At 42.5% G+C, this 52,500-nt stretch overlaps 1 protein-coding gene across 2 annotated transcripts; it reads left to right on the top strand.

The window, feature by feature from the left end:
* Positions 1-17,774: 17,774 nt before the first annotated feature.
* On the top strand, positions 17,775-44,312 carry LOC135090616 (probable ATP-dependent RNA helicase DHX35). 2 transcript variants are annotated; one of them, XM_063987528.1, is made up of 15 exons: positions 17,775-17,815; positions 37,721-37,787; positions 37,969-38,186; positions 38,631-38,867; positions 39,283-39,529; positions 39,772-39,933; positions 40,179-40,325; positions 40,656-40,791; positions 41,246-41,352; positions 41,618-41,797; positions 42,217-42,338; positions 42,915-42,997; positions 43,201-43,301; positions 43,793-43,946; positions 44,142-44,312. In XM_063987528.1, the coding sequence occupies exons 1-15, from the start codon at positions 17,789-17,791 to the stop codon at positions 44,266-44,268; spliced, it is 2,115 nt and encodes a 704-aa protein (XP_063843598.1). In that variant the 5' UTR covers positions 17,775-17,788; the 3' UTR covers positions 44,269-44,312. The 2 variants fall into 2 exon arrangements, with proteins under 2 accessions (XP_063843598.1, XP_063843599.1); XM_063987529.1 differs by lacking the exon at positions 17,775-17,815 and adding an exon at positions 37,455-37,536.
* The last annotated feature ends 8,188 nt before the right edge of the window (positions 44,313-52,500 follow it).

Genomic DNA, 52,500 nt, shown 5'->3' with positions numbered 1-52,500 from the left:
TGCGTGCGTGCATGCATGTGTGTGTTGATTAGTGCTGGTGCTGATTGTGGCAATATTGTTGGTGTTGTATCTCAGAGGTGATGATGAATGTGTGATGGTGGTGGTGTTGGTGGTGGTGGTGGAAGGAGGCACAATAAACAAGACACATCACCTCGTAAATGAAGTGAAATGTTGATAAAGTTAACTATTATTATTTACGCACTGTTCGTACGAACTCAAAAGAGTATTTGACATATGCAGAATGTCTCTCTTTTAAATAAAAAACGTATCTATAGTATCAGATAAAAATTTTGAGATTGAAATTTTTTTTCAAATTCTTTAAGGTCCGGACTTGGAAAAAAAAATAAATAAAATAAGTCTTTCAAAATTACAGAAAAAATCTTTCAAAAAATAGATATGAAAAGCAGAAGAAAATTTTGACATAAAGTTATTTTTTTTACTTCCTAAATTGCAAGTGAAATGTTGATAAAATTAAATATTATTATTAACACACTGTTCATATGAACTCAAGATAATATTTGCCATATGCAGCAAGAAATACTTGCAAGAAAGCAAGATCTACTTTATCAGATTAAAAATTTTGACACTGAAAATCTTTAAATAAAAAAAAAAAAACTGTGATGGTAGTAGTAGTAGTAGTAGTAGTAGAAGTAATTGTGGTAGTAGTGGTGGTGGAGATGGTGGTGAGGAGACAGAGAAGGACGCACGTCAGGAAGATACATCACCCACAGTAACACGATACACACACACACACACACACACACACACACACACACACACACACACACACACACACACACACACACACACACACACACACACACACACACACACACACACACACACACACACACACACACACACACACACACACACACACACACACAACAATGCCCTCCTCAGTTCTCTCAAGATGGCAAGGAAACTACACGCCATAGTCTCCTTCCTTCCCTCCTTCCCTCGCGATCTCCTCCCTCTCATTTTCCTCTTCCTCCTCTTCTCCTCCTCTTCCACCTGCTCCTCTTCGTCCTCCTTCTGCTACCCTTCATCCCTCCACATGCCTCTTGTCCATATTTCTCCTCTCCATCTCCTCTTCCACCTCCTTTGCATGTTCATCCGCACTTCCTCTTCCTCCTCCTCCTCCTCCTCCTCCTCGGCCACTTCACTCACCTTTTTCGAGTGTCGCCTAAATAATGATAAAAAGACAGTCGCTAAAGCAGGAAATACTTTTACGTGTGAGGCGTTTTTACCGTTTGATGCTAATTTGATGCTAGGAAAAGAGATGCTTAAAGGCAAATGTGAACAGTGAGAGGATGAGGAAAAAGTATAAAAAGTGGAACCTCGAGGAAGACATTTAATATTTTTACAGCTGACGCTCACGCAGAAAGTATACATTTGAATATAAGAAGTATATACATTTAGATAAAAAAAATAATGATAATAATCAGACCATCACAACCACCACCGCCGCCGCCGCCGCCTCGCTTACGGCGCGCCCTCGTCCCCATCCTGTAGCCCCTTCAGTAGCGTTTTCTTTTGTCAGGCGGCGGCGTAGTGGCGGCGCGTCCTCGTGGGTTTCTATTATGTGGAGAACCACGGCGGCGCAACATCAGTATTGGTTTCCACAGATCATGAGAAACACCTTCGAGAAAATCTAAAAAGAATCGTTGTGTGAAATGTTTTGTGGAACGACTGAGAGAGAGAGAGAGAGAGAGAGAGAGAGAGAGAGAGAGAGAGAGAGAGAGAGAGAGAGAGAGAGAGAGAGAGAGAGAGAGAGATAATGTAGATATGCTCGCTTAGGATATATCTTCAATAGTAAATGTTTCTGTAAATTAACATGTGAATAAATGAATAGGTAAATGTAAATAAATAAATCGATGAATAAATCTCTCTCTCTCTCTCTCTCTCTCTCTCTCTCTCTCTCTCTCTCTCTCTCTCTCTCTCTCTCTCTCTCTCTCTCTCTCTCTCTCTCTCTCCTCACCCACCCACCCACACGCACGTATACACACACACACACACACACACACACACACACACACACACACACACACACACACACACACACACACACACACACACACACACACACACACACACACACACAACTTACAAAAGCGCGCAACACATTAGCAGAGCACGTGTAATTCAGATTCACGGCGGTGTTAAGCTTATAAAAACCAGCTATTTATTTATATTTTCATCTGCCTTGCTTTCCCCCCTCGCTCTCCCTAGTTCCCCATGGCGTCCTTCCCGTGTCGTTCCCGTTTTCCCCTCCCCTGTTTGTTTATTCTGCACGGGAGGGACAGAAAATGAAAAAAAAAGAATGATGTTAATGTTTACGGCGTCGTGAGTTTTAAATTCCTGAATGTATTGCCAAGTCAGCTTTCTTTCCTCTTTTTTTCTGAATCCTGTAGAGGTCGAGGTCAAGTGAAATGTCATGGCAAGTGAAGCTTCGAAGCCTTCAGAATCATTGTGTTGAGAGAGAGAGAGAGAGAGAGAGAGAGAGAGAGAGAGAGAGAGAGAGAGAGAGAGAGAGAGAGAGAGAGAGAGAGAGAGAGAGAGAGAGAGATGAAATAGATAAAATATGCAACAACTGTTATATTGCACTTTGGGGGAGAAATAATTTTGATCAACTTTAAACAAATGATGCAATTCAACAATGTAATTTGTTTTAAATATTTTTTTAGCGGAAAGCAGGAATTTGTGAGTTATTTCCTGTGGGAATTTGGAGAATTATCCCTCGGGGCATTAAGGTTTGACGCTTGTGTGTGCGTTTGGGTGTTTTTTATTCTTTTATTTTGTTGTTAATTTACCTTAATGGAAATTCCTGACAAATAAATTCACATACTACTACTACTACTGCTATGGTAATGATACTACTACTACAACTACTACTACTACTACTACTACTACTACTACTACTACTACTACTACTACTACTACTACTACTACTACTACTACTACTACTATTATTACTACTACTACTACTACTACATAACATAAACCACCACTTTCACCTTGCAATTACCTGTCGCGAGGGGAAGGTGAGAGCACTCCCCTTCACCCTCACCACCTGCGCCGCGTCCACCTGTTACCTGAGGCTAGAGTGTGACATGTGCCGCATGCCCTCCCCTTCTTTCCCCTCTTCTCTTCCCAATACCTTCCCTCCATCCCACTTTCCTGTCTTCATCTTCCCTTGCAAACTCTCTCTCTCTCTCTCTCTCTCTCTCTCTCTCTCTCTCTCTCTCTCTCTCTCTCTCTCTCTCTCTGATGGCGTAAAGAAAGTGACGCTCAGGCTTAATTTCATGAATATATTTGTGGATAAGCAAATAGATGACGTATTTAAAAGGTATTTGTTCCGGTAATGAATGGATAGAGCCACGGATTAACGGATGAAAATATTTCCATCGTAATTTATATAGATATGTTGGTCTGGTGCGTCGTGTGTGTGTGTGTGTGTGTGTGTGTGTGTGTGTGTGTGTGTGTGTGTGTGTGTGTGTGTGTGTGTGTTTTGAGTCGTGGCCATAGCAACACATCTCTGCTTATTGTATGGATCAACAAACCGGCGGGATAAAATGTACTGAAAAAGGTGGGAGTGAAAGAGAGAGAGAGAGAGAGAGAGAGAGAGAGAGAGAGAGAGAGAGAGAGAGAGAGAGAGAGAGAGAGAGAGAGAGAGAGAGAGAGGATAGCAGGAGACAGCTTCGCGTTAGCACCATATGGGCGTGTCGCTGGGAGGCGTTTCCCATGGCGAACCATTTCGGAGAACGCGCATTTTTTGAGTCGATTGGCCAAGTCTCCAATTTCTTCCTTGTCCGGACTCCGAAATCGTGTTCCTCTCTTAACAGAATGGTCCTCGTTTCCTAAGCTGCAAGGAGGCTTAAGGTGGCGGTGATTTCAGCATGTGGCGCCTTTGAGTGTAATGCTTCTATGCGGAAATGTCCTGAATCAGCATGAAATTCCCTGCCAGCATAAGATTATCTGTTCGTCGCTTCAGTCCGTGTTGAGGAAATTCTGAAGTCCCCACACTAAAGATGTTCAAATTTAGTTCTCTTGCACATTTTTCTTTACAAGTCCGTTCGCTTTGTTTCCTTCTTGCCTAACTCTGCAAACTGGGATGTGTTCTGAGTCTCCGTCTCGATGCTCTTAACTTTGCGTAAATATCTCCAAACTTTAGAAATAAGTAGAGACGTATATTGTTGTAGTGTTCAGTATTTCACTTTAAGATTTACCGGAATTAATGATTATGCATCTTGTTTTGAGATTTGCTTCGCATCACGTCAAGGTTAAATATTACCTTAGGAGTATACTCAATAAAAAATGTATTGTTAAAAGTTTATAAGTACAAAAAAAAAAAAAAAAAAACTGGATCATTAGGCTGAAGACAAGAAGACTACATGAAAGAAAAAAAAAAGTGCATAAAAGCTCATATAAATGAATAAAGTTTCTCCTTTTATTTCTTAAATTTTGCTTAAAATTTAATTGTTTATTTACGCACCATCCCTGTTTTATTAAAAAGGGACTTTGATATCCACGTATATCCTGTCCTTTAACTACGGAAACTTTTTGAATGATCGCGGAATTTTCCTGACATGGATTTTTTTTTCTTTTTTTTTTACTGTCCGGACCTCAAAAAAAAAATAAATAAATGAATAAATAAATAAATAAATAAATAAATAAATAAAAATACAGGGAAAGGTATTGTTGATTTTATTGAGTTGAAAAGAAAGGTTGAAGAAAATATTGACGTCTTTATGTCTGCGATGTTTAAAGGGACACTAACACTCGTACATTTTCTCTCCTTTAGATGTCTATTGGTCGTTAGATATAGATAGATGTAGGTAGAAAAAATAGTAAAAAAAAAAAAACGAAGTGTACGAGAAAAAAATATGTTTTTGAAGAATTCGTTATTTTTATGAGAAGTACTCGAGTGAGTGAATATTATCGTGCGCTGTGTTGCTTCATGTGACGTCAAGGTAAAGACTCCGCCAGACAGGTGTTGCATCAGGTGCTGTTAGCCTCCACGTACGTCCTTTCCTGCACCACTTCCCTCCCTACGGTGTCTTCCACGTTCCAACATTTTTTTTTTTTTTTTTTTTTTATCATTACCTCCTTCCCTTTCCCTCTTTCCAAAGTACAAATTGTATTTCCCTAGGTTGTCTCTTTCGTTATAAAAGATTCATGACGTCAACACTTCATTCTCACCTGCACCCTTTTCGTCTCCTCCCTCTCACCATGACTCACCCCTCACTTTATTTTCATGTGTCATTCTAACACGTAAGTTTTCCCTCTTTCCCTCCTGTCCTTTCCTGTCGGCAAAACATTTTTTTCCCTTCAGTCCGGGAAGTCTGACAGCGCTCATGTAATTATTCTGCGTCAGTAGTTTCCTTAGAGGCATTCGATTCCTTTCCCTGTTCCTGAGTTAAAGAGCAACAACAACAAGTGTGTGTTGTCTTTTATTTTGGTCTTACTGTACTTGTTATTTTGTTATTTAACTTCATTTCCCTGTGTGTGTGTGCGTGTGTGTGTGTGTGTGTGTGTGTGTGTGTGTGTGTGTGTGTGTGTGTGTGTGTGTGTGTGTGTGTGTAGTGTGTGTGTGTGTGGTGTGTGTGTGTGTGTGTGTGTGTGGTGTGTGTGTGTGTGTGTGTGTGGTGTGTGTGTGTGTGTGTGCGTGTGTGTAAAAGAGAGGGAGAGAGAGAGAGATAGATAGATCAGATAGATAGATAGAGTAGATAGATAGAGAGAGAGAGAGAGAGAGAGAGAGAGAGAGAGAGAGAGAGAGAGAGAGAGAGAGAGAGAGAGAGAGAGAGAGAGAGAGAGAGAGAGAGAGAGAGAGAAATAGATTTTTTAAATAGAAGGGACACCGGCCAAGAGCAACAAAAAAAAAAATAATAATAATTAATTAATAAATAAAAAATAAAAAAAAGACCCACTGAGATACCGGTTCCAGAATAAGGTACAAAGCGGTAGTCAAAAAATTGAAGGATAAGTGTCTTGAAACCTCCCTCTTGAAGGAATTCAAGTCATAGGAAGGTGGAAATACAGAAGCAAGCATGGAGTGCCAGAGTTTACCAGAGAAAGGGATGAATGATTGAGAATTCTGCTTAACTTTTGCATTAGATAGGTGGACAGAATAGGGGTGAGAGAAAGAAGAAAGTCTTGTACAGCGAGGCCGCAGTTAGCAAGATCAGAAGAGCAGTTAGCATGAAAATAGCGATAGAAAATAGCAAGAGATACAACACTGCGGCGATGAAAGAGAGGCTGAAGACAGATAGAGAAGAGGAGTTGATGAGATCAAAGGCTTTCGATTCCAAACAGTCTAGAAGAGCGGTATGAGTGCAACCCCCCCTCCACCCAGACATGGGAAGCATACTCCATACATGGACGGATAAGGCCCCTGTACACATTTAGCAGCTGGGGGGAGGGGTGAGAAAAAACTGGCGGAGACGTCTCAGAACACCTAACTTCATAGAAGCTGTTTTAACTAGAGATGAGATGTGGAATTTTCACTTTGGATTATAAGTAAAGGACAGACTGAGGATGTTCAGTGTAGAAGAGGGGGACAGTTGAGTGTCACTGAAGAAGAGGGGATAGTTGTCTGGAAGGTTGTGTCGAGTTGATAGATGGATGAATTGAGTTTTTGAGGCATTGAACAATACCAAGTTTGCTCTGCCCCAATCAGAAATTTTAAAGAGATCAGAAGTCAGGCGTTCTGTGGCTTCCCTGGGCGAACTGTTTACTTCCTGAAGAGTTGGACGTCTACGAAAAGACGTGGAAAAATGCAGGGTGGTATCATCATCGTATGAGTGGATAGCATAAGATGTTTGGTTTAAAAGATAATTGATGAATAATAGGAAGAGAGTGGGTGACAGGACATAAGCCTGAGGAACACCACTCTTAATAGATTTAGGAGAACAGTGACCGTCTACCATAGCAGCAATAGAACGATCAAAAAGGAAACTTGAGATGAAGTTACAGAGAGAAGGATAGAAGCTGTAGAAGGGTAATTCGGAAATCAAAGCTCTGTGCCAGACTCTATCAAAAGCTTTTGATATGTCTAAGGCAACAGCAAGAATTTCACCAAAATCTCTAAAAGAGGATGACCAAGACTCAGTAAGGAAAGCCAGAAGACCCCCAGTAGAGTGGCCTTGACGGAATCCATACTGGCGATCAGATGGAAGGCTGTGAAGTGATAGATTGAAAATCTTCCTGTTGAGGATATATTAAAAAACTTTAGATAAGCGGGAAATTAAAGCAATAGGACGGTAGTTTGAGGGATTAGAACGGTCAGCCTATTCAGGAACAGACTGAATGTAGGCAAACTTCTAGCAAGAAGGAAAGGTAGATTTTGACAGACAGAGTTAGATCTTGAAAGATTTTGACACTATTAATGAAAGAGTTTTTGGGTAGTTGGATAACAGACTTCGCAAGGTTCCAGGCAGAAATATAAAGCGCATGAGATTCTGGTGATGGAAGGCTCAAATACCTTTTTGTGGACCACCTCTCTGTCATGTATAGCACGAGAACAGGCTGTGTTAAACCAAGGTTTGAAAGATTTAGGTCGAGAAAAAGAGAGGAATGTACGCCTCCATGCCAGACACTATCACCTCTGTTATGCGCTCGGGACACAGAGACGGGTCTCTGACACTGGAGCAGTAGTCATTCCAAGGAAAATCAGCAAAATACCTCCTCAGGTCCCCTAACTAACAGAGGCAAAACGCCAGAGGCACCTTCGCTTAGGGGGATCCTGAGGAGGGATTGGAGCGATAGGACAAGATACAGATATGAGACTGTGATCGGAGGAGCCCAATGGAGAAGATAGGGTAACAGCATAACCAGAAGGATTAGAGATTAGGAAAAGGTCAAGAAAGTTCGGCGTATCTCCAAGACGGACAGGAATACGAGTAGGGTGTTTAGGGTGTTGCACCAATTGCTTTAGGTCATGGAAGATAGCAAAGTTGAAGGTTAGTTCACCAGGATGGTCAGTGAAGGGAGAGGAAAGCCAAAGCTGGTGGTGAACATTGAAGTCTCCAAGAATGGAGATCTCTGCAAAAGGGAAGAGACAGAATGTGCTCCACTTTGGAAGTTGAGTAGTAAGAAAAATTCTTAGTCAGAGGAGTTAGGTGAGAGGTATACAACACATGAATTTAGTTTGAGAGTGACTCTGTAGTCGTAGCCAGATGGCGGAAAACTCGGAAGACTCAAGAGCGTGGGCACGAGAACAGGTTAAGTCGTTGTAAACATAGACGCAACATCCAGCTTTGGATTGAAAATGAGAATAGAGAAAGCAGGAGGGAACAGAAAAGGGGGCTACTGTCAGTTGCCTCAGACACCTGTGTTTCAGTTAGGAAAAGAAGATGAGGTTTAGTAGAGGAGAGGTGGTGTTCTACAGATTGAAAATTAGATCTAAGGCCGCGAATGTTGCAGAAGTTAATGAAGAAAAAGTTGAGAGGAATGTCAAGACACTTAGGGTCGATAACAGAAGAGCAGTCCGACCTGGGGACATTTGTGGTCCCCTCCCCAGATGGGGACTCCGAGACTGGTATAGAAGTCGCCATAATAATTTTGAATTTTGAGTGAAGGGTGTGTGTATGTTTGTAATTAGGTGCTTGTAGTTTTGTGTGAAGGAGGAGAGTTGTCTTTAGAGGGCAGGCTGTAACTGCCTCCTTGTGTTGTGAGACACAAAGGGAAACGTTCAGTGAGGTCACAGCTGAATTTAATGATAGGTTCACAGCACCCCTTGATCCAGTGCTTTAGACCTCAATGGGAGTAATTATCGTTTCGGAAGGTGCCTACTGCCTCCTCCTTTAATCTTAAACTGTAATCTTAAACTTTATCAGCCCTCTTTCTCATATTCACATAAGTCCTGACGTAAAAGTGAAGTTTTATGTCCACTTATCTCTTCGTGTAATTCTCTTCCTCCTTGTGTATTCTTTCCTAAGTTTCGGCCTCGCCCTCGCCCTCTTCCCTTTCCTGGTTTTTGCTCTCTTGCTTCTTTTGTGTGTGTGTGTGTGTGTGTGTGTGTGTGTGTGTGTGTGTGTGTGTGTGTGTGTGTGTGTGTGTGTGTGTGTGTACGTGCGTGCGTGCGTGCGTGCGCGTGTGCGTGCGTGCGTGCGTGTGTGCGTGCGTGCGTGCTTGCGTGCTTGCGTGCGTGGCGGAGTCGCCTCTTCCCTCGTCCACTGTCTCGTCGTCCTCGTGCACCCTTCCACTGGGTTGGTGTTTGGTGTGCCCCACAGTGGCCGTCCCTTTCCTCATGCCCTGCCTCGTTGTCCCCGGCGTCCTCTCCTTCACCTGGAGACGTGTCCAGCGCAGGGCCGCGGCTCCTCGGGATATGCATGAGGATAGAATATGATTTTATTTTTCCCCAAGCCATTTGCATAATACCAAAAAATATATGCTAAGACCAGAGGGCGTGGCTCCCTGGATTAGATTTCCATTTTGTTGCAGCTTCTGTCTATCTGGTGTTGGAGTCCCCTCAATGGCGGGCTGTCTTTTTTCCCTTACCCTTTCACCTTTTATTTCACAGTGACGCGAGATTCCGGAACTAGCACGTTGTTATATGGCACTCCTGGACTTTGTTTGTTTGTGCTTTTTTCTTTCCTCTTGTTTTAAAGTTCGATAGGCTGTACTTTGTGTGTGTGTGTGTGTGTGTGTGTGTGTGTGTGTGTGTGTGTGTGTGTGTGTGTGTGTGTGTGTGTGTGTGTGTGTGTGTGTGTGTGTATATATATATATATATATATATATATATATATATATATATATATATATATATATATATATATATATATATATGTATTTATTTATTTATTTATTTATTTACTTATTTATTTATTTATATGTTTATTTATTTATTTATTTATTTTTTATTTTTTTATGTAGGTGTCGTCGTGGAGAATCCGAGTGGAGGCCCGGATGGGTCTGGCTTTGCGTTTCATTAATTCAGTCACGTCCAGTCCGTTCGTAGCGGCATTTCACTTCGCGGCTTCATTTGATTGCAGTCACTTCGGTGAGGCTCACTTCACTTCGGCACCAGCAAGTCTTGTTTCGCGGGACTTCGTTTCAATTCTCTTCCGCTTCGTTTGTCGGGATTCAGTCCGTCTCGTGTGTTTGGAATTTTTTTCTTTTCTACATCAATTTCTGCCTATTATTTTCATGTTAAGTTTTAGCTTCCTTTGTGTTATTTAGATGGTGTACTCTGTCAACTCCTCCACCCCCCCCCTTCTATCTTTTATTAAAGTACATTAAAACATATTCTTCAGAAAATGTTCTCCTTTATCAGCTTGTTCAATTTCTCTTTCACCCTGTGGTTTCTAGATAGCAAAGATGTTTTTTCTCCCTTCGTGGAAATCTTGTTTTTTTGAGTTCGTTATTCTGAATTATATTTTTCCCTGCCTATGGATATGTGATTTTTTCCTTTTTGTTTTCCTTTCAGTTCTCATGACTTCTTGTGTTTCCTGGATGACTTCTCTTCCTTCTTTCACGTGGACGTCCTTGGGGACGGAGGGAAAGTGCCGTGATGCAGCAAAAGAGCGCGTGAGATGTTGCGGGTGATCCATTACTCCTATTTGAATCGATATTGGAAAGGCCTCGTTATGTGTGTGTGTGTGTGTGTGTGTGTGTGTGTGTGTGTGTGTGTGTGTGTGTGTGTGTGTGTGGCAAGGTGTTGTATTGATTCCTGATGCCTCTCCTCTCTCTCTCTCTCTTCCGAGGAAAACTCGCATTTCAAGGGATAGTCTGAACCATGACCCTTCGTCCAGTCTCTCTCTCTCTCTCTCTCTCTCTCTCTCTCTCTCTCTCTCTCTCTCTCTCTCTCTCTCTCTCTCTCTCTCTCTCTCTCTCTCTCCACTATTGGGCAGTATTACCTTTATCCTCTTCTTTCTATTCTGCTACAATGGGAAGCGATTCCTTCTCTGTTGTATTTCCTCCCTATGCTCAGCCTAACCCGCCTTGCCTTCACGCCCTCGCCTTTCCCTTTTACTGAGATGGACTTCAGTGTTTATCCCATTTTTCCCGCCTTTTTACACTCCAAGTTTTGGTCCGGTACTTCGTTGGACTCTTATGGCCTCATGTGACGCTGGAGTTTACGTTGCTTGTTGGCCGTTGATAGCTAAGAGGTTTTGTCGAGGCGTGGATTTCCTCGTTTAATTTTTATTGCGTGTTTAGCTCAACTTCCTCGTCCATTTCCATTATTCAGTACTGAGATTATTCCGTTTTCTTTTCGTTCTTCTTTCATTTAACTTGGTTTTTATCACATTTGTACTTTTTTATATTTTTCTTTCATTTGTGACGTGGTGTAAATTGGCTTTTATCTCGTACTTCCTCCTCTTATCTTCATTCTCTCTCTCTCTCTCTCTCTCTCTCTCTCTCTCTCTCTCTCTCTCTCTCTCTCTCTCTCTCTCTCTCTCTCTCTCTCTCTCTCTCTCTCTCTCTCTCTCTCTCTCTCTCTCTCTCTCTGTGTGTGTGTGTGTGTGTGTGTGTTACTCTCCCTTCCTCGCCTGTTTTATTCTAGTTCCTCCTGTGCACGCTGTTGCTTTTTCCTGTTTTCCTCTTTGCATCCTTTCCCTTCCACTCTTCACATTCTCTTCCCTTACAATAACTCGCCGTCCGTCTCCCCTTCGACTCCAAACATTAGCCACCCTCACGACCTCCTATTTTACAAAGTACTGATCTATACTCCCTGTTTCACCTCCACGAAGATAACCGGGTTGGATGTTTCCTGACTCGATCCCCAGCACCCTTTCTCTTTCACCCGCATTTTCCCCCTCTTAATCTAATCCTGTTTTCGTCGCCAAATGGATCCGTAATAAGAGATGACTGTTATTGTGAACGTCCGCTGGGTAATGAAAGCTATTTGGAGGTTGTCGCTATTTTTTCTCTCTTTCTCTCTCTCTCTCTCTCTCTCTCTCTCTCTCTCTTACTTTTTCTTTATTTTATGTCAGTGTCTGCTCCCCTTGGTTATTGTAGTATTCCTTGTTACTCAGTTTTTAGCACCAGTTGTTCTGTTCATTGCGGGTTTCTTTCACACGAGCTAGAGTTAATTTGGTTGATGATATTATTTTTTATTATTATTTTGTCCTTGCATGTCCACTCCCTGTTATTCTGGTCTTCATTGTTCATTTATTTTTTATCTTCCGTTGCTTTGTCAATTTTTTTTTCTTACTCGAACAGTTACAATTTGCAATGTTGGCTTGTGTTTCGTCTTCCACTTGTATTTCGTTCTCCACTTGTATTTTGTATTGCTGTTCATACAGGTATTCTACTCATCCTCTGTTATTTCTCGTTCTTCTTGTTCATACATTTTTCACCTATGTCATTATGTTTATGGAGATTTCTTTTATACAAGTGGTACGCAATTTGCATTGTTGTTTTGCATTGTTCTTTTCTTATGTATTTGGTACTATATTTCAAACAGGTGTTCTGTAACTTCTTGGTTATTCAGGTGTTCAGTGTTTGCCTTTGTTGTTTTGTGCATTGAATCTTAAACCAGAAAAAAAAATCAGTTTATACCGTTCTGTATTCCGCTTTCCACTTGTTTTGTATTACTATTTCTCGGAATTTGTTCCTGTTTGTTCACTTTCATACTTCACAGCACAGGAAGGCAAACAAGATAGTGACTAGAGCAGGAACAGACGAAGGCGAAATGGATTATGGGATTAATTGCCAGTGAAGAAGGGATTTAATTAAACGGCTTGGCGAGAGCAGAGAGGGAATGGGCTTTATAGTTGGATTAGATTGGTGATCACGAATACCTGTATATTTTCTTTGTAGATTACCGTGATGAGTAACTTGCTCTCGCGCTCCTCTCTGGAACACAGTATTGGTTAAGTACGCAGATAAAACCCCGCCCATCTCGCCTTACCCGGCACATGACTGGTGGGCGTGTACGGGAAAGACGCGTCATTGGAGTACGCCGCAGGGAAGGAGGCTGAGTTTGTTTGCCAACTTAACTTGAACGAACGTTTAAGACCTAAATTGGATGTGTTCTTTATTTCATGGAATTGTCCAACTTTCCTCTTTATGGGCTGCGTTTAGTGGAGTTTTTCCTTGTTATTTTTACAACTCCAGACGTTTTTCTTTATGTACAAAAGAGAAAAGCGAGAAAGAATTAAATAGAAAAAAATTGTTAAGAGCGTGGCGTCTTGGCTGCTTAATTTTTTCTTTCTTTTAATCTCGTCTATTTTTGTAATGAAAAGGAGACTCGGCAAGAGCTACGAAATAGAATTTACGAGAAAAGCAACTTCGCTTTGACCAGCTCACTTTATCTGTGCAGAAGCGCGGGCGTCTCCCTCTCTTGGTCAACATCCAGATGGCGCAATGGAAAATAAAAGTAATGGTGTCGCTTGCAATGAAGTAAATCAGTACTGTTCGTGTAATACTGGCATGAACTAATACATAAATATAATATTTAACAGTATTTGTAAAAATATTCCTACACGTGACATTTAAATGCTTTGTGATTATTGTCCTTAATCAGTACATGCAAAATGTAGCTACACGTGGCATTTGATAATCTTTTATGTATTTGTGAACTTTTCTTTCCCTGTGAGACGAATTAATTTCAGGGTGAAGCTCGTCATGAGCTAAACAAATTATCGCACTTTAACAACTGGCAGCAATAAATCAGTCAGCCAATCACGTGCAGTCATTAAGGATCTTGTTAGCTGTACTTTGTTATACACTCTCTTAATTTTTTCCCACTTTTGGATTCGTCCTCATCAATGTTTCGGTTTTTTATGAGATTGTAAATGGACTATCTTTTCTTTTACTATTTTTTTTCCATTTTATTCATTTTATTCCTGCTCCTGTTCGTCCACATCTTCGTCTCCATCTTCGCCAGCGTCACTGATCCACTTTAAGTATTCTTCACGAAATCATTCGATTCAGCTTTACATATTTAGATGGAAAAGCTTTCCTGTAAGACGCTATCCACTCGTCTGTGTGTGTGTGTGTGTGTGTGTGTGTGTGTGTGTGTGTGTGTGTGTGTGTGTGTGTGTGTGTGTGTGTGTGTGTGTGTGTGTGTGTGTGTGTGTGTGTGTGTGTGTGTGTGTGTGTGGAAAGCAGTTCTTTGTTGGAAATGCTTTCTCTTGCCTGGGTAACTTTGTTATTCTTTGTACCTTTTTTAGGTGTGTGTGTGTGTGTGTGTGTGTGTGTGTGTGTGTGTGTGTGTGTGTGTGTATGTATGTGTGTGTGTGTGTGTGTGTGTGTGTGTGTGTGTGTGTGTGTGTGTGTGTGTGTGTGTGTGTGCACTCACTTCTTTGTGGCTTGATAAAAGCACCTCAACAAGAGAGAGAGAGAGAGAGAGAGAGAGAGAGAGAGAGAGAGAGAGAGAGAGAGAGAGAGAGAGAGAGAGAGAGAGAGAGAGTGTGTGTGTGTGTGTGTGTGTGTGTGTGTGTGTGTGTGTGTGTGTGTCTGTGTGTGTGTGCGGGTGTGCGAAAACTAGGAGGAAGAAGAGGACGCACCAAACTCACAAAGAGGCGGCGACTTGCAGGGAAGTCAATGTAGCGGAAACAGAAGTGATGTTGTGAGTGAGGCTGTTAAAGCGGAGTGATGGGGGAGGGAGGGGACGGGAGGTGGAGCGACAGGAGTGGAGGAGTGGAAGACGGCATGGAGAAAAGTATGCGGGCAGAAAAGTGGAGTGAGGGAAGTAGTTAAGAATAAAAGAAAGAAGTTTTAGTGAGGACTGAGAATGAAGGGAAGGTGGACTGAAAGGTGGATAATTCAATGGATTCTGAAGTGGAGAAAAGATGGATGATGTTTGGAAAGGAAGATTAGTGAGTCTGTGTAAAAATATTAACGCGATTTTTTGTAATTATTCGAACTCTGCATATCTATTACCTGTCATTTATTGGTTTGTATTACATGTTATTAGTTTCTTGGCATTTTTACTTACTCATAACCGATTAATGATTATTCCCTCAACGAAGCAAGTAAGTAATCTGGAAGGCAGCGGAGGAGCATGGAAATTAAGATAAAGTTAGAAAGGTAGATGCTGAGAGAAGTGGAGTGGTAGGCAGTTGAGGAGGCTGGGGAGATAAAGCTGGGGAGATGAGGCTGGGGAGATGGAGGTTAAGGGATGAAGCAGCCTGCCTCTCCGCCTTTACGATCCTAAAATCCAAGTTCGGAGCAGTGATCGGAAGCCTCGTAAAGCACTGCCTCCTTCGTGGGTTTCCTTAAGTTTTCCTTTTTTCCTTTTATCCTATGTTCCTTTCTTCCCTCCCTCCCCCCCTTCCCTCCCACTCTCCGTCTCCTACATGCACGACAAGGAAGGTAATTTAGATATTTTGTTTGTATATTTCCTTATTATATTTTGTTTTATATATTCAGGTTCGAAGTGGTGTGTGTGTGTGTGTGTGTGTGTGTGTGTGTGTGTGTGTGTGTGTGTGTGTGTGTGTGTGTGTGTGTGTGTGTGTGTGTGTGTGTGTGTATGTGTGTGTGTGTGTGTGTGTGTGTGTGTGTGTGTGTGTGTGTGTGTGTGTGTGTGTGTGTGTGTGTGTGTGTTTCTATGTATAAAATTTTTTTGTACCGAATTTCGTCTTTCGCTTTTTGCCTCTTATTCTTTAACCTTTATTTTTTATTTTTTTTATCTTCCATCTCTTTCTCTTTTCTCTGACTCTTTTTTCAGTCATACAGAATACTATTATTAGTAGTAGTAGTATTAGTATTATTATCATTATCATTATTATTATTATTATTATTATTATTATTATTATTATTATTATTATTATTATTATTATTATTATTATTATTATTATTAGTGAGGGATCGGAAGCAGACTAGCTGTGAAGACAAAGGGCAGGTTAATAACTCGGCACACCTGTCCACGCACCGGTGCCTCCTCTCCCTTGATTACACAGGTGAGAAGACAAGTGTTAACAGACAGACGGCAACCCTTGACCTTCCTCTTTGACCTATAACCCTCCCCCCCAGACACCCACAGGGGACAAGACAAACGAACTGATAAATACGTAATGTAAACAGGGAGATGGAATAATTAATTTTCGTGTTTCTCGTTTACTTTCCAGTGTCGTATTTCCAGACCCTCACATCAGGGATTTCTTGCGAGTGTCCTACTCCCTCGATGGAAGCTGGAAACTGGAAACTGATCGCAGCTAAAACGGTGAGGTAGGATTTATCTTTAGAAAAGTGTGCTATAAAAAGACTCTTAACGATAGAGTATTTACCTGGCTATTTACTGATTACACCTCGTGCCCTCCAGCTCTCAGGTTCATACGCGGCGTGGACTGACGGTGGGAGCTTATCGGATCTAGAAATGGTGGCAAAAATATACATCCGAGTGAGAGACGGGGAGACTGAAGTAAAAAAATATTGTATAAAAATCTTCTGGATACTCGTTTAGAAATTACGCATCATGGAATCCAATTATCAGATTCATTCAGGTATCTCTGGCGGATATGTTTTATGCAGTGAGTCCTTCCCTCCGCTCGCTTTTCCCTCTCTTCCTCAGCCCCTCTCCCTCCCTCTCACCTTTGAAACCTCGCGTATTGACAGCCGTGATCCGCTGCGAAAAGAGAGCAGCTGATTGATACGGGACCGTGAGAGAGGCGAGCCGGATAACCGGGTGTAGCATTATTTCCCTGGTACACTGTAGGTGCCTCTATTCGTTTTGACACCCTTTGTCTACTGCGTGTGTGTCTGTGTGTGTGTGTGTGTGTGTGTGTGTGTGTGTGTGTGTGTGTGTGTGTGTGTGTGTGTGTGTGTGTGTGTGTGTGGTTCGATATTGTAATGTAAGTGTCAAAATAAATGAAACTCTGTCAGATCATTGAAATACTGTCAGCTTGATTAATTTCCAACGGTAGACGACGGTGTGACTTGACTCCCTCTCCCTGTCTCCCCCTCAAAAAAAAAAAAAAAAGAAAAAATGCTATCACGCAAAAATAAAACCTCTTTCTTGCACCCCATCTTCCATTCTATTTATTCCCCGTCAACAACTTAATGAATTTCACAACTTCCTGCAGTTTTTCAATATTCTTATACCCAGACTCCAATATGACCCTAATATGCACTTAGCTTAATGTCGATCACCTATGTTTTTTTCCCCTTAATCTCACCCTTACGATGTTTCGCGTGAATGAGAGTTGTATTGATCCGGGGCAGACAGTGCTATCGCTTGTTGCATTGTGATTTACGTGTTATAATTGAAAGTCTGCCTGTAATGAGGGCGACGTGATGAAAGGGATTACCAGTTGTCTGAATAATATTTACCAAAAGTGAGAATGTAGCGTAAAAATGTTGCTTCATTCTGTGCAAATTGTGATCCATTTTGTGTGATGAATAGACAGCTTCGTCATTCCCCTCCACGTAACGTATATCAAGGGAATGAAAGACAGGTGAGGCAGTGCAGGTAATGGTAGGAATTCTCTCTCTCTCTCTCTCTCTCTCTCTCTCTCTCTCTCTCTCTCTCTCTCTCTCTCTCTCTCTCTCTCTCTCTCTCTCTCTCTCTCTCTCTCTCTCCTTACCTTCCCTGCGCTATTTACGATATCATTTCACCTCATTTCACCTCACCCCCCTCGTCTCACACACGTAAACGCGCCGCCTCACTCACAACACTCACCACACGTGCCTTCACTCACATATCACACACATGTTTCCATTTTCCTCCCCAATCGTCGAAATTTCCCTTGATTTTTGAGTGGCGGTCCCAGCCTTGTATCTTTACCACCTGCTCTGAAGGGGGCAAATCTCAGGACACGGGGGCACCTTCGTTACCTGAGTGCTACCATTTATCCTCCTCACCTGTGCACCTGTTGTTGTTCCAGACTACCTGTGTGAAATGATCTACGGAGGAAGGGGGCAGGAGGTGAGTCATGTGTCATCCTCCTACATGTTTTCCTATTCATTTGTATGTTTCGTTGTTGGAATATATATATTGCTTCACTGATTTGTTGTGCAAGGTGTTCTTCCTTTGTCATGTGCCTGCAGGTAAAGATTGGTCTCCTTTCAATGTGTGTGTGTGTGTGTGTGTGTGTGTGTGTGTGTGTGTGTGTGTGTGTGTGTGTGTGTGTGTGTGTGTGTGTGTGTGTGTGTGTGTGTGTGTGTGTGTGTGTGTGTGTGTGTGTGTGTGTGTGTGTGTGTGTGTGTGTGTGTGTGTGTGTGTATTTATGATTGCTTTTGCTTCAGTGGGGGATGAGGGCGTGAGTTTGTTTGGTGGTTCCCCTAATCCTTAATATCGAAAGTGACATGTTTGTTGGTGAAACTTTCAGAGAGAGAGAGAGAGAGAGAGAGAGAGAGAGAGAGAGAGAGAGAGAGAGAGAGAGAGAGAGAGCTAGTGTAAAGTTTGGAGCCACGACAGGAAGCGGCCCTAACGAGGCTGCCAAACTCTGATTAATCTGCTCTCTCTCTCTCTCTCTCTCTCTCTCTCTCTCTCTCTCTCTCTCTCTCTCTCTCTCTCTCTCTCTCTCTCTCTCTATTACACTGCGTTTCCTCATTCCAGATAAGAACCTCAGCTTTTTCTCCTCCCGACCACTCGTTCTCCCTCATTCTTCCCTTCCCTCCCCTCCCTTCCCCTCCCATGCTACATCTTACTTCCTTCCCGCCTTTCCTTCCCCTCCACTTCCTTCCTCCAAGCCTCAACAAATCCACTTCTTATCCCCAACATTTACTGAGTTTCCAATGAGTGTCTCCCTCCTTCCTTCCCTCCCTCCCTCCCTCCCTCCCTTCGACTCTTCTTCCACTCTCTTCTTCTCTTCTTCCCTCTCTCTTTTTTCATTAACTCTCAACATTGGAAGAATTTATCAAGCATGTGAATCAGAGACAGAAATTCCGGTGGTATATTTGATGGTGAGAGAGAGAGAGAGAGAGAGAGAGAGAGAGAGAGAGAGAGAGAGAGAGAGAGAGAGAGAGAGAGAGAGAGAGAGAGAGAGAAATGTAAGCCCTCGTATTGGTCACTGAATTGTAAATGAAAGCCGAACATTACGTACAAAGAGAATTTTGAGGGGAATTTCATGGCACACAATGGAACTTTTAATTTCTGGTTCTCTTTTATGTGATCGGTGAGTCGGATTCATTAGGCGCGGAGGTGATTCTTCTGCCGCGCTAATGAAAAATGACTGCTATTGTCTTTTTCATTCCCAGGTGAGTTTTAGCTTCACTTCAGGGTGTAGGATATTAGCTGGGTTTTTTTTTTTTCTTCTTATTTTACCTTTTTTTTATACAATGCATAACTTGACCTGACTTTTCTGTCATTTGTAATGTGATCTACATTTTTTAACTTGTTAATTTACAGATGTATTTTCATTTTCAGTTTAATTTCTTTGCTTAATTTTCAAAATGTAGGAGTTATGTGAGCTTGTTTTGTAAAATGAATAATTCCACTTGACCGTTTGATTTTTTTTCTTGATTTCGTTTATTAACTTTCAATTACCTTTTCCCTCTGTTTGACATTAGTATGTTTATTTGTATTTTGAGTAACTTCTGTCCTCCACAATTTTTCCATTTACTGCGTACATATTTTCTTTATCAATGAACAAACTTCATATTTGATATTTCACCTTTTTTTGGACAACAGTTTGCTTATGTCGTGCAATGAATAACGCTTGACCTCACCGCTTAGCATTGGTACTTAATAAATATTTTTTTCTTATTATTAGCATAAAACTGATATTCCCTGTTTCTGGGACAACCTTTGAACAGGAGCTACTTATTCGCCCGTTTTCTGTGCGTAATACGTTGTCTTTGAAGGGGGACGACTAAAATTATATCGTAAAACAAGCTTTCAGAGGGTCACTAAGGGGCCGAGAACGCCCCATTAGTAGCAACGCTGTAGGTAAATAGCGTCCGGACCCTTCAAAGGACTCCAGGTGGGCTTATTTAAGGAGCCGGGCCACTATGGAGGCTGTGTTTCATTCCAGGCATTCCAGGACCCTCCAGCGCCTTAGGGCAGAGGGCGATATTGGGGACCTTTGACACACAGCCTTTGTGAGGTGGAAAAGAGGGGAGACTTAACCCTTTGTGAGGTAAGGGAGCGAGAGGCGTGCTGAGGTGTGAGGCCGCTGGGGAGAAGTGGTACAGGTGTGTGGAGTGAGGGACGAGTGACGAGGAGAGGAGTGGTTGATGAGTGACGGATGCTGAAAGTGAATAATGAATGGAGAAGTAGAGCCTGGGGAAAAGTGAAAGATGGGAGAAAGGAGGGTGGATGTTTAAGGAGTGAAGAAAAGGAGGGAGGGATGGAGGAAAGGAACAGGTGAGGAGGGAACAAAGGTTGATGATGATGGAAGGATGCAGCTAGAAGAGCAATGAAAGAAGGAAAGAAGTGTAAGGCAGATGGTAAAGAAACAAGGTAAAGGAGGAAGAGGTGAGTTGAAAGGAAAGGTGGATGAGTAAATGATGGAAGCATGAAGCTAAAAGAGGAATGAAAAAATAAAAACGGAATGTGGATGATTTATAAGTGAAAGGAAGGAGGGAGGGAAGGAGTAATAATGCCGGGAGAGAAGAGAAGGGGAGAGTGAGGGGGGACAGTTAAGAAGTGGAGGGTAGGAGGTGAGGAGGGAAGGAAGTGTGCAGCAGGTAAAGTCAAAAGTAAAGAAAGGTGTGAGGCAGCAAGTTAATTAAAGAGTTAAGTGAGGGCGGTAAGAGAGTTAGATGAAGGAAAGTGAAGGAAGTGGAGGATGTAAAGGAAAGTGTGGAAGGGAGAAAATCGTAAATCATCATTAGGGAAGATCATGAACGAGAAAGAAAACTGGTTGGATGTTGCTGATGAAATCATCATTAGAACATTAATTACTTTCTTAATCCCCAATTATTTTCTGGAAGCGCTGTCAGGTTCATAGAAAATGGGATTATCGAATTATAGAACTCGGACATTCTTTTTTTTTTTTTCCTGATAAACAGAGGAAGTGATTTAAGACTGTAGTTTAGAGAGCAAGTTAAATTGGGGAGCAAAGTTAGTACGTTTTTGTGTTTTACGAGAAGTGGATCCAGGATGATGAGGATGAGGAGGATTATGTTGATGAAAAGAGGAGTGGGAGGTGCAGGATAGAGAAAATTAGTGAAAAATGAAGGGAAAATACAACGCTCATCTTTCCAACCCTCCCCCCCAAAAAAAAAAGAAAAAAAAGATGGTTAGCTTACTTTTCCGCATCAACTGTTTTTTTTTTTTTTTTCGTTCTCTCACATCATTTTCTTACTGCTCCACAACACTGCTGTCACCTGGCAAGCATTTCCCCGTCGTGAGCGAAATGTTACAGTGAAAAAGTTTTACGAGGTAGAGACATCCGTAGGTGTTACAGAAATAAACAGAACAGCGGTGTATTGTTGAAGTCAGATCATAAGAATTAGAGTAGTAAATACACGAGGCAAGTTGAATAAAGATAAACAAAGAATAGATTGATCGATAAATAGGTGGATGGATAGATAGATGAGTAGGTTACAGTTAGAATTAATCAGAAGAGAAATAAAGGATAACTGACAACTAATATCAACATAGTACCCGCCTTTCATTTGCTCATTCCTCACACACACACACACACACACACACACACACACACACACACACACACACACACACACACACACACACACACACACACACACACACACACACACACACACACACACACACACACACGCACGCACGCACGCACGCACGCACGCACGTACGTACGCACGCGCGCGCGCACACACACACACACACACACACACACACACACACACACACACACACACACACACACACACACACACACACACACACACACACACACACACACACACACGAGAACAAAGAGAAGCACGCCGAGTAAATTCTTTTTCTCAGCCAGGTGTGATTCTTGGAACAATTAAACACCCACGCTACACTAAGCTCAAGGAAGAGGAGTTGCATCACTTTGAGTGGTGAACCAATTTGCAACCATTTTTTACATTTTTTTATTTTTTTTTATTTTTTTATTTTTTTTATGAAACATCACTTGGCTGGAGCTGATATTAATTCTCTCTCTCTCTCTCTCTCTCTCTCTCTCTCTCTCTCTCTCTCTCTCTCTCTCTCTCTCTCTCTCTCTCTCTCTCTCTCTCTCTCTCTCTCTCTCTCTCTCTCTCTCTCTCTCTCTCTCTCTCTCTCATACTTTTTTATTATCCAACGCAACCAAAGGACAAGAACTACGCATCATATTAAGAAAAATCAAGATTAAAGAGAGAAAGCAAAAGTCTCTAAAACATATTGTTCAGTTACCAGGGACGTCTTGAATGAGTCGCTATGGGAAAAATCACAAAACAATAGCGAGGCAACGTGCTCCTGAGGTTACCTGTGAATGAAGTGGAGCGAAGATGCTGGCTAACTCCTGTATGAGTGAAATGTATATAAAACTCACGACAAATTTAGAAAGAAAGTGAAGGATCATACACACACTAGCAGACCCAAGAGAACACTGACCCTGTGAGTTTGCAAATATAGCGAAATGTACACGCGACTGACGATTTTAAAATGATTTTGCAGAGTAAATCTTACATAGCGTCAATAGGGAAGAGACGTGGGCGAGGCTTGTTCACTTAGCACACTTAGCACATTCAGGAGACCAGCAACCATGGACACTGCACAATATAATAAGAGAAGCAACATTGCGGCACACTCTATGAAAGGCAGTCAAAGGAAGGATCAAATGAGACGACTTTTGCCTCCATCCTCTTCATTAAGTGGTGGTGTGGGTTGGAATCTCTCTCCACACACACGCACACAAGAGGCGCTCGTCTCGGCGGCATTTATTTGGCAGGAGGGAAAGAATTAATGCAGACGATACAGCATGCCAGCCTCCATGAAAGTGAATGATGCAAGAGTTGATATACGAATTTTGCAGTTAAATCCCAGGAGAACAGGAGGCAGGTCCACTGCAGAGGAGTGCAGCAGGGTGCAGCTATAAATAGTTGTTGACAAGATTGTTTAGTCTGCCGTGAAGGAAAGTAAACTGGAAATAAAGATTATTACTGGAAACACTAGACGACTGACAGAGCAGAGTGGTGCTTTAAACATGGCGGCGAGGAGTGCATTGACTGTGGCCTCGATAATGCTTCAAACTGATCCGCGCGCGCGCCTGTATACTTGTAATTTCCCAACCTAATTAAGATAATGAACCAATTGCTTGACATTGCGTTACCTTGAGCTGCCTTCCCTCCCACCCCCTATTGATCAAATACTTGCTTTTCACCAATAAATTCCTCCCGCAGTGACGCATTCCACTCGTTTATTTTCCCAGACGAGACTCAACAGTGGAAGAGTGAGCGTGGGTTATTTCCAGCCAAGACTTCATTGCGGAGTGACGTCGCACTTGGCAGACAATTAGTGGCTTAACTCGGGAATTTCCTCTTAGTCAACACAAGAGTGGCTTACGTGAAATTTCCATAATTACATACGCGAGGCTCTTTTAATCGTTGTACTTTTTACCAGCCTAGATTTTGGTGTTGCCGCGATTCCCACCTTAATATTGGTGCTGGCGCGATTTCCACCTTAATAGAGACTGCATATTAAATAATAGCGAGCGTCCTGTTTGGAAGACTGCGTTATTCTTTTTTACGCAGCTGACTTGTATGAAGGCCACAGAGGGAGAGTAAACAGCAGCAGACTTGTGGCCCTTTACGAGACTGTGATGAGCTACTGGAAGATTTAAAATGAGAGATGTAGGAAATAAAGGCGAAGGCTTCACCCCACCAGTCATTTTTCTAATCACAACACTTGGAGGCTGGAGGGATGGGATGATGGGGAGCAACCTTGCTATGGTGTGTGTGTGCGTCTTACCTTGACTTCCGTTGACAGGATGTGTTTGTAGTTATTCAAGTTTTCACGGATGTTTTCATGATTCTTGTGATAGTTTGACAAGAATGCTGCATCATTAATTATAAAAAATCGCAAGAACTCAATTTATCACCTTTATGATGTTTGAAAATACTCAAAAGCTTTTAGAAATTAGTCCAACCAAACCAATCCTAACCTCTCCTCTCCTCTCCTCTCCTTTCCTTTCCTTTCCTTTCCTTTCCTTTCCTTTCCTTTCCTTTCCTCTCCGCTCCTGTCCTGTCCTGTCCTATCCTATCCTATCATAGTCTACCCTATCCTATCATGTAGTGAAACAATATAGGAAGGCTCTAAATGTAATCTCTGTAACCTTTAAAAAATACTCCTTATTAATGCCAAAAACGTTTAAGAATACGAGTCCAACATAACCTAACCCAACTTAATCTAACCCAATCTAATCTAAGCAATCCTATCACAACTTATTCCAACCTAACGTATGATAAAGTAATATAAGCAGGATCTAAAAACTCTGATGCTGCTTGGTATAATTTCTCAACCCTTCGTAGTCCTCTGTACTTCGAGCTCCTGAACCACACTTGCATATCCATTATCCACTCCCCTGAAGTAGATTGAGTGAGGGTGAGCGGGTCATGTGTCTTCCAGGGGCGTGGCGTCCTGTCTCGACTCCTGCCCCCTCGCGGCGCCTCGTCAGGAAGATGATAAAAAGGGTGACATTATTCTGGCGATGAAGAAGAGGCAGGGATGGCGAGAGAGAGAGAGAGAGAGAGAGAGAGAGAGAGAGAGAGAGAGAGAGAGAGAGAGAGAGAGAGAGAGAGAGAGAGAGAGAGAGAGAGAGAGAGAGAGAGAGAGAGACTGGTGTTCATCTGGAAGAGAAAGATATGTTGTGTAGCGAACAAGGGAAGTTAAATATAGCTGCGAGAGAGAGAGAGAGAGAGAGAGAGAGAGAGAGAGAGAGAGAGAGAGAGAGAGAGAGAGAGAGAGAGAGAGAGAGAGAGACTCCTGTGACCCTGCTCACTAATACAAAACTTGAAATTAGCGTCATACATATGAATGAGTTCACGGAGACGAGGTGACGTTTTGACAGGAAGCTATTTTGTATCAGGGCCTGGGATGATATGACGTGTGTGTGTGCGTGTGTGTGTGTGTGTGTGTGTGTGTGTGTGTGTGTGTGTGTGTGTGTGTTACTGTCTCTAGGTACACCCGCGCCTCAGTAATCCAATTCTCCTGCATCACCCTCCAGTTCCTCATCCACTTATACCGCGAAATAATTAAAATGTAATTGAATTCCTTCTCCCTCTCACTCCTCTGAAGGGGGAACTTGTTCAGTATTCCAAGTCAAGGTCGCCGAGGATTGAGGGAATTTCTAAGGCTACTCCAATCTAATCAGTCCTTCTACCTGGCCTTGGTGATTCTATGGCCTCAACTCTCCCGTAACTTCACCTTTGTACATATTATCATTATTATCTTTCGGGTCCGAGGTGGAAGTGTGGACGTTGTGTCTTTATCTTGATTATTATGCTTATTTTTGTATTTTTACTTTGTATTTTATTGTTATTCTGTTTATTTTCTTTCGTGTTTTTCGGTGTGAGTTGGGTGATTCTCTCTCTCTCTCTCTCTCTCTCTCTCTCTCTCTCTCTCTCTCTCTCTCTCTCTCTCTCTCTCTCTCTCTCTCTCTCTCTCTCTCTCTCTCTCTCTCTCTCTTTGTGTGTGTGTGTGTGTGTGTGTGTGTTTTCTTTGGATGTATAGTGTGTATGCTATTTTCATGCTGTTTTCAGTCAGTGTCTTTATTTGGTTTTGTTATCGTATTTGATTTCCTTGTCACTAATCACATTTCGGGAGCCATTTGCTAATGAACATATATTTCCTAAACAAGTGTATCTCTCTCTCTCTCTCTCTCTCTCTCTCTCTCTCTCTCTTCAGGTAAGGTAGTGAGAGATGTTCCCTTGTGCGAAATATTGGTGTGTGTGTTGCGGGGATGGGGGAGGGGGAGCAGGCCGGAAAACGAGACACAGGTGTAAAACAGGTGAGCGAGATCAAATTAAGGCAGGGAGGTGAGGCAGGAGCGGAAATTGAGGGCAGGGGTGGATGAAGCACAGTTATGGCACGGGATGAGTAGCTGAGTAACAGGTGTGTGAGACAAAAAGGTGCAAATGATGTAGGCGAAAAGGTGTGACGGTGAATAACCTCATGGATAAAGGATGTGGTGGATAATGAACGAGTGGATGAAAATGGATGAGTTATATGCATCTGAGTAGAAATTAATATGAAATTGATAGATAAAACATAGACGATGATAAAGTAAATTAAAATGAGTTCAGTTTAATGTGGATGTATTTGATGAAACAGGTGAAAAGCACAGGTGACTACTACAGGTGTGTCAAGTGCAGGTGTGTCACGTTTGCCACCTCGATTCGCTTCGCCCACCAGTTACGGAGTGGCGGCGCAAAACTCGGGTATTTTCACAGCCTTAATTTCATGGCTCGACAGGGTGCAGCTTTGCCCCAAAACAAGGCTGGCAAATTGGTTATTAGAGCGACGCCAAACACGACATGGCAGCGAGAGTAGAGACCAAGGGAGGGGAAGGAGAGGGGCGCATGGGGCAGGTGGTTGAGGGAGGGGAAATGGGGAAGCGAACGTGAAGAGAAAAGACAGGGCTAAGTGGATATGAGAGTGAAGGTGACAGGAAGAGTAATGTAGTAGTGACAGGAAGAATAGAGGGAAAGTAGTACGAGGAGGAAAGGCAAGATTAGGAAGGAAAGTGGGAATGTGATGGGATATATATATATATATATATATATATATATATATATATATATATATATATATATATATATATATATATATATATATATATATATATATATATATATATATATATATATATATATATATATATATATATATATATGAGAAATTGTAAGGAAAAATAAATTACCTCTTGTGTTAGAGGAAGACACATTTGTTCCACTTTGCATTGTCTTTATGTAATGGTAATGATTATAATGGTAATGATACTACTACTACTACTACTACTATTACTACTACTACTACTACTACTACTACTACTACTACTACTACTACTACTACTACTACTACTACTACTATTACTACTGCTACTACTACTACTACTACTACTACTACTACTACTACTACTACTACTACTACTACTACTGCTACTACTACTACTACTACTACTACTACTACTACTACTACTACTACTACTACTACTACTACTACTACTACTACTACCACTACTACTAAAGGCATGTACGTGCGAGGAACTCTCTTGGTAAACTGGACGGAAGATATTAACTTAAAATATTTATAGAGAAACATATACTTAACATTTTATCGTCCTCCCAACGAACCCGCCACATTTCTTAGAGGCGAGGATGTGGCGGCGTGGGGCGGCGGCGGTGGTGGAGCCGTGGATGTGCTGTAGTGGTGGAGGTGTGTGGATGTCATATAGACCAAGTGTGGCTAGTGGCGCTGCTTGGCTCATGTGGATACTGGTGGAGGTGATTTTGTGTGTGGTGAATGTGGTGGAGGGGTGAGTGGGGAGTGAAGTGTAGGTGGAGAGGCGAGAAATAATAGATGGAGGAAGGGAAGTAGAGGAGAGATGAGAGAAAAGCGAGGAGGAGGAGAAAGGAGAAAGAGGAGGAGGAGGAAAATTAGAGTGAAAAGCGTGGAATGACGTGGAAGAGGAGTTGGAAGAGGAGGAGGTGGAGGCGGATGTGTGGATATCGTCATAATTGAGTTTTGTCTGCGTGGAGAGACGGAACAAGAGGAAGAGAATTAGAAATAAGAGAACAAGAGCAAGAGAGAAAGAGGACAGGTGGAAAGGGAGGAATAGGGAGTCACTGGGGAGGGAAGGGGTCTTGTTTTGATGGGAAAACTTAGGCAGACTCAGCGGTCAGAATTAGCGAGTTACGGAGAACACTTTCAGGAGAATCACTTTTTCCCTCCCTTCATCTGCTTTACGCCAATTACCACCAAATTGTCTTTTTCCGCACTCTGATCAGCTTGATGGAATATGCAGATGTAAATTGAAATTCTATTCTATTCCTTTTTCCTTTTTCCTTTTTTTCCTTTTTTTTTCTTTTTTTTTCCTTTTTTTTTACCCTGGAATACCGTGACATATTGTGTGTGTGTGTGTGTGTATAGGAATCTATGAAAGTCGGTAATAACATCAGATGATACGAACGAGAAGAAAACCAATGAAAAGCTCGGTAAACGAACATTATTGAGAGAGAGAGAGAGAGAGAGAGAGAGAGAGAGAGAGAGAGAGAGAGGAGAGAGAGAGAGAGAGAGAGAGAGAGAGAGAGAGAGAATCACCAACAAAACCACCACCACTACCACCACCACCACCACCACCACCACCACCACCACCACCACCACCACCAGCAACGTGAAATAAGATTCGCAAGGTAAAGAAAGAATGCAAACTAAACTAAACCAGGCAAACAGATCTCACATTCCTGCCTCCCTTCCCTCCTGCCTCCCTCTCCCCTCACCCACACACGTAACCTTCCCTGCGCCGCCTTCGGGAGCTTTACGGACGCGGTGTAGCGGAGGAGGCGGCGCAGCGGTGATGTGTGGCAGCGGGAAGCAAGACCTAGTGGTGGAGTTACGGTGCAGGGGCGTGGCTTATCCGCACAAGTGTATTCTAAACTTGTGCTTGTGCCTGAAGGAAGATGAGGAGAGATCATAGGATGAATAGGAAGGGTATGAATAGAACGAGGAGGAGGAGGAGTAGGAGGAGGATGAATGGAGGTGGTGTAACTGTAGAAGAAGGAGATGAGAGAGAGAGAGCGGAATGAGGAAAGTGATGTGAAGAGAACGAGGAGAAATGGGGGAGATGCGGTAACCATAAGAAAACGACGAGAAGAGAGAGAAACAAAGAAAAAAAGGGAGAGAAAATAGGATGAGAAACGGAACAAAAGCGATGAAAATGGAATGATAAACAGGGTAAGGAAAATACAAATAAATAATAATGAAATAAGGAGGGACAGCAAAAAGAGGACGAGTCATTGTAGGAAGAACATGAGGAACGGAATGAATCTTACTGAATTACGACTCGGGCGAAAAGAGAGAGAACAAGATTAAGAGAAATGGAGAAAGCTGTGACAATAGAGCGAAATATAAGAGGAAGAAGAGAAGGAGTAATGTAATAATGAACAAGAGGTGCAGGATGTATTTTACCGACTTACGAGAAGCAGGACGAGAAGAGAGATGATTAAAAGAAAAGAAGAAGCGATAACAAAAAGAACGAGGAATATGAGGAGGAGGAGGAGGAGGAGGAGGAGGGGGAGGAGGAGTGGGAGTAATATAATGAAGAACAAGAGGAGAAACCATCATCCTGTGACTTCCCATGCAGTGTGCGGCTGAATATCTCCCGGGAATTCTCTTTCACTCGTCGCCGCGTCTTCGGGTGGGATAAAAGCTCCTGGAACAAAGACCCCGACATCTGAACACGGATGCTGCTGCGTCTCCCTCCGGACCAACTTCCTGACGGGGACGTTGACGCCTCTCTTCTCCCCTCCTCTCCCGTACTCTCCCCTCTGTCATAACTTCAGGGCGAGGCGGCGGGTCCCGTCACTCCTCAGGGCAGGATACACAGCCCTGAAGGATCTCCAGGGATGTCTCTTGTGTGTCTCCCCTTCTCTTCCTTTGTGTTGTGGGACGCTTGAAGGTACTGTAGTGTTGGTGTGGAGGTGTGGGTTTGTTGGTGTTAAAGTAGACTAGAGAATGAAAGGTTTATCATGCGTTTGACAGATAGTTGATGGTTAGTAGAGTGAACGAAAATAAGGCAGTAAAGGTAGAATTTGTTTGAGTTTTCCTGCCGAAGTGGTTAAGGATGGAGGAAGGGTAAATTTTCTTTTAGTTTAAAAAGTGGTGGAAGATTTAGTTCCGTAGTGCAATCGTAGAGGCTGATAAGGATAATGGTAATAATGTGGATTTTTAGCTTCATTAAGTCATTTGAGGTTACATCGAAATTCAGAAGTCTCTTTCTCTCTCTCTCTCTCTCTCTCTCTCTCTCTCTCTCTCTCTCTCTCTCTCTCTCTCTCTCTCTCTCTCTCTCTCTCTCTCTCTCTCTCTCTCTCTCTCTCTCTCTCTCTCTCTCTCTGAACCAACATTCGGCAGGTAAGGAAGACCACTGATTAAACCACATATCTATTATTTTAACAGCGAGTTGCAGCAACTCAAGAGCACGACAAGACGTTTAGTTTAAATGTATATGTTGTGTGTGTGTGTGTGTGTGTGTGTGTGTGTGTGTGTGTGTGTGTGTGTGTGTGTGTGTGTGTGTGTGTATACGTGCATATTTTTTATAGCTATGAACACCCTTAGGACGAAATTCATATCATTCCTTCTTTCGTCTCGTACTCAATTTTAAACTGGTGAATAAGTAAGAAAAAATCAACATTAATTTCCTATTATTATTCATTTCGAATCGGTGGGAGTTTGGGTTCCCTGAAAAATATTTTACTCTCTCTCTCTCTCTCTCTCTCTCTCTCTCTCTCTCTCTCTCTCTCTCTCTCTCTCTCTCTCTCTCTCTCTCTCTCTCTCTCTCTCTCTCTCTCTCTCTCTCTCTCTCATTTCAATGATTATGTTTATGTGTATCTAGTGATATTAAGGTTATTCTTTGTAATAGCTCCGTGTCATGTACAACAACGACAATTAACACCTCACTATGGCAGGAAATAAATAGAGCAGGCAGGTACAGTCACGTATGTGTTGTAGTAGATTTTAATTTTAGGAATATCGATTGGAGCTTGATGGTAAGTAACAAGGAAGCAGATGAATTTCTTAAGGTAATTCAGGATAATTTTCTAAAACAAGTAATCGTAGAACCCACAAGGGGGAGAACAATATTCTAGATTTAATTCTGACTAACAAGGAGGAAGCAGTAACGCAGGTAGAAGCTGTAGGACAGCTACGTTATAGTGACCATTGGGAAATTAGGTACAAATTAAAATGGGAGGAAACTTTTAGAAGCAAAAACATTAGTAAAATATCTGACTTTAGGAGAGCAGACTTTGAGGGATTAAAAAGGTACCTCCAAGGAGTTGACTGGCAACGGATACAGGGTGAGGTCAGGTCCGGGACGAAGTTGAGAGAGATAAGGCAGGAAGAGAGAGGTGAGGTGTGAGGGTGTAGGGCAAGAGAAGGAAAGAAGTGCCCGAAGGGTCGGAGGAGAGAGAGGGGGGAGATATGTGTGAATATGTTGGAGGGTCAGGTCATGCTGATATGGGAGAGGTGAGGTCGAGGGAATGAAAGAGGATGGAAGGGACCGAGATGAGAGGATTAGGTAAAGTAGATGTAGTTGAGTTGTATAAATTACGTACAGGATAGTTAGCAAACATCCCGTATAGAGCAATAAGATCACAGAGAAATTACCGTAAATGGATGACTGTTAGGTTAAAACACTATATAGGGCGGAAGAGAAGTATATATAAGAGATCAAAGGCAGGGGAAGAGGTTTTAAGACCACAATATTATCAATTAGTTAGAACAGTCAGGAGGTTAACAAGGAAAACTAAAAGTAATTATGAATTAAAGGTAGCCAGTCAAGCGAAAACGGATTCCAAGGGATTTTATCAGGTATATAGGACGAAGAATAAGGAAGCAATATGTCCATTAAAGGCAGCAGATGGGGAGCTGGTTAGTTCTGGGGAGGAGATAGTAAAATTCTGAAAGCAGGATATGCCGAACAGATGTTTAGAGCAGATGAGAATGAGAGGCTGACAAATATTACCATAACTAAGGAGATAGTGAAACAGGTGATAGATAGGTTAAAAAGTTCAAGACACCAAGACTAGATGAAATATATCCCAGAGTACTTAAGGAATGCAAGGAGGTTATTAGTGAGCCGTTAGTTTCTGTCTTTAGGAAATCACTTGAGTCAGATGAGGTACCAGTAATGTGGAGGCAGGCTGATATAGTATCTTTAAGAAAGGATATAAAACTATAACGTCAAATTATAGACCTGTCAGCTTAACTTCAGTTGTAGGTAAAATAATGGAGTCAATAATAGCGAACATTTAGAAAAACTAACTTGATAAATCAGTCACAGCATGGCTTCACGAAGGGGAAGTCTTGCCTGACGAACTTGTTAAGTTTTTACAGTAAAGTGTATGAGGCAGCAGATAATGGTGATGGTTATGACATCTTATATCTGGACTTCAGTAAAGCGTTTGACAAGGTACCCCATCAGAGGCTCCTGAGAAAGGTTAGGGCACACGGGATAGATGGTGAGGTGTTCGAACGAAATTTATGTCATGTAGGACACACTGTGGCCTTGCCGTAAATGTAAGTCTTTTGGGGGAGGAGTCTGATGTGGCTGTAACAGTTCTGAGAATGTGCGGCGTCTTGGATTTTTTGTAAGTCCAGCGAGCTCTGTACCACTCCATTAGCTGAGCTCAAACTGCGTTCGTTCGTGTGCTTGTTTACTGGCAGAGTGCTAATGCGCATGCTCCCCAGTCCATTATGTACTATGACGTGTGTGACCACGTTCTTTTCTGCCATTATCTATTAATAACATCCGTATTTCTGGCCAATGCCAAGACAGCTCGTTATCCTGTAGACAGGAGGGAACCAATTGAATTAGAAGGTGAACTTCAGATTGAACATGGCTGCTATCGTAACCGAGTGGAATGAGTGTAAATACTATTACTGGAATTATACTGCAAAATTACATTTTTTCCAAACGATTCGGCGATAGAATTTGTGTTCGTGGGGCTTTTTATCGCAATCTGTGCAGTGTCTGGAGTGTAACAGACGTTGTAAGTATATATCTGATAAAGTTAGATTGTGTCGGTTAGGTTAGATTAGTGCCTTTAAGTGGAATGTCCAAGAGATGTGAAAGTCACCACCCCCGTTAGGTTAGGTTAACCTTGGTTAGGTTAACTTACTTAAGTTGGGAACGGCTAGGTTAATGTCCTTGAGTTGTGTTCCAGGTGGGACAAAGCCCTACCTTTAGGTGAGGTTAAATAAGGTTGGGGTCCAGGGGTGGTGAGGTCCCGCTTGTTAGGTTACTTTAGTGTCCGTTATGAAAATTTCCTTAAAAATGTTACTTTTTTTATCTTAGATTCTTTTTTTTTTTTACTCCATATTTCACCTATTTTCTTTCCCCCGCTACTCGCTGTGGGAAGTCACCTTATCGCGGTGGCTGGGCTTGAAGCATGGTCGGACCGAACTCGTCATACAGAGTTCTTGACTCAGCTGACGGGCACCGAACTGTTCGGTGTCCGTCAGCTGAGTCAAGGACTGTATACTAAGAAGACAGTCTGTCTACTCAGTGTTAAATTTTTGCTCTCGCCGCGACATTGGCGCCTCCAGCTCCTAGAGGGAAATATTACTCCCGCTCGCGTAAGTTTACCATTACTCGCATCATTTGTAAGCAAATTTTTCTCGAGGTATCATGCTCACTATACATTATTTGGATGCAAAAATAATAGATTTATGCATTATGTTTAAGTTTGATAGCGTGAGTGCAATTCCGCTATTCCCTTCAGTAACTAAAGCTGTAGCTACAATCACCCATCTTTTTTTGGATGATATAAATTGATTATGTTGAGACGACGTGAATTACGAATAAATCAATCCATGGATCTCTGAGTTGAGTCCTTATCGTGCTGCAGAATGGACAGGTGTAATGGTGTAGTGGTGGTGCCGCACAGGAAAGGTTCCAACAGGAGGCTCCAGAACCAAGGAACCCCCACCACTCTAGAGTTCTATAATCTCACCCACTACTGTTTTCATGCCATGATTGATACTCCTACAAGTCCACAATACTTAATTATATCTTATTATCGTTATGAATGCGAATGTTCACATTAAAATCGGCAGCAGTAATTCCTATTGAACTTTTGGTGCGGGATGAACCAGTTAGAGAAATACTGTATTCAAATACATGTTTTTTACTCTTAGAAGATAGAGTACTTGGGAACATTGACTGTTGGACGCCAGCGTTCAAATCCCACTAGTAACTTAAATAAAAATGAATAAATAAAAATAAATAAATAGATAAAAATAAACAAAAAATAGATAAGAAAAGACTTGTTATAAAAACATTTACATCATAACAGACATTTCTTCTTCATTATATATTATTAACATGAACAAAAGATGCGGAAATAGGCCAACTTTGCAAGCAGTGTGTTGGGTTCTCGTGGCCCAGTGGGTAGAGTGATGAGCTTTAAAATTGACTGACGTGAGGGAAACGTGGGTTCGAACCCCACCCAGAACTTGCAAAAAACTTCAAAGTGCATCCATTCCATCACCATGTGTGCCTACGAAGCACACAGTATGGTGATGGAGCTGCCCAGGGGAGGGCTGCCCTCCCCATCCCTTTTCCCATCTTGGGAACTACAAGGACTACCAAACTGACTCTCCTGAGTAGGTTAACAATAATAGGCTAGGATAGAATAGGATAGTCAGTTTGGAGGTCCATGTAGTGACCAGGGTCAGAAGGAGGAAGCAGCAGAGGAAGAAGGACCACCACCAACAGCAGAGGAGGAAGAGGGATCACCACCACCACCAGCAGAAGAAGAAGGATCACCACCACCACCAGCAGAGGAAGAAGAAGAATCACCACCACCACCACCACCAGCAGAGGAAGAAGAAGGACCACCCTCATCACCAGCAGAGGAAGGACCACCCCCACCTGCATCAGAGAAAGAAAAAAGACCAGCAGCAGCAAAGGAAGAAGAGGAAACACCATAAGCAGCAGCAGAGGAAGAAGGACCACCAGCAGCAGCAGAGAAAAAAGAAGAAGGACCACCACCAGCAGAGGAAGAAACATCAGCACCACAAGCAGTAGGAGAGGAGGAAGCAGCAGCACCAGCAGAGAAAGAAGAAGAAGAAAAAGGACCACTAGCAGCAGCAGAGGAAGAAGCAGCACCACCATCATCACCAACAGCAGCAGAAGAAGCAGCACCACCATCATCACCACCAGTAGCAGCATATCAAACACCAAGAGGAAGAGGTACCACCACCACCAGCAGAGGAAAAAGAAGCAGCACCACCATCATCACCACCAGCATTAGAGGAAGAAGAAGAAGGACCAGCAACAGCAGAAGAAGAAGCAGAAAAAGAAGTACCACCAACAACAGCAAGAGAGGAAGAAGAAGGACCACCACCACCAGCAGCAGAGGAAGAAGAAAAAGCGCTATCACCAGCAGTAGCAGAGGAAGAAGCACCACCACCGCAAGAGGAAGAAGAAGCAGCAGCAGAGGGAGAGGAAGGAGAAGCAGCAGCACAACCAACAGCATCACCACCACCACCACTTCCAGCACCAGAGCAAGAAGGACCAGCAGCACCAGCAGCAGAGGAAAAAGAGTAGAAGCAGCAGCAGCAGCACCAGTAGCAGCAGCAGAGGAAGAAGCAGCAGCACCAGCAGAGGAAGAAGGAGCACCACCAGCAGCAACAGCAGAGGAAGAAGAATAAGGACCAGCACCACCACCAACAGAGAAAGAAGCAGTAGCAGCAGAGAAAGAAGAAGCAGCACCACCACCACCAGTAGAGGAAGAAGCAACACCGAACTGACCCTGACAACCTCAGGCACCTTCAAGGAGGTTAAAGATAGGTTAGGATAGGATATGATAGGATAAAGTTAGTTTGGTGGTCCATGTAGTTGCCAAAATCAGTAGGAGAAGGAAGAAGAAGGAAGAAGAAGCAGTACCACCACCGCCATCAGAGGAAGAAGAAGCATCACCACCACCATGAGAGGAAGAAGCACCACCATCACCACCACCAGCTGAGGAAGAAGAAGAAGGACCACCACCAGCACCAGCAGCAGCAAAAGAAGAAGCACTACCATCAGAGGAAGAAGAAGCATCACCACCACCACCACCACCGCTAGTTGAAGAAGAAGAAAGACCAGCAGCAGCAGCAGAGGAAAAAGAAGAAGCAGCACCACCTTCATCACCAGCAGCAGCAGAAGAAGAAAAAGCATCTGACCCTGACCATCAGAGGAAGAAGAAGCACCACCACCACCACCACCACCACCACCACTAGTTGAAGAAGAAAGACCACCAGTAGCAGCAGCAGAGGAAAAAGAAGAAGAAGAAGAAGAAGAAGAAGAAGAAGAAGAAGAAGAAGAAGAAGAAGAAGAAGCACTACCACCATCAGAGGAAGAAACATCACCATCATCAGAGGAAGAAGCACCACCATCAGCAGCAGAGGAAGAAGAAGAAGCGGCAAAAGCAACTACAAGCAGCAGAGGAAGAAGAAGGACCAGCAGCAAAAGAAGAAAAAAAAAAAAAAAAAGCAAGAGAAGAAAATGAAGTGCCATCACCACCAGCAGCAGAGGAAGAAGAAGCACTACCACCACCAGCAGGAGAAGAAGAAGAAGCACCGCCACCATCACCACCTGCAGAGGAAGAAGAAGCAGCACCAGCAACAGTAGAGGAAGAAGAAGACGCAGCACTACCATCAGCAGAAGAAGAAGAAGCAACAGCACCACCAACAACTGAGGAAGAAGGGAAAGGAACAGCACCACCACCATAGGAAGAGGAATAAGCAGCAGAGGAAGAAGAAGCACCGCCACAACCACCACCAGCAGAGGAAGAAGAAGCACGCCACCACCACCAAGAAGAAGCACCACCATTCGCTAGCAGAGGAAGAAGTACCGCCACCATCGGAAGAAGGAGAAGCACCACCAAACTGACTGACTCAAGCAGGTTAAGATTAGGCTAGGTTAGGTTAAGTTAGGATAGGATAAGATAGGATAGGATATGGTTAGTTAGGTAGTTCATGTAGTTGCCAGGGTCAGGAGGAGGAGGAAGAAGAAGAAGCAGCAGCAGCACCATCATCATCATCAGAAGAAGCTTCACCATCATCATCATCAAAAGAAGAAGATGAAAAAGAAGAAGCAGCACCAGAGGTAGAAGAAGCACCGCCACCATCAGAGGAAGAAGAAGCATTCATGACAACGTTATTCAGTTCACTGAGAAAACCCTATCATTGTTTGCTTGCTTAATCACACAAAAGCACCACCACCACCACCACCATTAGTTGAAGAAGAAGAAAGACCACCAGTAGCAGCAGCAGATTAAGAAGTGAGGGAGTCAGCATTCACAGGCTCACCTGTGAATATCACACTGCTGCTAAGATATCACACCACACTTCAATACATGAAAACTTATGAGCTGGATTCAAGGAATGACCATGAATAGCTCCATCACAATGCCATGTAACCATTAGGCTGATACATAACCTGCCACCTGAATAACCCAATGACACAGACCTCAGATACATTACACAAATTAAGGATCGAGGAACTTCCGAGTCTACCTCTCCTCTCAGAATTCTTGGGAAATTGAAAGAAGAACAAATTCCACTTTGAATTATTAATTTTAGACAGTGCTTTGCTGAGCAAGATTAAATGCATGCCCGAGTGGACGAATCGCATTCCTCCCCCACATTCTTCACAGCGACGGCCACTTGGCGATGCTGCGGCGCTTTTATTTTTTATTTTTTACTAATCAATTAATCAACCAACCAATCTCCCCACAAAACCCCCGATTCCCAAGTCTCCCAAGCTTGTTTGAAAAGTTGGGGCGCAGGGGAGAAGAGGGGAGATGGAGTTGTAATATAGAATTACCGAAATCAAAATTAAATAATTGTTGATCGGATTTTTCTTTCTTTTCTTTTCTTTTCTTTTCTTTACTTTTTTTTTTGACATTTTGAAAACGTTGAGAAATCGTTCGGATGTGAGTCAGGGACGGAATCCGGATCGACACAAACGTAAACACAGCTGGCGGCGCGGCAGTTTGGGAGAGGTGGGTTGTGTGGATGAGACTTGCTTGTTATGAGTGTATTGAGAGTGTATTGTGAGAACTGTGAGTGTGTTGTGAGAGTTGAGAGGCGAGGCGACACGACAGCAAACTCTCTACAGGAAACTATTATTCTGATAAATTACCATGTGCTTTTTATTTATTTATTTTATTTATTTATTTTTTTCAGGTGACCTGTTCATGTGTTCGTGTACGTTTTGCCGAGATGTCTCTCAAAGGACGATTTCTCAAGCCAGGTGGGTGTGAAATTAGTCTTCCTTTCATTCAAACACTTTCCTAGTAGCTGAAAATGATCACTCTTATTACAATAATTTTTTTTTTTTTTTTTTTTTTTACTACCAGCACTACCATTATCATTATTGTCATTACTATCACTCTCATCACCATCATGAGCATTTCTATCACCACCACCACAAGGAGACGACAGCAACTACGCCGAGGACCGCAGTGACGTGGAGCCCACCAGTGGCACCTCCTTCATCTTCAACCCTAACCGTAACCTGAGTCTGCAGGCACAACGGCAGCGTCTCCCAGTCTTCTCACTGCGCAGCCACATACTTTACCTTCTTGAGAATTACCAGACGGTTGTTGTCGTTGGTGAAACAGGATCAGGGAAGAGCACTCAGATCCCTCAGGTGTGTGTACTTGTGTGTGTTCAATGCTGATCCTTCTAGTTCTGTCTCTGCTTTGCTTTCTTTTGTCTTGCAGAGTTTTTATAGAGTCACATTTCTTGCCACCAACGAATAACAACATTCTTTCTTAAACAGTGTCTACAGGAGAGTGTGTGTATGTGTGTTTCTGTCTCTAATTCTTCAAGTTCTTTCCCTTTTGTGTCTTCTTTTGACTCACACGGTTGTCATAGAGTCATATCTCTTACCATCACAGGATAACATAAAATTCTTTCCACAACAGTGTGTACAGGACTATGTGTGTGTGTGTGTGTGTGTGTGTGTGTGTGTGTGTGTGTTTCTGTCACAAATTCAAGTTCTATCTCAGCTTTGCCTCCTTTTGACTCACAAGATTGTCTTTGAGTCACCTTTCTCATCATTACCTTCTCATAACATTTCTCTATGTGACAGTACCTCCAGGAGGCAGGCTGGGGGCAGGACGGAATGATCTGCATAACGGAGCCTCGCCGTGTAGCCTGCACCACCCTAGCTGAGCGAGTTGCTGAGGAATGTGATGTGATACTGGGCAGGGAGGTTGGTTATGCTATTCGCTTTGACGATCGCACCTCTCCGGGCGTGACGCAGATCAAATATGTAACGGAAGGACTGCTGGTTCGAGAGATGATGGCAGATCCACTGTTACGGCAGGTGTGTAATAGTAATGACTGATAATAGACGAAGAAGGGCAATAAAAATAATGATAGTAACACTTATTTATCTCATATTGCAGCATAATTATGATAGGTGAGGTATATAAAAATAATGATAGTAACACATCAGCAGAGTAATGATAGATGAGATATGTAAAAAATAATGATAGTAACTTTTCCACTCCACATAGTACAACATAATAATGATAGATGCTAAACAAGGGAGATAAGTAAAATTATAACAGTAACACTTCTTCACCACACAGTATAGCATACAAATCATAAACAAGAGATAAGGAGGGGAATAAAAATAATGATAGTAACACTTCATCCCACAGTACAACATATTAATGATGGATGATAGATGAGGGAGGTGAGTAAAGTAACGATAGTAACACTTCTTCCCTGCACAGTACAGTGTCATTATGGTTGACGAGGTACATGAGTGTACTCTCTTCACGGATATCCTGTTGGGATTGCTGAAGAAGGTACAGCGGAAACGGAAGGACCTTAGGCTCATTGTGTCATCTGCTACAGTAGATGCAGATCAGCTCTTCCGATTCTTCAACCACAATGCGACGAAAGATAAGACAAAGGACACAGCGGCAGTGGTGTCAGTGGAGGGGCGGAATTTTCCAGTTGATGTGTTTTATTTGCAAGGTTGGTGTTTGTTTGAATGTGTGTGTGTGTGTGTGTGTGTGTGTGTGTGTGTGTGTGTGTGTGTGTGCTTTTAGTTTAACTTTTTGGTGTTGGAAGGAAGTTTTGATACTTATAATGATGATAATAAGTGATAAGAATAATAATGCATTCTGTATTTTCTCTAATGATAACAATAAAAAACAAGTAGATAAACATTGGTAAATAACAAATAAAAACATTCTTTCTCTCCTACATACACACAGAGGCGGCTGCAGATTATGTACGAAGCAGTGTGGATACAGTTCTAAAAATCCACACAAAGGAAGGTCCTGGTGGAGTTCTTGTTTTCCTGACAGGTGTGGAGGAGGTGGACAAATGTGTGTCTGCCCTAAGGGAGGAAAGCAGTAGGTTGGGGGAGAAGGGAGGTAGGTGGAGAGAGAGAGAGAGAGAGAGAGAGAGAGAGAGAGAGAGAGAGAGAGAGAGAGAGAGAGAGAGAGAGAGAGAGAGAGAGAGAGAGAGAGAGAGAGAGAGAGTCTGTATTTCATTATTTTTTTTGTCCATCTATCTGCCTGTCTATATGCCTTTCCTTCTCTGTCTTCCTTTTTCCTCCATGTTTATTCTCATATCTTCTTTTATTTTCTTTCTCTAGTCCCTTTTCTTCCTTCTGCAGGCAAGATGCAGGTGTGGCCTTTACATGGCTCGCTCCACAACAGTGACCAGCTACAGGCATTCCTCTCACCGCCACAGGGAGTTAGGAAGGTGGTGGTGGCAACCAACCTTGCTGAAACTTCCATTACCCTGCCAGGCATTGTGTTTGGTGAGTGTGGTGGTGGTGATGACACCAGTAACTGTTCTACACTTCATTCACCTGACTTCAATTTGTTTTCATACTTGTTCTGAAGGATTAATACTTGTAATATTGTTTCCCTATTAATATTAAGAGGAAAACACCTCAGAAGCTAACTGATAAGGTGACTGAAAATTAATGTAGGAATGATGGGAAATGAGTGCATCAAAAAGTTGCTTCATACACTGTGGTGGGGCGGTGGATGGGGCTTCCAGGATACCTTAGCACACATTCTGTCATCATTATCCAAGCCATCACCACATTCTCACTAATCACATGCCACACACCACCCTGTGACAGTTGTGGACTCTGGGTTTGTCAAGTTGCGCTGGTTCAATGGGCAGTCAGATGCACTGGTGGTGGTCCCAGCCTCCCAAGCCTCGGCCAATCAGAGAGCGGGGCGGGCTGGACGCACTCGCTCTGGCCAGGTGTACAGGTGTGTGTGTGTGTGTGTGTGTGTGTGTGTGTGTGTGTGTGTGTGTGTGTGTGTGTGTGTGTGTTTGTATTATTGTTGTTGTTGTATTAGCATCATAATCATCATTATGAGCCTGTGCAGTTTTCAGGTGAATCTCAAACATAAATATTATTATCATATATATATATATATATATATATATATATATATATATATATATATATATATATATATATATATATATATATATATATATATATATATATATATATATATATATATATATATATATATATATGCAAACTTTTGAAGGGCATCTATCTCTATGCAAATATATAGTCATGCTACTGCCTAAGAAAATAATTTTGTACTAATTACTGTATAATGTAACATAATTACTGGACATCCCTCCAAAGCACATTTAAAAAAAATCAGCTCATCATTTCCTCAGGCTGTATTGTTGCTATTCTCACAGGCTGTATAAGGAAGAGGACTTTGCCACTCTCAGCCAAGCTACACCTCCTGAGATGGTCAGAACTAACTTGTCCTCTGCTGTGCTTAACCTCATGGCTCTTGGGATAGGTAAGTAGTAGTAGTGTTAGTGGTAGTAGTAATAGTAGTATGCTCTATGTAAACTGAGTCAGTAGTTGAGGCAGGTGAGCACATATCACTGCCACTGAACTACCTTAATTAATTACTGGCACATACTGTCTCTCTTATTCCAGTGCTTCCTTCCATCTATTTTTTCTGTAGCTCATACTCATTTCAGAGCATCCCCTTTCTTGCATTCCTTTCACATGCCCTCTCCTACATCCCTCTCACATGTTCCCTCATCATTTCTTCTCAGATAATATGCTGCGTTTTGACTTTCCATCTCCACCGCCAGCCAGTCATCTCATAGCAGCCCTTGATGAACTGTTTGCATTAGGGGCTATAGGAGAAGATGGCCAGCTAACACGACCCCTGGGACAAAATATGGCTGAGTTACCCCTTCCTCCACAGCTGGCCAAGATGTTACTGGTGTCAGGTGTGTGTATGTGTGTGTGTGTGGTATAGAGGGAGTGAAATGTTCTAGTGTGGGGATGTTTCTATACCCTGTTTGTTTGTCCATTCAGTTGATATACAATTCTTGCCTCTATCACCTCTTCTTTCTATATTTGTCCAGTCTTTCTTTCCATCAGGTGATGAACATTCCTTGCCTCCATAACCTCTTCTAATCCATTACTAGTCTACTGGAGAAAGCTGTACTTTTTTTTTATATACATAGTTCAAGCATCTTCCCTTTGTAGATTTTTACTTAAATCCTATTAATATCCAGTTTTTCATTGTCCCTGCAATAGTAGATCTTTTCTGTTTATTCCTTTTTTTTGTTCTCTCAGATTTTCAGCCTCTGTTTGGCCAAGCAGTATTATATAATCTTTACCTAGCTTTCCATCTATTTTTCAGGAGAGCATGAATGTTCTGAGGAGATCCTGTCCATCGTGGCCATGCTTCAAGTACAGAATGTGTTCATCGACCCCAGAGGAGGACAGCGCCACATAGCTAGAGCCAGGCAGCGTAACTTTCAGGTAAAGATATGGTGAAGTTGTTATTTCTTCTTGAGAAGGTAGTGTAGCAAATGGAAGGTGTAGTGCAGTTGAGGCAGACAGGCAGCTCCTCAGCACTCCAAACTTTCTGTCCATCATCGTCATCCATGCATTTATACAAGCTCCTCTAGAAACCATCCAGTGATTGAGGAGCACTCACCAGCTTCAGGCTTTGTTCCTTTCAGCCATTGACAACTTTACTTGTGAACTAGTCTCTGCCTGTCTGTTTCCTGTTATTTATGAACTGATCTTTGCCCATCTGTTATTTATGAACCAGTCCTTCGTCTTCCACCTCGTCTCCTTGTCATATTCTGCTCCATATGTTGTCTTCAGGTCTTCTTCAGCTTCAACACACTGGTCTCACAACTACCTCATACTCCTATATTTCTCTAAATATATGGCTCTTCTCTCACTTCCTTCTCCTAACATGTCCAAACAACCTTCAGTTAACAAGGAAGCATACCATCTCACGTTTTATCCATGCAGTTAATTAAGAACTCCCTAACCCAAGTGAACCATAATAGTAGTACACCTGTTTAAGTCTCCCATCTCCTCCAGGTGAAGGAAGGGGACACACTGACTCTACTCAATGTTTACAAGAGTTACCTGCGAAGTGGCCAGAGCTCGAAGTGGTGTGGGAGGTGAGTCTGTTATATTGTGCCTGTCTTTTGGCTTCTTGTTAGGTTAGGTTTGATTTGGTATGGCTGCCTGATTCTTTGTGTTTTAGTAGTGTTTTTTATGTTTTAGTGTCAGTGTTTTCATTTTATTTTGTGTGTTCTTTATTATTTTCTGTTTTATTTTATGAGTGCTTTATTTTAATACTTTACAAATTCTCCCTCTCCAGGTACTTCATCAACTTCCGAGCATTGCGTCGTGCAGTGGAGATAAGAGGGCGAATGGAGAGGCTCTTGATGCAGTGTGGTGTTGAAATGAAGTCTTGTGGTGGTGAGTGCCTGTGTGTGTGTTTACCTGGTTATAGAATGAAGGGAGTGATGTGCTGATGTCAGGGTATCTTTGTCTGTATTTATGTAGTCTTTCCTTCAATTGATGTATATTTCTTAGCTCTCCTCTCTTATATGTATATTCATGATGTGTTTCCATTAGTTGATACCAAATGACTGATGATCCTTCAGTTGATGTACACTACTTGCCTCTGTTATCTATTCTTCTTTCTGTATTTATTGAGTTTTTTCTTCAGTTGATGTACACTGCTTGCCTCTATTGTTTCTTTTTCCATCCAAATTTCAGTTTGAGGAAGCTGTACACTTTTCCTTATATCAAACAGTTTATAGACTTTCCTTCATATTATCCCATGTCTCATAAATGTGACAAACTCCATCTCTCCTTACTGCACAGCACAATTAGGTCAGGGTACATTAGGCTAGTTTAGGCTTGGCACAAACTCCCTGACATGTCCCCCGCTCTCACCCATGTAGGAAATGTGGAGAGTATCCGAAGGTGCATCACAGCAGGTCTGTTCCCCAGCGCTGCCTTCCTCCACCACTCCGGCTGCTACCACTCTGTGCGTACCTCCCTGCCTCTTCACATACACCCCTCCTCCACCCTGTACACCCTGCCCCAGCCACAGTGGTAAGAGAGATATATTATTATTATTATTATTATTATTATTATTATTATTATTATTATTATTATTATTATTATTTTAGTCGTAGTAGTAGTGGGTGTAGTAGTAGTAGTAGTAGTAGCAGCAGACTATAATAATAATGCACCACCAGCACCACTAACCTCACATGAGTCAACCTAAGCCAACCATCACCACCACAGGGTGATATACCACGAGGTTCTGCACACCACCCAAGCCTTCATGCGTGACCTGACCGTGATAGAACCCTCCTGGCTGCTGGAACTGGCACCGCACTACTACGAGAAGACCCAGCTGGGGGACACCTAGCCCTCTGGCCCTAACAACCTGAATTAAATACTTTAAGAACTAAAGGATATGGCTTTTAGAACCACATAGAACCTTTAAGGACCAATAGAACCTTTTAGAAGACAGACAAAAGTGTTACAGAAACTGCTTAAATGTTCCTGCTCTTAAGTTTTGACAAGCTACAGTGGATGCTATTAGGATTTTCAAGGGGGCTTCCTTAATTCTACTGATAGTTTAACAAACTAGTGGAGGTGAGTGAGGTTTTCAAGGATATTTTCATTATAAGTTGCAATTTAACAGGCTATAGTGGAAATGAAAAAGAAACGAAGAAGTAAATATTTTTTAGAAAAAAAAAAATAGTACAAGATTGAAAAAAAAAAAAAAAAAGGAATAATCGTGGAACAATAGTTAAGAGGCTGAGGCCAAGTAGCTTGCAGATAATGATAGTTGACGAGGTACGATAGTTTGAGGCAAGTGGCACATATCCGTTTTGTTCATGTACACAACGTAATTTTAAACTGAGATAATACACATAAATTATATATGTACCTATAATAATTATATACCGATAGATTTATGTTTGAAGGTCTTTATACAGTTTATGTACTATGTTTACGCGACACGCGGGATAAGTGTGGCGTGTGGAAGTGATTCCTTTCATCTCAAATTAAGGCTGTTTTCCGCAATTATCACGTTATTCAGGAGTAGGCCATGCAGTGCCTGTGTCAGGAAAGGAAAGGAAGTATCAGAGAACTGAAAGACGAGAGTAAAAGTAAGTTCGGGAAATCAGAAAGTGCTAAAAAAGGGGCATATTAGCGCAAAGTGAGGACGCGGTACCGCCGGGATGGAAGTAAACAAAAGCAGCTGGCTCACTTGTCCAGCGTCTGCCGTGCTTGGTGACCAGTGGGTGACACAATCCGTTGTAATGGTTCCTTTAAATGGTCACTCCATGCACTGGCTCATCCATCTTCCAGATCCTTTGTTTCACCACGTCAAGCACGTGTCAAGTCTTACATAGCGGAGTGCAGCAAAGGTGAGTGGGTGGTTGAGGCAGAAGTAGGCTTGACAAGGCATAAGGGGACAACATGAAAATTAAAATTAATAGATAAATTATATATATATATATATATATATATATATATATATATATATATATATATATATATATATATATATATATATATATATATATATATATATATATATATATATATATATATAAAACGTTTTGATTTCTTTTATTTTTTGAGTCTGGTGAAGCGAAGGACGAGTTGGTGAAACAGAAAAAGGAAGAATTCAGGTTTTCCCCTTCCCCTGCTTCCTTTGCTTCCCTCTCTGTCTCATATTTCCTCTTGTCCCCCTGTGCATTTTCTCGTTCCCCTGCCCTTTTCGCATTTTTCCTCTTTATTCGCCTTTCTGGACTTTCTCTTTTGCTTCCCTACACCAACTCTCTCTCTCTCTCTCTCTCTCTCTCTCTCTCTCTCTCTCTCTCTCTCTCTCTCTCTCTCTCTCTCTCTCAGACTGTCATAAAACATACATTTCTGATTTGGTTTCCTTTTCTTTGCGTCTCTTCTCAAAACTATGATTTTTCTCTTAGCAAACTCTAGAAGTTTTTACCTTGGCTCCGGAAACGTACTTAAAAAAAAAAAAAAAATTTGTCTATTTTTTTTTTTTTTTTTTATATCTTCACTTTCACTTTCCGAAATCAGCAATTCCTCTCCCTCTTCAGAAATCCGTGATATATTTAGTGGAAAAAGACGCGAAATGTATTCTAAAATGTGTAATTCCATCAGTGACGCTCATCAGGAGGCGAAAAGGTCACTGAAAGAATATTTAACTTTTCATTTAGGCTTTTCGTAAACGACAAATTGAACTGAAACACACGGAGCAATACTTCTTGGCGATAATGGAGTATATACGAGGGTGAGTGAATATTATTTCTTTATTTTGACGTCCTTTTCTTTCTTTCTTTCGTTCGTTCGTTCGTTCGTTCGTTCGTTCGTTCGTTCGTTCGTTCCTTCCTTCCTTCCTTCCTTCCTTCCTTCCTTCCTTCCTTCCTTCGTTCGTTCGTTCGTTCGTTCGTTCCTTCCTTCTTTCCTTCCTTCCTTCCTTCCTTCCTTCCTTCCTTCCTTCCTTAATTCCTTCCTTCCTTCCTCCCTCCCTCCCTCCCTTCTTTCTTTTGTTTGTATTTTCAAGTGTATGTAATCAATACGTGTATTTGAGAGAATGTTTTCTTTTCTATATACGAACGTTATTCTTTTTTACCTGTCCTCCCCCCGCCATAAAAAAAGAAAAAAAATCGATATAAAATATTAATATTTGTTCCATATGTAAAATGATTTATACTTGCCCTTATTTCTTTTTAATTAAACAAAAACTTTTTATTACGACATAGTGCAGTGATGTACATGATGGACAGATGGAATAATTTACTGCGTTTTTATTATGTGTAGAATTTTTTATAACTGTTACAGTACTTGATTATAAGAGTATATAGATATATGGAATAATTAATTCTATTTTATCATTATACAAGGAATTTCTACTGTTGCAACATTCCAGCTTGTACATAGAAGGAATAATTTAGTGCATTACCCAGAAATCATTACACGCTGTAGACCATCGTGAAAATAGTCAAAATGTTTGTTAACTTTAATAAGCAGGTTATCTAAATGCGCACCTGCCTAATTACATTTCTGCCACTTGGATAATGAGAGTGGCATTGCAGCTATTATCATCACGCTGAGAGAGAGAGAGAGAGAGAGAGAGAGAGAGAGAGAGAGAGAGAGAGAGAGAGAGAGAGAGAGAGAGAGAGAGAGGGTTTTGCTCGTACTCTTTAAAGGGAGCGAATGAGTGCCAGTGTAGGAATGTGTCATCTTTCTGTCGAGTAGTTTCAGGTGCCAGGATGATTTGGTGCTTGCTGCATCATCGTCGAGCAGTTTTGATGAACGAATCAGTTCAGCACTGGACACCGAATGCTGCCCTTCACCTAAGCTTACCGTTGGGCTCCTCCGATCACAGTCTCATATCTGTATCTTGTCTTATCGCTCCAATCCCTCCTCAGGATCCCCCTAAGCGAAGGTGCCTCTGGCGTTTTGCCTCTGCTAGTTGGGGGGACCTGGAGAGGTATTTTGCTGATTTTCCTTGGAATGACTACTGCTTCTGTGTCAGAGACCCGTCTTTGTGTGCTGAGCGCATAACAGAGGTGATAGTGTCTGGCATGGAGGCGTACATTCCTCACTCTTTTTCTCGACCTAAACCTTCTAAACCTTGGTTTAACACAGCTTGTTCTCGTGCTATACATGGTAGATAGGTGGCCCACAAAAGGTACTTAAGCCTTTCATCACCAGAATCTCATGCACTTTATATTTCTGCCCAGAACCATGCCAAGTCTGTTCTCCAACTAGTGAAGTACTCTTTCATTAATAGAAAGTGTCAAAACCTTTCAAGATCTAACTCCCCTCGTGACTTCTGGCATCTAGCCAAAAATATCTCCAATAACTTTGCGTCTTCTTCTTTCCCTCCTTTATTTCAACCAGATGGCACCACTGCTATCACATCTATTTCTAAAGCTGAACTCTTCGCTCAAGCCTTTGCTAAAAACTCTACCTTGGACGATTCTGGGCTTGTTCCTCCCTCTCCTCCAGCCTCTGACTACTTCATGCTACCTATTAAAATTGTTCGCAATGATGTTGAGGCCATGAGGCCATGACCTCGCTGGCCTAAACCCTCGGAAGGCATATGGACCTGATGGGGTCCCTCCTATTGTTCTCCGAAACTGTGCCTCCGTGCTTGCAGCTTGCCTAGTCAAACTCTTTCAGCTCTGTCTGTCAACATCTACCTTTCCTTCTTGCTGGAAGTTTGCCTACATTCAGCCAATTCCTAAAAAGGGTGACCGTTCTAATCTCTCAAACTACCGTCCTATTGCTTTAATTTCCTGCCCATCTAAAGTTTTTGAATCTATCCTCAACAGGAAGATTCTTAAACATCTATCACTTCACAAACTTCTATCTGATCGCCAGTATGGGTTCCGTCAAGGCCGCTCTACTGGTGATCTTCTGGCTTTCCTTACTGAGTCTTGGTCATCTTCTTTTAGAGATTTTGGTGAAACTTTTGCTGTTGCCTTGGACATATCAAAAGCTTTTGATAGAGTCTGGCACAAAGCTTTGATTTCCAAACTACCCTCCTACGGCTTCTATCCTTCTCTCTGTAACTTCATCTCAAGTTTCCTTTCTGACCGTTCTATTTTTGCTGTGGTAGACGGTCACTGTTCTTCTCCTAAATCTATTAACAGTGGTGTTCCTCAGGGTTCTGTCCTGTCACCCACTCTCTTCTTATTATTCATTAATGATCTTCTATACCAAACTTCTTGTCTTATCCACTCCTACGCTGATGGTACCACCCTGCACTTTTCAACGTCTTTTCATAGACGTCCAACCCTTCAGGAAGTAAACATTTCACGCAGGGAAACCACAGAACACTTGACTTCTGATCTTTCTAAAATTTCTGATTGGGGCAGAGGAAACTTGGTATTGTTCAATGCCTCAAAAACTCAATTCCTCCGTCTATCAATTCGACACAGCCTTCCAGACAGCTATCCCCTCTTCTTCATTGACACTCAACTGTCCCCCTCTTCTACACTGAACATCCTCGGTCTGTCCTTTACTTATAGTCTGAACTGGAAACTTCACATCTCATCTCTAGCTAAAACAGCTTCTATGAAGTTAGGTGTTCTGAGACGTCTCCACCAGTTTTAATCACCCCCCCAGCTGCTAACTCTGTACAAAGGCCTTATCCGGCTATGTATGGAGTATGCTTCACATGTCTGGGAGGGTTCCACTCATACTGCTCTTCTAGACAGGGTGGAATCAAAAGCTTTTCGTCTTATCAACTCCTCTCCTCTAACTGACTGTTTTCTGTCTCATCGCCGAAATGTTGCACCTCTTGTTGTCTTCTACCGCTATTTTCATGCTAACTGCTCTTCTGATCTTGCTAACTGCATGCCTCCCCTCCTTCCGCAGCCTCGCTGCACAAGAATTTCTTCTTTCTCTCACCCCTATTCTGTCCACCTCTCTAACGCAAGAGTTAACCAGTATTCTCAATCATTCATCCCTTTCTCTGGTAAACTCTGGAGCTCCCTGCCTGCTTCTGTATTTCCACCTTCCTATGACTTGAATTCCTTCAAGAAGGTTTCAAGACATCCTTCAATTTTTGACTACCGCTTTGGACTCTTTTATGGGACTGGCATTTCAGTGGGAATTTTTTTTTTTATTGGTTTTTTGTTGTCCTTGGCCAGTGTCCCTCCTACATAAAAAAAAAAAAATAAATACTTAGCCATTTAGGAATTTCTCGTGGTTAAGGAGCGGCAATTATATTCTTGTGAGGCTTGAGTGCGGCCACACTTGTCCCGAACACTACGAAACATTGTTCGAAGCAGTGTCTTCAATGTGTTTGATTACACGTGTGAAAACACCATTGCCCCAAATATGCTCAAATTATGGTTCGGGAAGGTGTTCGGATGTCTGGTGTGGACCTTTCCTGCTTCGGACATAGTATGACTGAACGATTCCGAGTCAGGGTTGGTAAAGAACAGACGTGGTAATGCCTTGGCGTGGAGGGTGGACCAGATATACTACGTTCCTCGGATAGTTTTTAGCATCACCCTGTACTCTGGGATCCTACAGACCCATAATACAAAAACAAACTCAAGAAAGGAGACGCATGGAATGACATTAGTATTATTGAGTCTCCATCATGTTGCTTGTACTGACGCTGTGATGGGAAGAGAGTGACTGTCCTGCTGTTACAGACACGCTTCATGTGGACCGCATGTCAGCTTCAATCATAATCAGCTATTTAGGCAGAATATTTTCATCAGACATGCTCGGAAATATGTTTGCCATGCTCGTGAAATGTTCGGTGCAGTGTTTCGGACAATAGTTTCAATCCTTTGTTATCTTTTGTTCTGTCTTGTTAAGGGATGCTTCGTGCTGCGGCTGTGTCTGACTATAGAGACTCCTGTTTTAATTCCTTCCTATTCCTTTGTTCTTTAACCAGATTTCTAGCTATTTTTCATATCTACCTAAGTTGCCGCGAAAGCCAATTTTCTCTTTTCCAATACACGGAGGAAGGAAAACCAATCTTTGTAGGGGTAACTTGCACTCATGTCACGACTCTCCCCTGGAACTCGTTTAAGAAAACTATCATGCATCAAGGCTAGAAAGTAGTGTTATTCCTGCAGTGAATCACCTTTGTTTTTTTATGATGCCTGCTGGAATATATAGAACCGTGAGGAGAAAGGAGAGAGTGAGAAGAGGCAGGGAGAGTGAAGGGAGGAGGGGAGGGCCGGCGGCGTGACTTCCAGCATCATTTGTGAACGAATCTTGTTTTCTTTCGATCAATTTTGTTGAAGTTCGTTGAGAATCGCTATGTAGGCGCTTGACTGAGGGGGAGGAAGGAGGAGGAGGAGGAAAAGGAGAAGGGACTTGTACATGAGGCAAGGAGGGCAAGGAGGCAGGAGAAAGAGATGAAATGAATGGCGGTATTAGCTGGTGTATTAAAGAAATGAATGTTACCTTGTAGGAGGTAAGGGAGGGGTAACGTGGTGGGCAGCATGACGTTTTCTTTAGGTTGCTGATTGGCTTAAGCGATTTGGATGATGTTATCTCGTTGAGTTTAAGTGTATGTGTGTGTGTGTGTGTGTGTGTGTGTGTGTGTGTGTGTGTGTGTGTGTGTGTGTGTGTGTGTGTGTGTGTGTTCTTTCGTCTGTTCTTTCCCTTTTTTTTTCTACCTTCATGCCTGTCTATGCATTCTCTCTCTCTCTCTCTCTCTCTCTCTCTCTCTCTCTCTCTCTCTCTCTCTCTCTCTCTCTCTCTCTCTCTCTCTCTCTCTCTCTCTCTCTCTCTCCTACTCACACACACACACACACACACACACACACACCATCATGAACCTCGGTCGCTCAAGCTTTCTCCAAATCCGTTCGCTCACTTCCAACTTTTACCTGAGCGAGTGTGCGATGTGTTGAGGGCGTGTGAGGACGCAACGAGGGGCCTCACCGTCTATCTGGAGCATAAGGACTGCCCTCCGTGCCTCCCTCGTGCCCTGAGAAGCGGCGCCTTGATGGGACGACCCGCTTAAGGGAGCCTCGTGGTCGTGATGTGGTGATGGTCGTGATGGGGTCGTTCTGGGAGTGGAAGGAGACTCAGGAGTGTTACGGATGAGCAGGCGAGCGGGAGAGATGAAGCTGATGTAAAATGATGATGCAGCTTGTGTATGAAGAGAAGGTCGTGGTGATGTGAAATGAATGTCCCGAACGTAGACAAGCGTGCGAGAAAACAGGGAAAAGTGAGCGAGTGAGGGAGAAAGAGAAAGAGAGTTAAGAGAGAGAGAGTGAATAAAAAAGATCGAAACTGGTTGTGAAATATTGGTATCACTTTTTAAATCTGATAATTTTGTGAGTGTTTGTTTCCGTGCGTTAGTGTTTGTGGTGTTCCTGAGGAGAAGAAGAAAGGAGAGTGCCTTATTAATGCAATTCTAAGTGCTAAGGGGCTTGAGTTTCGTCCTGAGAAGCATTGAAGGTGGAGTAGAGCGGTGTGGACTAGTGGAGGTGGAGTGGCTGCGCTGGACTGAGTGATGAGCGTGCCCACGTGTTGCTGTGAGCGGCGGTGGAGGCGGCGTTGGTGGTGATGTTGACGCAGAGAAAGTGAGTTACCCAGGACAGGAGGGGCCCTTTGGTGGAGGTGGTGGAGGTGGAGATAGTGGAGGTACTGTGAAGTGCAGGCGGGAAAGGTGGCGCTGTAAGGATTCATCTCCCACACATCACAGGTAAGATAATGTGAAGAAATACAGAATTAGTTTTCGTAATCAGTTTTGAGTACCGCTGGAGACAGTGGTGATAATGCGAAGTCCAGAAAAGAAATGTGGGGTTTAAAAAAAAACTTTCATTCATTTACCACAAGTTACAGGTATAATCGTGTGCTGAACTAATTAATCAGGAGTGTTCAGGTGTGCTATATTGCCTTGCCATAAATAAGAGGTGCAAGGTCACGTGCCAAACAAAAGTCATGGATTGAGGTGTACAATTTCACCTTACCATAAATTACAGGTAACATCACGTGCTGAACTAATCAGTCTTGAGTTTAGGTATGTTTTGTCACCTTGCCCTCAGGTGGGTTGCAGGTACCGAGCAGTGGGTGGCAGTAGGAGCGTTGCGCGGGAAGTCGCGTCTCACCCTTGCCCCGTAACATTATT

This window comes from Scylla paramamosain, chromosome 35 (assembly GCF_035594125.1).
Source record: "Scylla paramamosain isolate STU-SP2022 chromosome 35, ASM3559412v1, whole genome shotgun sequence".
Classification (NCBI taxonomy): Eukaryota; Metazoa; Arthropoda; class Malacostraca; order Decapoda; family Portunidae; genus Scylla; species Scylla paramamosain.
This window is presented reverse-complemented; position numbering and strand designations above follow the sequence as displayed.

Bases quoted from the DNA above. Each gene is read 5' to 3' on its own strand.
- LOC135090616 (XM_063987528.1), top strand. From the start codon at position 17,789: ATGATCTACGGAGGAAGGGGGCAGGAG. The intron at 41,353-41,617 runs GTAAGTAGTAGT...ATTTCTTCTCAG, and splicing joins CCTCATGGCTCTTGGGATAG to ATAATATGCTGCGTTTTGAC. The intron at 42,339-42,914 runs GTAAAGATATGG...CATCTCCTCCAG, and splicing joins CCAGGCAGCGTAACTTTCAG to GTGAAGGAAGGGGACACACT.